The 53962-nt window shown below is 34.1% G+C and overlaps 5 protein-coding genes across 7 annotated transcripts; 3 read left to right on the top strand and 2 right to left on the bottom strand.

Moving 5' to 3' along the window:
- Positions 1-2492: 2492 nt before the first annotated feature.
- On the top strand, positions 2493-8257 carry LOC105167420 (BTB/POZ domain and ankyrin repeat-containing protein NPR1). Its single transcript, XM_011087126.3, has 5 exons — positions 2493-2747; positions 2881-4069; positions 5372-6125; positions 6648-6845; positions 7736-8257. The coding sequence occupies exons 2-5, from the start codon at positions 3524-3526 to the stop codon at positions 7999-8001; spliced, it is 1764 nt and encodes a 587-aa protein (XP_011085428.1). The 5' UTR covers positions 2493-2747; positions 2881-3523; the 3' UTR covers positions 8002-8257.
- A 1190-nt stretch (positions 8258-9447) lies between these two features.
- LOC105167421 (WD repeat-containing protein 26 homolog) lies at positions 9448-18153 on the bottom strand. Of its 3 annotated transcripts, XM_088883123.1 has the most exons (6): positions 17968-18153; positions 16270-16362; positions 14974-15865; positions 11937-12038; positions 10718-11347; positions 9448-9831 (listed from the first exon to the last, which is right to left on the bottom strand). In XM_088883123.1, the coding sequence occupies exons 3-6, from the start codon at positions 15766-15768 to the stop codon at positions 9616-9618; spliced, it is 1743 nt and encodes a 580-aa protein (XP_088739249.1). In that variant the 5' UTR covers positions 15769-15865; positions 16270-16362; positions 17968-18153; the 3' UTR covers positions 9448-9615. The 3 variants fall into 3 exon arrangements, with proteins under 3 accessions (XP_088739249.1, XP_011085430.1, XP_011085429.1); XM_011087128.3 differs by lacking the exon at positions 16270-16362 and having other exon boundaries at positions 14974-15821; XM_011087127.3 differs by lacking the exon at positions 16270-16362.
- A 9469-nt stretch (positions 18154-27622) lies between these two features.
- Positions 27623-28888, top strand: LOC105167574 (fasciclin-like arabinogalactan protein 2). Its single transcript, XM_011087348.3, is given in 4 exon segments — positions 27623-27884; positions 27886-28106; positions 28109-28466; positions 28468-28888. Coding segments are annotated over 4 exon segments (1164 nt in total). The 5' UTR covers positions 27623-27720.
- An 11459-nt stretch (positions 28889-40347) lies between these two features.
- Positions 40348-45968, top strand: LOC105167422 (2,3-bisphosphoglycerate-independent phosphoglycerate mutase). The gene is made up of 10 exons (XM_011087130.3): positions 40348-40506; positions 40658-40828; positions 40980-41107; positions 41821-41971; positions 42165-42368; positions 42819-43243; positions 43705-43897; positions 44003-44098; positions 44615-44770; positions 45575-45968. Exons 2-10 carry the CDS (start codon positions 40667-40669, stop codon positions 45737-45739), a joined length of 1680 nt encoding a protein of 559 aa, XP_011085432.1. The 5' UTR covers positions 40348-40506; positions 40658-40666; the 3' UTR covers positions 45740-45968.
- Positions 45969-46424: 456 nt separating this feature from the next.
- On the bottom strand, positions 46425-48631 carry LOC105167423 (oxygen-evolving enhancer protein 2-1, chloroplastic). Its single transcript, XM_011087131.3, has 4 exons — positions 48259-48631; positions 47374-47606; positions 47220-47270; positions 46425-46853 (listed from the first exon to the last, which is right to left on the bottom strand). Exons 1-4 carry the CDS (start codon positions 48509-48511, stop codon positions 46593-46595), a joined length of 798 nt encoding a protein of 265 aa, XP_011085433.1. The 5' UTR covers positions 48512-48631; the 3' UTR covers positions 46425-46592.
- Between the last annotated feature and the right edge of the window lie 5331 nt (positions 48632-53962).

Raw genomic sequence — 53962 nt, forward strand, 5'->3', positions numbered from 1 at the left:
TATAAACTTAATATAATATTAAATATATACTTAAATAATATAGGTATTTTTTTTAAAAAAAAATGAACAGAAAGAACCAAATTCGACTCGAATGCGAGCAGGCTCGTTTCATCTTGCACCCCTAACTAAGACATTCACCTAATGCCCACACGTACACCTAAAGCTAGGCAAACAGTGGCGGCGTGCGTATGGAGTTTCCATAAGTTCACTCACCTCTTCAGTATCACTTGAACACAATAGTTTGAACTCTGTATAAGGATTTTTTTATTTTTTATTTTTTATTTTTAAAGATTTTCCTATGTTGGACGTACGAGAGTTAACCTACTATATATATTCTTATTAAAGCTCGACTACATCCCTTATTTTTTCAATGTGGGACAAATACACATTCAATCTAATAATTTATGGATCAACCTTACAATTGGCATTCACTTTATTAAATTAATTTATTATTTTGAATTAACATTTTATAAAACTAATTACAACAGTTATTATAGAAACGATAAGTTTCATATAATTGTAAGAAGCAAGTGGAGTGGTTATCGGAACACACTAGCGGAAGCGAGAGACAAAATAATAGCGTAAAAAATTAAAAGATTATACCAAGGGGTTTATACTTGGTGTTCCCAAGCATTCGATGTAGTACGAAAAAGACAATAAAATATTCATAAGAGGCTATGGTTCTAAAACGAAAGAGATGCATAAGTTTAAAAACGAAAATACTTCTTTCAATTCAAGTTTTCAACCGCGAATCGTTCACTTCAATATCCCAACATAGAAATCCTCTAAAGTAAAGTCCACACCCCATCGGAACGAACAAGACCTTGATCCCTTTGCTAGAAGAGATCACAATCAAACTCTCACCAAGAGAGTGGGGGGGGGGGGGGGGAATTGGAGAGAGGAGAGGAATGTTGTTCTTTACACCACTCACTATGTGTTATTGTGTATATTGTATAATTATACGCAATACATATATGTATATCTTGTTTAGATAAGTGGAGATGTGTCTAGATACATTCAACGTATCTATAAGGTAACCCTCCATCTATATAGTATGATCCAATCATGCCATATAAAGAGGATTCTAATTATGGCCAAACTTGAACTTTTCAAAATGCAATTTATTGGTCAACTCTCCTTCTATCAATTGGCTGGTGGGCTGAATTTATATAAAATAAGTTCAAGGCCCAATGAATTTTAATTAAATTTAACTTAATGAAAATTCAATTAAATTGAACCCAACGTGTACTTAATCCAATTAAATACATAAACGCAAAATATTTTAATTAATTTATAAATCTAATTTATGAACCAATTAAGATGTACCCAATTAATTTAATCTTGGGCTATCCATCCAATGGATTACCCCATGTGTAAATAATCCAATTTTTACATCTTTCAGAATTAGTTCAAAATTAATTCTTTGTTCTTCTTCGGTGATTTATGTGTGACTCTTTAGGTTCACTTTTCAGTTAGACTTGGGTTAATATCCAACACTACCGATTAATTAAATTCAATCTAATTAATCGTTCTTGATCAACCATTGATCAAGAAAGCCCACTACCATGGGTGACCATCGAGCAACGGTCTATGGCATTAGAAATTAGGTGAATATCTGTGTGAACATTTACGCTCCCGAGTCCATACGGGTATGGCCCTTCTTTCTAATGCACAACCCAACTACATGGGTTATTTAAATGGTCTTTGGATATCTGTTGTGACGTTCAAGCGACGCTTTAACGTAATTGGTAAGTATAACAGACACATATACCAAAAATGAATACTTATCATACTAATCTGAACAATATTACTTAAATAAAGATCGCTCAAATAGTTTTCAAAATCACTAATTCAATTGGCTTTTTGATCATCTATTCAAATAATAATATCTGTAATCTTAATCTTTATTTTATTTAAAAAAATAAAATAAAATAAAAATATGATAGATAAAATTATATAAGGTATAATCATTACAATTCATCTCACATAATATATATCAAAAATTCTTCTGTATCTATAAGTATTCCGATGTCATTTTTTTTTTAAAATAAATAAAATGTTATCTTATTTTTTATTATTAAATTAATTCCAATCATATCATAAATTTTGATTAATAATCAATCTACATTAATTATTAATATGAAATATATAAATAACTATTCAATAAATATTATTAAAATAAATTAAAAATAAAATTTCAATTTCATCAACTAAAATATGTCTCCGCCACAAATAAAATGTTATCTATATAACATTATAAAGAGTGGTTGAAACCCAATTTCTATAACACGTTTTCTTTTTCCTTCTTTAATTGTTCCATAACACCTCCTTAGGGAAATCCATGTGAAAGGTTCAGAGCATCAACGTCATACCCATATTATATACAGTACACACAATTACACACATTTGTCGGTGTGTTCACATTTACACACAAGTACACCCACTCATGTGTGTGTGTGTATATATATATATATATGTAGAGAGAGAGAGAGAGAGAGAGAGAGAGGAAAGGAGAGCTTGGATTTGGTCAGCAAAGTGTGTTTCCATAATCCAATCAGAGCATTTCTATATTTTGGTAGGATTTTGTCTGAATCCTCTAACACAATTACGAGCTACAGCCCCCATCTATTTCTATCCATATACATGTATGTTTGCTGCCCTTTACAGCAAAGTCAACTAAAAGAGCAGTCCAAGTCAACTCTAACCCCCAATTACAGAACTTGCTGATTCTTCAACCAAAGCTACAGGTAAATATTTACTCTAAAAAGATTCACTGTTCTCGTTAGCTGCTTGCAAATTTAGGATGATTGTTTACTGCCTGCCTGGTCAAAATACTGAGTGTGGAGCTTTGATTCCTTCTTCTTGATCTTTGGTTGGCAGCTTTCATGTGATAAAGCAGGTGGCCAGGAAGAAAGGTTGCAGTCTTTGGATAGTTAGATTTTGTTAGCTGGATAGTTTATTTGGAAGTTTGCTCCCTCAAAGTTGAATTTTTGTGATGCATATTGCTTGGTGGGCTTAGTGCTCTATAGCTGAGGTTGTGAAGAAAGGGGGGTGTTGACTTGTACGCTGCAAGAGTTACTTTCAAGATTTTGCCTGTTTTAAAGGGGGGATGCATTTTTAGATTGGTTTTTGGTGCTTCTGTGTGAAACTGAGAAATGTGTTGTTCTTGAAAATGGAGTTTTGTGGGATTTGAAGATATTGCTTTAGTAGGAGTCGGGAAATAGACTGGTAATGAATGTTCTTGAGGTGTTTCCATTCTTTTGTGATGGATATAGATTTTGAGTTGGGCGGGAAGTGGAAAGCTCTTGAGGATTCGTGGGATTTTGACTGTTTGATTTTACCATCTTGGGAGCCTGGTTCTCTAGTTTTTTGCTTATGCAGCTAAGATATATTTGACTTGTAACGGTATCTGGATGAATATTTTGCCAGATTTTTGGCTGATTTCTGAGGATATTGGTTTTACTGGCTTGCATTGCTGATGTTCATGCGTTTTGAAAGCTAAGGATCCTACAAAACACCAACCATGGATAACGGCAATGACCTCTCATCATCCTTGAGCTTTGCCTCATCATATTTATCAAATGGCTCCAGCTGCCAAAATGTACCTTCCACCATTGGCTGCGAACTAGGGACGAGTCTTGAATTATTGAGTTTGAGTAAACTAAGTTCCAGTCTTGAAAAGTTAGTGGTTAGTTCTGAATATGGCTATAGTGATGCAGAAATAGAAGTTGAGGGGATTACTGTTGGCGTCCATCGTTGTATCTTAGCTGCACGAAGTCAATTCTTTCACGAAATATTTGAAAAAGCAAATCAGGGCTCTGTTAAGGAAAGCAAGCAAAAGTATCTCTTGTCAGAATTGGTGCCTGATGGAAGGATCGGATATGAAGCGTTTATGGTTGTTTTACATTATTTGTACACTGGAAAGGTTAAGGCATCTCCCTCTGAGGTATCAACCTGCGTTGATGAGTCCTGTGCTCATGATGCCTGTGCCCCTGCCATAAATTATGCTGTGGAAATGATGTATGCTTCTGCCGCATTTCAGATTAAAGAACTTGTGATGGTCGTTCAGGTAAGTTCGGCAACATCTGCTCACTACTACTATGGCCGAGTTGATTATACAATTTTTATGATATTACATGTTCAAATTTGGGAAAGTAAAAAGACCTGGTATGTGGGATACAGAGACAAGAAAAATCCGATCGGATCCATCCATAAGCACTTAACCACCTTTATGTTAGGTATTTTTGTCCTTTAGAAAATCATTTGCAGAGAGAGATATTTCCACTTTGCTTATTCTTGAATAGAATACGTTCTGAAGTGTATATGAAAGGTTGCACTTATTCAACACAGGCAGAGAGCTACAAAATCCAACTTTTCTTTTCTTTCAGTTGTATTGAGCCATGGTTTCAGAAGAGAATTTCTATTCTTGGCAAAATTCAAATGAAGGAGGATAACGTTATGATAATTCCCTATTCAGTACATCTATACTAATATAAAAAGGAAAGGGGCTTCATACTCACAAATGGCGGTTAATGACACCACCACACCAATTTTTCGTAAAGTAAACAATGCTTTCAACTAATAAGATAACTAACTTTCCAATTATACATTAACTAATAATTTAGTTTTCTTTTCTTTTCTTTTTTAATGTAATGTATTAATTTGTATATTTTGCTCTTGTTTATAATATATTTTAAAACGTGAAAAATTATTTATTATATACACGTAGGAACGGCTTGCCACAATGGCTAGTATCTGAAAATAAATAACTCTAACAATATGTTCTGGTGCTTTTTGTGGTAGCAGCAACCTTTGCACTGATCAAGGTTGGTGAGTTCATTGCTTCACATGCTTGGCAGTTCCGTGCCAGAATCAAACTAATACTTAATGATTGTAACCGAAATGTTTTTGAGGTCTTCACTTCCAAGTTTAAAAGTTCTAGGCGAGACCCTCTCTAAAAGACTTTGTATGTGATGTATTTAGTAAATTTCCAAGGCTATTTCTTTTTAGTTACAGCACACTTGATCACATAAGAATGGGGGAATTCAAAACGAGTAAAAATGACAAGCTGTAAATGCTGTCACTGGCTCAGATCTATCTTTATCATCTAAAGTTGCGACCTCTGTTATGCAACTCATAAGTAGATAGCCCTTGATGTCGTCAGCTGACAAAACAGTTATAATAAATAAATAAACATAGGAAATGTAGTTAATTGTTAAGTTGCAAACATCATATGTAAGGAAAATTTATTCAAACTGAGCTAAATCAGGAACCATCGGCATCATGCATTAATTGGCATTCTATGAATGGCCTTAAATTGTATAAAGTCCATGCTGTCTCCTCTAATATCCGTCTTTCTGCTTGCTTGCAGCGTCGACTCCTTAATTATGTCGAAAAAGCTTTTGTGGAAGATGTTATTCCAATCCTCATGGTAGCATTTCGTTCTGAGTTGAAGCAACTTCTATCACATTGTGTCCAAAGAATAGCACGATCTGATCTTGACGATATTACTATTGAGAAGGAGCTTCCTCATGAGGTTTTAGATGGTGTCAAATCACTTCGTATCAAATCTAAGCAAGACGAAGAGCACGATTCTGTGCAAGTGGACTCTCTGAATGAAAAGAGTATTCGGAGGATACATAGAGCATTGGACTCAGATGATGTTGAGTTGGTGAAGTTACTTCTGGATGAATCTAATATCTCTTTGGATGCTGCTTATGCTCTTCATTATGCTACTGCTTATTGTAATCCGAAAATCGTTAATGAGGTGCTAAACTTAGGAAACGCTGACGTCAACCTTAGGAATTCTCGAGGGTATACTGTGCTTCATGTTGCTGCAAGACGGAAGGATCCATCGATAGTTGTAGGCCTGCTTAACCAGGGTGCTTCCGTATCAGATACCACAGGAGATGGACAAACAGCTGTCACCATATGCCGAAGGTTGACACGGCCAAAAGATTTTCACGAGGCAACGAAGCATGGCCAGGAAACTAATAAAGACCGATTATGCATAGATGTGCTGGAGAGAGAGATGCGTAGGAATCCTTTGGCCGGGAACATGTGCATGTCATCCATGATGGTGGCTGACGATCTACACATGAGGCTTTTGCTTCTTGAAAATAGAGGTAAAAGTTAATATGTAAAATCCATTGCGGCTTTCCCCCCTTTATCCGGTCAAATGAACACAAGTATGCAGATCAAATGCAGAACTGTGGCATAACCTTTTTCTTTTTTTTGAAATATCTGTCTGAAGTTCAAGACAGAAAATGATATTTGGTTCCAAGATTGTTTGCTAGGTCTTGGCATCTATTGCATGTTAATACCTTTACTATTATCTATTTTATACAGCACATTGAAGAAATTCCTACAACCTAGTATTTACACTGTGTAGTGTTATTTAAATACTCACCAATGAGATTCAACTTGTTCTGGACCTGCTTTAGTTATATTTTGATTTCTGATTTCGCTTTTCGCTTTGGAAATTCTGTCTTAAATTATGTTCTGACTAAGAACTCAAACATCAATGCTAAAGATTCGATGATACGCATAGCATAGACACGCGCTTACTGAAATGCTTCACTTTGTTTTCTCAGTTGTACTCTTCCCAAATTCAGTTGTTGAGTTCTAAATTCAGTTCTATGTGGCAGTTGCAATGGCAAGACTGTTGTTTCCTCTGGAAGCAAGATTAGCAATGCAGATAGCACATGCAGATGCAACATCAGAATTTACTGGCCTTTCAGCAGCCAAAGGTTCATATGGCAATTTCAGAGAGGTTGACTTAAACGAAATTCCATCGGAGCAAGTAAAAAGGCTCCAACTGAGGTTGCAAGCTCTGCAAAAAACTGGTAATTCTTACTTAAGTACTGCTCGAATTTACAGAACTGCAGTCAATTGCCAGCTGATTGTGGTGAATTTTAGAATGCTAATCATTCTGAAAGCATGTCGACAACACTAGCACTTTATCCGAGTTCCCAAATCAACTGGGAAATACTTGCCCCTATAAGATAAAGCATTAATAGCTGAAACAAGTTATACCAAGAATGGTATTTTATTTTGAATCTTTTCGCTCTTGATTTTATAATACGTAGGTGCTTCTTTCATGCATTATTGTAGAACTGCTGGTCTCTGTTAGGAAGTGCATATAGGTTATAATTCATTCATTGTTGTCTCACATCCTTCTTTTCATCTTTTACTTTCAGTCTAGACACTCTTTTGTCCTACACAAAGACAGGATACCTTGATAAGTTGCAGATTTTCTTTAGCCAAGATCCTAGATTCCCTCCAGCTTATACACCAAATGCAAAGTGCTATAGTTTTGTCAGTGTATTAGAGTACTGACAGTCTGCTCAAATTTAGGACAAACAAAAGAGCGCAAAACGAGAATCTTCGGAAATAACAAACATGAACAGTCAGTTTGCTGGACTAGTTCAGCCAGTCATGAGAAAATTCAGCATATATCTCATCATTTTCTCAGGCTTGAGTAAGATTTTGGGGAAAAGATGAATGCTATGCAGTAACGTGAATGGAGCTTAAGTGCATTTTCCGATGAAAGATGTGTCCAGCAATTGCTTCATGGGTCACACATGGGCCAATGTTTGTTGGATCAAGATCCATTTAATGACTGATATTTGCAGTTTCGGATACACTGATAAAACTTTAACAAAAACTGTTAAAAATCTGATGGTTCTCATCTCATTCTTCTTTCTTCTGAATGTAATCTTTTCCTTGATGGCAGAGGAAACTGGTCGGCGATTTTTCCCCAATTGCTCAGAAGTTCTGGATAGGCTCCTGGAGTATGATACTTCCGGTTCTCTACTATTGGAGAAGGGCACTCCAGAGGAACAGAGAACGAAAAGAATGCGCTACATTGAACTCAAGGCTGATGTGATGAAGGCATTTAACAAAGACATAGCTGAAAATAACTGGGTGAACCTTTCTTCTTCTCCGTCTTGCTCATCTTCTGCTAAGGGCAGTATGATGCATAAGGTTAGAAAACGGTAGGAGGTGTATATTATCCAACCTTCTCAGTTAGCTCATTTCAGAATCTTGACAGAGCTTTCCGTCAACAAGCATTCAACATTCAATTAAAGATGTTCGTTGGTCAGAAGAATCTGTTTCCACAGAACTGATTGTTTGTATGATAGTGCCTGATTTTCGACGTTTTGTGGGTGAATACATGAACTAGATATGATACGGTTTGCTTTTACTTGGAACGATTCTGTTATCTAAGCTCTAATGTTGATCTCCAAGGAGATAATTGTGCTGTGCGAGTATAGTCCTGCAAATCAGTTGCTGTTTTAGTTTCTTGAATTTACAGAAGGTTTCAGGCTGCTATAGAGGCCAGTCCTGATTATCACCATGTACCATGGTGATGAAAAATGTTTATCGAATGACAGGTACTTCATTCCAGCCGAACGTTAATGAATCAGCCAAATCATGCTCGAGCTATATTTCTATTTTGGGTTGTCGTTTGAGTTCGAGCCTCAGAATACAGGGATATTGATCCCCTGAAGTTATTGGATTTTGTTTTCCTCGGTGTTTGCTGCACAGCTTGTCTAACGTCGAATTTCAGTCTTGAGAGTGTTGATACTATAGACCAGAACCATCGCTGAAATGGTGGGAGAGCTTCTATAATCACGTGCAAGAACGATCACTAGCCATTTTTAATCAGTGGGGGTAAACACAGATTGAAGCCAGAAACAAATGGGAACTTTGCCAATTTCAGATGAGATTGTTGTTCCAGAACAATGTAATACCAATATTTTGAATAGGTCCGAGTCATATGTGTAAGAACTCATGACGCCATCACATTTCTTAGACTGACCTGCATCATCAGTTCCAGAAAACATTTGAGTCGGGACTATCACTTCAGCTTTGCCTGTCTAAAATCTTGATAAGAAATCTCTCAGCAAGTACATTTATCCAAATTTATCTATTGGGGAAAGAATTCCATCCATGACCATGAGTGGCTTGAGCATGAATATTTTAAAAATAAGGTTGACATCGTTGGTTTCTAGTCTGTGTTATCTTTTATTTTCAGCACCCAGTAGTAGTAGTATCATCATTAGGTGCTGAAAACCTATTTGAGTACTGAAGATGGAACATTATAACATTAGTAATGCACTTTAAACACAGCCAAACAGTGTCTTCAACCTCAGTTATCCATTTACGAAGCAAGAAGCTTAAGGTTCACCCAATCGCGCACAGCACCCTCCAGATCAAAATATGTGCATTACAGCATGTTTATGCGTGTATGCATGTGTTACGAGCACTTGAAAAATTGCAAACAACTATGATCCTCAAGATCAAAATATGTGCATTACAGCATGTTTATGCATGTATGCATGCGGGTATGAGCACTTGAAAAGTGCAAACAACTATGATTGCCGATGGCATTAGGGTCCTCCATGATCATGTCTACTTGTATTCAGCATCAAAATGAAAGAATTGCCAGCAAATGCAAATATTCATGAAAAAAGAAGGTATGTAAATTGTTAGTACAGTGAATGCAAGTTCACATTCGTGTTTTAACATTGAATGCAAATCTTCTATGAATGTCAGCTTTAACATTCAAGTACAAGAATTTACAAGGAAGGAATAGTTGAGAGAACAACTTCAAGTTTTCCCATTGCAGCAATTGACACCAGTACTATGCCTTCCATTGAAGTTCATATTTACCCGACTCAATCCCCATATGCGTATAGTACGATCATCACTTGCTGAAGCCAGCATATGTGGGTTAGTTGGGTTCCAGCTAACGCAGTTTACAGCCCCAGAATGTCCAGCCAAAGTCAATATGAGCTCTCCCGAGAGTCTGTGCCATATGTAAACCTACAAATAGTATCAAACTTAGAAATTACTTCAACAAGACAAGGTGGATATTTGAAACTTAATAGTATAACAATGTAACTTATGAGAACAATCATTAAACATAAACCAAATAAAATTCTACTAGAATAAAGTATTCCAACTACTTTCTGTAACAGAGTACCAGATAAACTTGCAGCAAAGGTAATATCGTATTTTCAGAGAAGCAGGATAAGAGTGTAAAATTGTTGGTTTGATCTCATTCACAAACAAGGAAAAAAATTTCCAGCCTTTCAATCACTTTCTATGATTGCCAGAGTAATGGGAGAAAAAAAGAAGGCAAGAAAGAATCAGTAAACACATTATACCTGCCAAGATCCTTTGGTTGATAGAAATTTCTTGTTTATGTTAATATATTATGCTTACTATGTTGCCATAAGCTTTTTGCAGATCAAGGTCCCCAAATTACAGCCTTGCCATTCCCTCACTTGACTCTGACTAACAAGGACCGACTGTTTATGGCAGTAGTGTATCTCAATCTCTTACCATAAAGAGCAGGAATAAGTCAATGCATGAATGATTCAACTTATACACATATGGGGACTCCAGCATGAAAGGTCAGTGTTGGATGATATTTTAGTATAAGCAAGGTAGACTGGCTGATATGTTATTGTGGTCCTTAAATTCATAAAATGACAAGAAAAACCACAATTGCTTCAGTTTTTGCCTGAGAATATTATTGACAAAGATATCTGATTTACTTCCGAGATGTGACTAAGAGCATTCTACTTGACTTGAACCATAGAAAATGATCGGTAGATAAAAAGAACGAAAAGAAAGGAAAACAAAATATTATGCAGGAAACCAAATAGATTATTCATGATCAATATGAGAAGAGAACAAAAATCACCTGCGAGTCCTCGCTCCCACTGGCGATAAATGCTTGATTTAATCCACCAAAACAAGACCTCACGATAAAACGAGAACGTTTGTGTCCTTTATATTTTGCCACCAGCTTTGCAGTGCCGTCTATATTCCAAAGATGGAGCTCTTCATTTGACAGGCTAATGAGCAAAAACTTTCTGTCCGAGGACAGTGCAAATGAAATTATTGTTTGATCCTCTTCAATGAATTTCTCAGACTTTGTTTCCCATCCAAACAACAGTATTGTACTCTCTTTACAAACTGTTATAAGCTCTTTCCCATTAGCAGTAATACCCAAGTCTGCGATCCTACTAGTTTTCTGCCCTTTCCAACATTCTATTTCTTTCCCATCCTGATCCCACATGCTGATGCTTTTATCAGTAACACCAGAAAATATACTCTTTCCATCTGCAGCCCACCCACATGAGACCAAACCAAAACCACTTTTTTCATATACATGGAGGCACTCACCAGACGCAACATTCCAGCGTCTAACAGTCTCTTCTACTCCGCATGTAAGCAGTTCTAGATCATCAGGACTCCATGACACATAGTTGACAGGTTTCAGGTGGCCAGATAATTTGTGTTTCATGGAAACTTGGCCATCCACCTTAACCTACAAAAACCAACAGAATCATCGAGACACACCCAAAGGGACACACAATGTATGCAGCATATGTATTATCAAAAAGGTATGGATGGTTCAGAATGCATTTGAGATACCACACTATAAACACATACCATTGCACCTTGATCAACTCAAAGTAAGGCCTTTGACAAACATGCTTAACATTCAAAAGAATTTGGCCGTTTACTTCTACGAAAACATGTCGAAGACAAAGAGACTGCATCCATAACAATATTGCTATGCTTGGACAGTTCCTTGATGCATTTATCCTTTACTTGTTTTCTCTCCTATTCATGTAAACTTTTAATTGATAATACCAACAAGGAATAGAAAACAAGTTTTCTGTACACCACATCAAACTAGAAAAAGTATGAAGACAATCAGAAGATCGAGAACAGACCACGAAAGAAGTGTAAATGCATGAAACAGGATACTCGAATATTCTATTCAAGATACTTCACATTTAAAGTTGACAGCTATATATAAAAATAAGATAGAGACTCTCAGGTGCAAACCATAGTAATGGACTTTAAACAAACACTAAATGCAAGATGAAATGTCAGAAAAGCAGTACTACCTCCCATATAATCACCAAACAATCACCAGATGTCGAGGCCAAGAATTTGCCATTGTGAGAAAATTCCAAGAACCAGACTTCATCACTATGTTCTCGTAATATCTGGAGGGGGTTCAAATAGCAGAAGAAAACAAATATCAGAGTGATGAGCGAAAACAGTGGCTTTCAACAAAAACATAAACCAAATATCATCCTAATTATCCTCCGGGGATAGGGATATTCACTGAAGAATTTGTGTGTCTATAAAGAGGATGATATTAGGACGATTAGCCAATATCACTCTCTGTATTAATTGGCTCACAAATCAGAGGAGCAGAAATTCAATTAGAGTAGCAACTAAATTAATTAATCTGATCCCTTTGGATCACGTGTTGGTGGAAATGCATCTCTCTTCCTCAAACCAGGGTGAGAGATAATGGACAGCCGATATGGACAATACTGACTCACTGTCTAGCTCAAAAATGGGGTGGTACATCAGTAAAGTTCAAATTAACCCTCAATTAAAGCAGAAATGTACCTAAAAGTGGCAAATGTATCAATTGAACCCTGAATTGGAGCATTCAGTCAGAATAACCTATAATAAAGATGTTAGGGTAAACCAGAAAACTGGGAAATTGGCAAACCCAGCCAAACACCAGTGCAAATGAACAGTTAAGGGCCCGTTTGGTTGTGTTTTCATTTTCATTTTCAGTTTCCAACATTTGGAAATGGGTAGAAATGCTTTATTGGTTTTTGTGCGAAAACTGAGAATATATTTGGATTAGTTGTTTCCAAATATAGGTATATAGGTGTGAGAATGTTGAATATAGGTATATGTATTTTTGATGTGACAGATGACCAAATTGATTGAATATGTGAAATTATAAAATAATCAAAGTGAGTCTTGCCATTTGAAATAATTTTAATTGATTTGAAATAAGAAAAGACATGTTGACAAGATAAGACAAGTATGACAAACCCATGTGACCTATAATTTCAAAAATTTGAGAATTAAAGTAGGAATGCATTCTCAATGAAAATGGCTTGACCAAACAAAATTCCAACTACCCAAATAGTGAAAAGTGGAAAAAATCTCATTGAAAACACAACCAAACAGGCCCTAAGTCTCTCCCTCATCTTTCTGTCCTAGTTGAAAAAATGAACAAAGGACTTCCACAACCGCTTCCTAAAAATATCCAAACCCATACAAAACAAACTAGTTACTGAACTTCTCTCACCCTGTCATTCCTAATTCTTCCCTTACTCCCAATGGCTTACACAATGATCTCTAGAAGCTCAATCTCCAGTTATATTTCTGTATAGCTATTTTTCATATTTCCATGTCAGGCTTATTTTCTTTAACAGCACCACTTAAGAAATTCAGAGAGTTCGAAGTTGGCGAGTATTGCTGTAAACTCAGATGAGATGACTCCAATTACTTAGTCGAGGTGTACTGACTATTTGGGAAAATCTCATATATATAATGCACAGTTTTTTTGCTTCACTTTTCTTATTCTTTTCGTCGGTCATGGTTGTTCTACGAAAATAATTATCAATTCTTAACTAAAAGCAATCATCATATACTCTGGTGGAACAATCTTGAACTGGTTGACACAGTCAACAGTATTCTAATTCGTTCTGCCCGATTTTGGAGAGAATGTTACTGGTAACATAACCAGATCTCTATCATACTCAAGAAAACAAAGCAGTATATGTAAAAGCCTGCTCATTTGGACATAGCGGCATCAGTGGGGATTTTGCCACAAGCTCCACATGTTTCCAGACTTCAAGCACAAGCTCAAAATCCTATACATGTGTTTGCTTCCTCTACAGTCACAAAACGTTCAATACCAAAACAGTGAAAGAAAGACTTCTTCGTTCCGATATAAATGTCTTTTTCTTCTCCAATTTCCATAACTACCACAGTTATTTGTAGCTTTTTTCCATCTATACCAGTATTAAAAAAATCTTCTCAGATCATCTCCACACAAAAACTAGGTGAAGATTCAGTCTAAGATAATATGTTCATGAGTAACCCCCCTGAGAAGTAAGACCGACCTATCTTCCACCAGTGGTTCCATAACTAAGCATCATTACTAATGAAACATCTTGGACCGCTAACTTTGTCATACAAGTCTGGGATGTATGATAGCTTCAGTTAGTAAAACTGTACAACAATAGACAAAATGGGGCTCCAACTCAGAAAGAACTCTGGTACATCGGTTCTTTCGTTTCGGTTTGGATCATTAAGTATCCGCCCCATCAAAGCTCCAGCTTTTGTTTATTCTCGTTCTACTTTCAACTTATTATACACACAAAAAACCTTAATCATTCTGCCGTAATTTCAGAGGAAAATGCCAAGAAAATGGTGGTTGTGATTGTTAATGTACTGGAAAGTTAAATCCCAATAGTATTTAGGGGTGGAGACAGAGATCACCATCCAGTATAATGTTCAAACAGTATTGTTAATTAGGATGAAAGAATTGAAAATTATTGTGGATGCAATGAGGATTAGCGGAAAGAACAATAGAAGTAGCTTTTACGAAAGCCCTTTTTGAAATTCCAGATTTTGGGCTTCTATCTAACCACGAAGAGCAAGAGAGAAGAATGTAAGAAGAGAGGGAAAGGGCCCTTTCTCCTTCTCTCCATCATCGTTTTTGGTAGGGAAAAAGAAAAATGTAAGAAGAGGGAGTGCAAGGAAGAACGAGTGCGAGGTCTCTGGACCAGGTGCTCAAGAAATCATTTGTTTGCTTCATCATGTTTAGACACATACAAAAGACAACCGTGTCCTATATATTACTTTACCTTCCAAGTAAAGTAAAAAGAAACTCAAAATGCTAATAGAATCCATCTTTTACTAGCTACGTTAACTTTGCATTACAGACGTAATAAGAGTTCCCCTTTTTCCTTCCCTTTTCTGCTTTCTTTCTTTTCCTTGTGGTAAGAGTGCATATTGAATAATTCAAAACATAAAGAAGAAAAGAGAATTTGGATGGCATTCATGTACTCAATCTTGCAAGTTCGTTTACTATAGTTAAATAGTAATAAGTAATGTTACCTGCAATGTTTGACAAGGAATCTGGTCCCTTCCACACTGATGATCAGTAAGCAATGACATTTCCCCAACCGAGGAGTTGTGAAACCTACAAGCATCCGTTTGAAAACCAAGAGCTTGTTCAACTAGATGAACCAATCTGTTTTCGGGAATCATCACTGTTGGAGGAAGCAATTTTTGCAATTCCCCCAGTAAACTTTTACGAGATTTGATCCTTGACTCTTGACCAGAAGTTCCCTCAAGTAAGTTCAGCGATGGAGACACAATGAAATAAGACAACTCTCGAACTCTGTCATCATTAATACAAAGTGGTGCAATCTCAATCCTCAGAGTCTTTAAAGCATCCATGACTTTATCTCCATCCAAAAGTTCAAAAAATTTCTGCTCTAATATTACAAAAGATGCCAACTTAACTATAGTTTCATCCATTAGGTTAATTTCATGTAATGTTGCGACACTTTCATCCCATTTACCATCAAGAATTTGCTGCATAAACGAATCTATTAGAGTGGAGCGTAACGGTATTCCTGACTCTTCCTCCAGACGCGCCCCTGTCTTTGAATAGCCAAGAGAATATAACGCCTCAGCTATAATACGAACAAGTTCAACTTTCTTAATGACACCTTTTGAACCAACAACCTCATCATCCTCTTGAGATGCTGGCAGCCTAGCCATCGAGTCACTCAATGAGCAACTACCTTTCTCACTAACAGATAAGCCGTTGGAAAGATCTCCTGATTCTCCAGAGGACACTTTCACACGTTTTGAGGGTGGTTCATCATCCTCTACACCTCCCATGAAAAGTACACTTCAGCCCATATATGGATACCACCAGAGGCACAATGAAAGAACTGTGATATTTCCAGTCAAATTTTGATGAATGGCAGATAGTACTCTGCAAAGAGCACCCAAAGGATAGTAAACTTGTGGGCAGAAGTTAATAACAATTATGTGCAAAATTTAATCCACATAGAACAAAATGAAAAGAGACTGTCAAAGTGTACAAAGTTAATTGTTGAAATTTGAAATGTCAATCTTGTAAAGCAGAACCAAGCTGAATAAATACACAACAAGAAAGAGAGAAAAAGAGAGATGGGCTTTTGCTTAGCATTCTGCTCAATGCATAAACCTCCTATTATGAATCTAGTGAATGCCTGAGAGTATTACCAGTTCTATAACCGTAAGTCACAAACATAGCTTTCTCAACAAACTTGAACTGTTGCTATCCCAGTCCACAATAAATCCCAGTTTTATGCACCCCTATCTTATACTTACTCAAGAAATAATAAGCTGTAAAACCTGTAAGTTGCCGATAACTCCAATTCATGTATAATCACACACTGAATCCTTGCTTGCATTACTTGGCCAATGTTCCACCTTCAATTCCTTGTGCTTTTCCAGTAGGATTTCAACTTAATGAGTATACAATTCATTTGAACAAGTCTAGAAATAATTAGTAATGAGTATGCGTTGATGAGAATATAACTTATTAAAATCCTTTTCCTATGAATGGCATCTTTATAGGAGCCAAAGAAACATATTATATTCACAAGCTTAGCATTCGAAGGTCATAAATCCTAGCTGTCCTACAGTGAACGCAAGCTAGAAAAAAATAGAAAGCTTAGATAATCAATTGAATTTTGCCCATGTTGACATTATTTCTGCATCTTTTAAGATTCACTACATCCAACTCCTCTAAGCTAATGCAATTTCTTAACGTACACGGACTATATTTAGCATTAAACCAGGACTAGAAAGCCCAAATGCCAACCAAAGATAGAACACCATCATACAAGTGACCTTTCATTTAGGTGCAAAAGAACAAAAAGAGAGCCGCATGAATCGCTCGCCCTAAACAAGAAAAGAAGCCACAACGCTGCGCTTCCTTTCCGTTGTGTCAGCATCTCATGATACCAAAATTAGAGTCTTCTAAGTTTTATTAACATATATGAATTCTTTTCAGAAAGCAGTACGTAAATTGAAAGGAATAACACTATATTTTAATATACCTCGATAATTTTGTGCACTATTTACATAAGATTGATAGCAACTTCTTTTGAATGGACCATTCACCAGAATAAATTGGATCTTAAACAATGTGGCATGTAATTTTGATGATCAAAAATGAATTTGGTCAAAGCAGTGTGCTTAGACAGGTGATCTTTGATCTGCTGAGATTTTCTGAGAACATTTCCTAATATGAAGATTTTGAGAGACACATTGCCTTTGCACAGAGGTCACAAAAATATTAGCTAGGTCGACCATCGACCACATTAGACCCACACTAGCTTCACATTTAGGCAGCTATATTGAACGACAAGCAAATAAAGTTTCTGACTATGATAATTGTAGTCAATAGACTCAATACACAATACTAAGATCACAAAACAATAATACTAATAACAACATGATCTAAGGCGGCTAATCTTTCTCCTTGTATGAAAAATCCAGAAAAGTACAAACACCGAGAAAAAAATGTAAATGCAAACATAAGAAAAGAAAAAATGGTGAAATTAGAATTTTTTTTTTTACATTGTGGCAAATGCTTTAATAACATAAATGTGCATCAATGAAGCACAACAAGAAACAATGACACCGAAGTTTTTTCCTTATTCAGTAATATAAATGACAACTATTAGTAAGCACAAAAAGTAGCATTTGATCCAAAAAAAGAAAAATGAAAAAAAAAAGATTAAATAATGTAGAAAATCAAAACTAAGTAAATAGGTAAACCCAACTGCTTACAGTAATTACCTTCTCATATCCCTGATGACAAAACTTACACATAGTTCAGTTACACAGATAAACATCTTTGCTCAAGTTAACAATCCCAGATCGGAATCAAGGCAATTTGAACCTACTAGGGTTCACCAAAATTAGGGAAAAATCATATAGTTTCCATTTCGTATTGAAGGCATGCTGGATTTTCAGTTCGGCAAAGACGATTGCAATTAATAAATGAATCTAACAAGCAACAATCAGAATATACAGACTCACCGATAATCAAAGAGGGCATCAATTAGAGCGCCCGATGAATAGCACCCGAGCCCTAGCCCTAGCCCTTAGCTAGTCGACGCACTGAAGCTTCAATGGAATCGGAGGGGAGCAGGGATTCGGAGAAGAACGCCGACTTAGAAATGTGTATATTTGTGAATTTTGGGGGGTGGGGAGGATAAATATAGAAGGTTTTTCTCATTTTATTTTATATTTGTTGGGGGCTTTTGATCTTTTCGGAATACGTAAATTCATTTTAGTCCCCATATTTGTGTTTATCTTCAAAATAGTCTTTATTATTTCACTTTATTTCAAATTAGTCCCTTTCATAGCAATTTTCTCATTTGCCCTTATAATTTTTTTCTTTTTCTCTTTTTCCATAAAATTATTTTAATCTCTCACTTCTTATTTTCATTTTTATTTTGGTGTCTTGCACATAAATTTTAAAAAATATAACCATTTTTAATTAAAAATACTTATAGTTGAGCAATTACGTAATAATTTAAATAATAACTTGATCAATAACATACAAACGTAAATTTGTGAATATAACAAATTTTTTGCACTTTCCCAAATAAAAATATATTTGAATAAATAAGTTGGAGAAAAAAATTAAATAATGAATTAGCGCAGATTTTTTTAAATAAAAGTGCTTTTAAAATCAATATATGTGTTGTACTATACGGGGTAATTATGAATTTTTTATCAAGCAAAAAAATTCAAAAGCTATAATGTTATTTAAAATAAAAAAAAATACATGTCGTTTCGATCGAATAGGTCCATCTACAGTTCTATACAATTATATTTTAATGTGCGGTTTAATCCGAGTAGGCGTTGTACTATACGGGGTGTTATGTCCCACTCTTCAACATTTTAATTGCCATATTGCTTTTTTTTTTCTTTATATTCTAATTTGTGAAGATTTTTAGTTTAAATTTTTTTGCTATATTTTTTATTTAAATTATTTTTTTCTCGAACTTATATTCAAGTGCTCTTTTATTTGAAAAATTCAAGAAGCTTATTAAATTTACAATAATTATATTTATATATGTCATTGATCAAGTTATTATCTAAATAATTGTTTAATTATAATTTTTTTCAACTAAAATAATTATATTTATTTAAATTTATGAGGGAGGGACCAAATTACAGTTTGCATATAAAAGATGAGGGATTAAAGTGATTTTCTTGTGAAAAGAAAAATTTTATTATTAGAATAATATGAGAAAATCACTCATTAGAGGAATTAATTTAAACTAAATTAAAAAAAATAAGAATGAAGTTCCACCTATTGATGTGATTTCATGTTGACTTTTTGATATTTTTACAATTTTTATGAAGGGTTGATTACAATTAAATTCCATTTAAAAATATTAAAAATTACACTTTTTAAAAAAAAAATAATTAATACTTTCACCTCCTTCGAGAATTCTCGATTTACACATGACCTCCTTTTATTAGAGTTTGGATGAAAAATTCTAGTGTAAGCAAAGAAAAATACAGATGATTTTTAATTTTGTTCCTCAATTAACGTTTCCATTTATATTAATAAAGGATGAAATGTAATATAATATTTATATGAAGTCAGGTTTATATCATTACACTTTTTTCTTCATAAGTATAAAATTATTACATGAAAATATTAAATAAGGGCAAAATTAAAAAGTTATGAAATTTTTCTTGCTAATGTCAGCATTTTTTGTCTAAATCTTAACAAAAGAGGGTCTGATAAGTATAATATTTGTTGTAGATAGCATCAATCAATATCTAAGTAATTGATGGGTCTGGACATTGAATTTCAATAGTATGAAAATTAAGGATTGGTTTGGTTCAAGTAAGAAAATTAGGAAAGTAAAAATATTCATAAAAATGTGTATTGTTCATTTATTCTAAACTATTTAATTTAAATAAATAAAAATTACTAACAAAATTGTTTATCTGATTGTTGACTTGGATATAGTAGTTTTCTAGCGATTTTGTTATTTTTTCTTTGACAATTATGTACAATTTTATCAGCAAAAATGAGAAAAGTATCGGAGAGAAATTATATAAATATATATGGGTAATAGAGCAAATAAAAATAAAAATAATATTTTTACTTTAGAGTGGTTTCATATACATCGGGATTTACTTCAAATTATCTCTTATGTATTCGATTTTTTACTACCACTTTTCATCCGAACCAAATACATTTAACGTGTAAATATATAGGGAAAAGTATTATTTTAGTCCGCTAAGTATGCCTAATTTTAATTTTAGTTCGATAACTATGTCCATTTTTTTTAGGTCCAGTAACTTATGAAATTGCTTACTTTTAGTCCTCTGGCAGATTTTCGGACAATTTTACCCCTATGCAAGTTTTGAAAGGTAGTTTTAGTCCATATGCAGCGCATGCCATAATTCACATCGGGTGTTAATGTCGTTAGCACCATAGGCCATAGTGACATAAATGTTCTCATGGAATAAATGTACAATACTCGACAGTGCACGTACTGAACCCCCACATCCACAATAGAAACATCCATGAAATCATCATCCCAAGCAATCCAAATGCGATTGCCTGAGCTCTCATTATCCACAAACCAGTTCCATCTATGGCACATGAGTAGTATTATTAGTGTGAACACATATTTCTATGAGACCCAAAAAATATAACCTGAATTCCGCAACTAGATCAATAACCGCTAGTTAGTGGTCCCGTCTATTCAGGCCACGTACATTCTAAAGAGTCATATTCATTACATCACCATGGTATGGGGGTTGCATGGCTTAGGAAATCAAACAAGTTAAACAGGACCAACTACTTATCCTTATCTGGCGAAGACCGTGGCTGAGTGGCTTCCTGTTGAGGTTGAGGTGGTTCATTAGAGTTAACCACCTTTGAGCGCCTAGGTTCCTCTTTTTTGCATTGAACATATAACGGAATCGGTGGTTTAGTAGGAGGTTTGGAGTTCGGGCACTCCGTCATTTTATGACCCAGGCTGGTACATGTATTGCACTTGGGTGGAACCCATTCATATTCCATATCAACACGACACAGTCATTCACCACCTTCTCTCCTTGGCATCATTAGAACAATATGATCAGGTAGGCGGGACGATATATCTAACATGACACATACACGAGCGAAATCCAGTCTCGTGCATGCCTTCATAATAGCATCCTGGTATAGTGACCGACCAATGCCACTGGCTACCACACTGAGCCCCTCATCTGTCCAAAACTCCACTAGTAGGTGTCTGAGCTTACTCCAGATGTGCCCCTGTGTATGCTTGTGCTTTCATAACGCCATTCCATGTTCCCATTGCTATAGCACAATCGGCTGGCCCTGGAATAGCCACAGACCACTTCTAATAACTTCCTCCATCGTCGCTTCCGTCTTAAAACAGAAGAAATAGAGCCCATTGGATGTAGCGATCACCTCACAAAACACCGGCCATACCGAACACACATAGACCTTGAGGTGATGGAAGTACGGTTTCCTGCCAAGAAAATAGCCAACAGCAGTTGCCCTCCAACGACGACAACCATTATCAATCATGTCCAAGAAGGACGCACAATAATTTCACCACATTGTGTATCTAGAGGAACATATGACAGAGTTTTACGCGTAGAATTAATGAAGCCATCAGTAAATTTATCGTTGAATTCAATCATAACATAATAAGTGGGAGGAATTTTACCAATGAAAATACCCATAGGTGATCCATGCACGGGTACGGGCTCTGTTGCCCCTGTTGTTCGGCCATGAAGAATGTCGGGACGGAGCATTCTCGCCGGTGAATTGCCTCCACCCGTGTGGAGTCGGGGCTAGGGAGAGCCCCTCGGGCAGTCGGCGCATCCATCTCCAGCACGGACTATGAGGCCTGGCTCTCCCCTTCCACACCAACTGGCCACTGGTGATTGACCGCGTTCAAGAAGCAGGCGGCGCTTCCATCGCCGGTTGTTCCTCCAACTCGCCACCAGCGTCCCCCTCGGTCCCAATTTTTGTCCCCGGACCAGCCTTCTCCGACATAGGCACAAGGACAAACTTCTGCATTAGTATAGCAAGTGACATCTTTGATTCCCGGTCACCATCATTTATCACCCTTTTCGCAAGGGCAAAAAATTTTGCAAGGTTAAACTCTACTCGAATCCGCGTGGTAATGGAGTCGCCAGCCCCACTATCGATCAACAGATCATAGTGATCAACAACAGCTGCCTCGTCATCCGCTTCCTCCGCCGCTGCGGTGCCATCCCCGCCACCATGCTGTCCGCCGTTGAGAGTGTGTGTGTTTGGAGGTGTAGTACTCCTCTTTAAGGACTCCTACTTTCCAAGGAGTCTTCTTAGGGCGGAGAGTCCAACTTCTAGAGAGCTCCTTCCTGGGTCGGGCTCGGAAAGGAGCATCAGACCCTCATACTGGACCTTTGACCTAGGTCTTCCACTTGGATTTGAGCTTCTGCATCTGTTTCTGGGCAGCCTGTGCGGTGGGGGGGGGGGACCTTCCTTAGGATGAGCCTGTCCAACCTCTCTCTTGGGCTAGTCTTGAGAAGGCGGGCTCCTCCTTGGGCTAGACACAATGATTTTGGGCAAGTCCCCTCTTGTGGGCTTGACATGGGCCCAACGTCTCTTGGGCCAATCATTCTTGAGCCACGCCCATCAATTTTATAAACTAGAATTTAGTATCCATTCTAATATTAACAATGTCCAAATGATGGGGAAGTATGCTATAAATTTCAAGAAGTTTGAATTTCACAATTAGAACGGTATAGTTAATTAATAATTAACCTTTTCAATTTAAAAATCTCATCTCTTAACTTTTACATTTTAGCATTTGGATGCATATGGTGCGAGATTTTAAAAATTCAAGTTGTGTAGTTAGTTTTATTTTAATAGTAATTAATAATAATTGAGATTAGAAGATGAGAAACATAATTTGAATGGTAAATTATATTTTTCTATTTTTTTTTTTGTTAATTTATCATTTTAACTTTGTGAAATTTACACTTTGCCATATATAACCTTTTTTCAGTCGATCGTTCTATCGAAAAAACATGATATGCACTGCACATATAATATTAATAAAGAAAAAAATTCAGGGACCCTCATGTGATGATAGAAATGTTTAGAAAACCCCTATAAAAATTAAAGTATCAATCCCCCGCCTCTCGTGATATAAAATAAAGTTAAAAAAAATCTCTCTATTCAGAAATTGGGCCACATGCGCTTTGACTACAAATTTTGACTATGAAAGTATTTTTTTCTTATATTTTTGCCCTTCCCTTACATCTAATATGAATATTATATATGTTTATTAATAATAAAATATTATTTTATATAACAATTATTTAATTATTTATATAATAAAATATTATTTTAATTAAATTAACTAAAAATTAATTTGCATATTAAAATAAAAGCAGCAAGGGCGACTGTCGTTGCCAGTCCCTTGAGGGCGATGCCATCGCCCATCAGAGCGAGGACGAGGTGACTTTTAAGTGACGCGGATCACCCAGATTTGGGGTGGGGGGTGTGAAGAGGAGGGGGGAAGATGTTGGGTTGGGTGGGGGTGGCTGGGGAGGAGGTTGGGTGGGGGTGGTTATGATAATTATTTAGAAATAATATTTTTTTATAAGTTTAATTATATATATTATAAGTAATAGTTATAAATCATATATATTATAAGTATATTTTAATAGTTATAAATTATATATATTATAAATTAAAATATTAAATATTAATAGGCATAGTTTGATCGGTTGATTAGGAGGGGCATTTTAGTTATTATTTTTAATAAAATAGGCTTAAATTAATTAGGGGGCGGTATGATTATTTATTCATAATATAGGGTGGTTTTTTATATTAAAAATTTCATTGGGGGACTTTTGATATTTTTACATATCACAGGGGATCAAAATAAATTTAACTCTATTAATAAAGGGTAATATATGCGTAGAATATCACATTTGCAATGTATGTGATGTTTTTTCCAATCGAAAAATCGACTGAAAAACGATCATATATTGCAAAGTACAAATTTAACAAAATTAAAATATTCAATTGACCTAAAAAAAAAAGGTTGCATGTCAAAATATAAAAATAATTATAGTTGGAATAATAAAATATAATTTATCCTAATTTACATGAAATAAAAGAATAAAAAAAAACATGTTTCCACAAAGGTGGAAACTAGATTTTTTTTAATAAAGATAAAATCAAATAAGAATTAAAGATAATTAATGTGGTAGTTGAACAGATCGTAATCTGGAAAAACAAAAATACTTAATAGAAAAATAAAATCACAAATTAAATTATTTAATTGTGAATTTATTAGGATTGATAATGTAAGTTTGGTACTACTAATCAAGAGATGGTTTCTTAATTGAAAACTTCCTTCTCATGATTCAATCACTACCTTATCATTATTGTTTCAAAAAATTGAAAAAAAAAAAAGAACAATCATTCTTGATATTTGTTAGGTAAAGAGGATACACAAAGACAAATAGATACATACACATATACAATTTAATTGATTAAGATATTTGACCCTTTGGCCCACACCCAAAAAATTGGTGTAATGGAAGCTGTTTGTAAGTGGAAAAAGCGGAAATTTTTTGTTCCGATTAGGTTTGGTCGAATCAATCAAATTTGTTATGTAATTAATAACTTTTCTTGAATTGTACACTAATCATACGATAAGTGTATTGTACTTGTCATATGAGTGATTCAAATTTTGGCTGAATCAGGTCCGGGCTAGAATTTTCTGTGGAAAAGGTCTTTATTTTTTATATTAGTCATCTTGTCGTGCCGTTTTTGGTGCATATATTACATAATTTTTTATACTTTACAATATATTATAAATAAGAATAAAATATATAAAAAATGAGCAAATATTTTGGGGTTTATTCCCCAATGATATGTAAAACGAGCAAATAAATTCCTGTAAAAAAAATCTTCCTGTATTTCGGAAAATACATGGAGTAATTTACTATTTTATTTTTCACAAAAGTTTTTTTTGCTCATTTTTCATATCAAAAGGGGGCAAATTGCATTCTTCTTTTATTGGGAAAAAGAAAATTTTCGTCCAATAACTTTGATCCGAATTTCTTTAGTCCTTTAACTTTGAAAGTATTAGATTTAGTCATTTTTCTATCAATTTTGTGTAGATTCGGTCCTTTACCCTAATTTAGGACTATTTTACTTTTTTGATGATAAAGTTTAATAGCTCATCCTAATGCTCTTGAAGGCCCAACATGTTTTTAAAATAAAGTTAAATCTCCATAAATTCATATCTTTTTTGTGAGCATTAGTCCTGAGATGCAAAATGAATGGAGATTAACTAAATTTGCTCTTTAAAAAACTGTGCAGGGGTAAATTTGTTCGAAATTGGGTCACATGACTAAAATTACACATTTCTTAAAGTCACAGGACTAAAACTAAAATGTGTTAACTTAAAGGACTAAAATTAATAGCAAGTAAATTTAAAGGACTAAACAAACAGTTTTCCCTTCTTTTATTTTTTGAGTAAATCGATTACAATCATCAATATAAAATATTTACATCTAACGACAACCAATAACTATAATAATCATACACTAATCATCGATATCATATAATTATATCTAATCTACAACTACTATTAAAATAAAATAATATCTAACTTTATAATTATGGGCCCAACCCATATATTATTTATATACATGACAACTAATAAGATGATTTCTCCACCCCCATCCCCCCCCCCCCCCACCCCACCACATTGAGTTGTACTCAATTTGTGCTAATATATTGACTATTGTCTTCTTGTTCACACTCACATTCCCAAAAACAATTATTCTCTGTAATATTGTAAATAAGTAAATTACTTCTTTATAAGGAGAAAAAAAAATAATTTATCCTCTTATAAGGCGATAAATTGCTTCATTTTAAAAACATAGAGATAAAATTGAGTGGTTTTTTTTCTTAGCCACCATACTTTTTAAAATTCTAAGAAAAACTTAGTTGTGTCCTTATATGTACCGGACATGCTAAACATGTCTGACTATTGTGAATTATTTTTTTTTAAAAAAAAAAACATGCAAATATCCACCATGTGTCGGCATCATATTGGTAATTGATACGTGTTTGACACAACAACTGAATGATTTGTTAAGTGTCGATGCATTACAGATAATTATTGAAATTTGGGTCGAAGGATAGATTTGATCCAGACCTGATTAAGCCTGAGGAGGGCTTCGGATTTTCGAAATCCTTCTCAAACCTATACCCGATAATATTTAAACGTTATAGTGATAGACGCATACTTGATGCTTGTGCATAATTTAATTTTTTATTAAATTTATTTAACTAAATAAAAGAAAAAGAAGATAATGAAAATATGCGTGAATAAAGAATTATTAATAGAATATTAACTTTAAAAATGATAGAAAAATAAGTATACATACTTGGGTAGTTTAGTAAAAGCACATATTTATAAAAAAGAAACAAGAAATAGTGGGAATTATTTAATCTAACCTTAACACTCATAAAGATGAATATATATTTTTTTTTAATCCAAATCAGATTTAATCAAACACAATCATTACAAGAATTATCGTACGCATTAAATATTAATCGCTCTCTTAAAATATATATTAATTACATAACAAATATAATATTCAATATCTAATTGAATTTTGATACCACCAAACCCATATTCAGAGTCTAATTATTTATCGCGGTTTTAGTTCATAGTTAGTAAAATTATTGTCAATACTGAAATCATTATATGTTACTAATTCTGGAACTTATTGTTTTAATATGTAGGAAATATTTTTACACAAATTAAGTTTGGATAAATCAAACCAATTATAGATCAAGTATGATTCACTTGTCATGTGATTAATCAATATTTTAAACTATATATCAATCATACAATAAATGTATTACACCTCTTATATAATTAGTTTAGATTCGATCAAACCCAATATAGGTTAAAATTTTACCAGCATGTGGTAACTTATCAAAAATGTGTCTTACTCAACAAGTAATAATAGTACAAATTTGTCACATATATAAAAATTATATCATCTATTTTATTTTAAATATATATATATATATATATTAAATAAAGATATAATTATATGGTCCTTCTCTAAGGTATGATATAATTACACGTAGTCTCCTGTGATTTGAAAAATTATATCTAATATCCTTGAGGTGCTTCCATCTAACATATAAGTCTCTGCATTAGTCAAAAGTCACCGAGTTTACTTATAATAGCAAAAAGATAAATAAAAAAATATATTTACCCCTAATTGATTTATTATTGATTTTTTGTAGGTCAAATATTTTTTTATGACCAAACTACCCTCTATATATATTTTCATACTTTAGTGTATATGAACAGATATATTTTTACCTTTATAGGGATAATTTGATCTAGTAAGATTTGTTTGACATGTAATAAGTTAGTAATAAATCAATTGATGATAAAGATAAATATCGATTTTCCTTTATTTTTTTAATATCAATTAATTTCATAAATTTTGACTGACGGGGGATTTGTTTGTTAGACGAAAGCAAATTCTATAAATATTAAATATAATTTTTCAAATCACGTAAAATCTATATAATAATTCCTTAAATAAAATAAAATAATATAATATAATAAAACTGGAAATAGAAAATTGGGTTCAAATTACAGTATGGAAGAACATATGCTACATAATATATAGCTTCAGAAGTGCAGCAACCAGTCATCAATCCTTCAACACTCCACTGCAACTCCGGCCACCATGAAGCTCCCAATCTCTATTCTCAGCTTCCTCCTCCTCCTCTCCACCACCACCTATGCCCACAATATCACCCGCATCCTAGCTCAGCATCCTGACTTCTCCACATTCAACCACTATCTCACCACCACCCATCTCGCCGCCGAGATCAACCGCCACCGCACCATGCGTCGTTGACAATGCCGCCATGAACAACCTCCTATCCAAGCACTTCTCCCTCTACACCATCAAGAACATCCTCTCCCTCCACATCTTCGCTGATTACTTCGGCTCCAAGAAGCTCCACCAGATCACCAAGGGCTCCACCACCACCTCCTCCCTCTTCCAGGCCACCGGCGAGGCCGCAGGAACCTCCGGATACGTCAATATCACCGACATGAAGGGGGGAAAGTCGGGTTCTCCCCTGTCGACAGCGACTCCGACCAACCCATGGCCACCTACGTCAAATCCATTGAAGAATTGCCCTACAACATCTCCGTCATTCAAATCAGCCACATTCTCTCCTCGCCGGAGGCCGAGGCCCCCACCGCAGTCCTAATCGACCTTAACTTAACTTCTCTAATGGCAAAGCAAGGCTGCAAGACCTTCTCGGACCTGATAACCGCGCAAGGCACAGATAAAACCTTCACTCAAAGCGTCGAAGGGGGCCTCACGATCTTCTGCCCGTCTGACGACACCATCGCATCCTTCATGCCCAGGTACAAAAACCTCACAGCTGAGGGAAAAACTTCACTGCTGCTATACCACGGTGCCGGTGTACAATTCCTTGGGAATGCTTAGATCCAGCAACGGATTGATGAACACTTTGGCCACCAAGGGAGCCAACAAATTCGATTTCACGGTGCAGAACGACGGCGAGGACGTGAAGATCGAGACCAAAGTCGTTACGGCGACGATCAGAGGAACTCTGGTCGACGAAGACCCCCTCGCAGTTTACAAGATCGACAAGGTCTTGCTTCCCAGAGAGCTGTTCAAGGTGGCGCCGTCGGCCCCGGGGACGAAGTCAGCAAAGTCGAGGGCCCAAGACGAGGCGGATGCTCCGGGTCCCGCCGGCGATGAGGTTCCGGCTGATGAGAATTCGAGCAACGACGGCATGAGACTTGTGGGTTGTGGCGGGATATTGACGCTGAGCTTCAGTTTGATTTTGGGAGAATTGGTGTGCGCTTTTTGAAAAAAAATAAAATTATTCATTCATGAGTGTCAAATTCATAAAAAATATTATTTTACTAAAATTTGTTAAAGTAGCGAATAGGATGGAATACACAGGGATTAATTTTAAGTTAATTTTTTTAAATGAAAATAAAAAATAAAAAAGGGGGGTTTTTGTTTAAAATTTAAATTTAGAAAATAAAATAAAGAAAAGAAATAAATATGAGAAGAATGAATTCTAACTAAAGATAGGACCATAATTCAATGATTGATCATACATGTAAAGGTAACAATCATTCATAATAAATAATTTGATTATGGTCATTTGTACAGCCTAACAAACTCACATTATTTTGTTAACTAATTCTCTAATTAGTAAATAATATTGAAAACGTGCTCAAGATTTAATTGATCAACAGCATTAAGAACTATAAATGTTCAATTCTAACCAATAAATTCCTACGAGAATTTATTTAAGTTAAATTGTGCATTCCCTACAACATAATCAACCATTACGACATGACAAATTTTGTTGTGTTACTACTAATTATTAAACTAAGCAAATAATTACGGAATTGTAAGTTCAATTGGCTAGGCAAATATTCTTGACGATGAAAACGGCATCTATCATTCATAAATCAGATTATTGGAATCAAGCATTCACCATATCTTTAACTAGAAATAGATGTTACATGATAATGGAAGAAAGCATAAAAGGAGAAGAGAAAGTATTATTAAAAAATACAGAAAAATAAAAGATTCAAAGATCAAAGATGATCATATAGTGAATTACATAACTTATTTATACTAACTAGTTACCTATTCCTATTAGAACTAAAAAAGGTATATTCCTAATAAAAACTAAAAGACCTAAAGAATTGAAACTATTATCTTAAAGAGTTCCTTCAATAAGGAGAGTTTCCAATCAGCTATAGATCTCCGATCAGCCACAAAACCTTCCAAAAATCATATTTTAGATCTTCCTTTTCTTGTTGCTTTCTGTCAGGTTTAGGCATGGGCACGCTTAACTGGTTATCACAATCTGTCAAAATATTGATTGTGGCCTCTTTCTTCCTCTTTCAATTTGGGCCATGTTTCTCTCTCTTTCTTTGTCTATCTTGCAATAAAGCATAGAACAAGAACACTTTATGATATATCAGCTCATAAACTTCCTTATCACACAATATGATCACAATAAATAAAATATCCCCACACTTTATGTCAAAACCCGTACTTAATGTACATTTTTATTTCATTGATGCTCTCCTAGTCCTTGGAAGGACCAAGCAGGGTAATAAAAAGATGGTAGAGATAATTCATAATTGACTGCGTGATAAGGCTTATAAGGGTTAAATGGACTTACTAAGAAAAAGTGTATGTGGGTGATCTTTTTAAGCTAAAAGGTTTTTTATCCTATTTATTATTTTCACGTGCATGCATAGTGACGTGGCCTCGACATGGTACAAACCAAGTTCTAGGAAGATCAATTGTAAAGCATTTATCATCTCTCGAGAGAAGAAAGAAATGTAGTATTTAATGAGTGTATGGGCTCAAAATTCATCTCAAGGTAGGTTATATTCACTATTTTTTCATGTACAATTTTCAAGTCAAATCACCATTTTTCAAGAACAAGTTCTTAGCCGTAAGTTATCTAAAATCATTAGATGCACATTCTTATCACACATCACCAAATCATTGCTTGAACATCCTAAATCTTTGATCATGAAGCGAATACAAAGACAAATTCTACAAAAGTGGGTTCTCACACAATTACCAAACAAACATAGAGGAGAAAAGCAACCACCGATAAACAGAAAATCGATACTTCGAAGAGCAATACTCCAACCATCAATCCACAAAGAATCAAGTCCTAGGCAAAGCAATTGAAACCCCCCCCCCCCCCACATAGATCCACATTGTCCTCAATGTGGCTATCTCTAGGATGATAAAGAAAAAGAGGAGAAAGGAAAGAGAACGTCCCTGAGTACATGTGTGACAGTTAGTAGTCATGTGACGTCCGTAGAATTTTTCACGTAATTGAGAGACTAATTGGTAATTATTAAAAATTTAAATTTAATTAATGAATAAATTATAGATTGAATTTGGGATAAAACTTGAACAGATTAAATTGGAGTTCGTTATAATACTTGAAAGTAAATTATACTAATTAGAAAATTAAGAAGGACGTAATGATAATTATTAAAAGTATAAAATATATATATATAATAAAAAAAATAAAAAAATAAAAAAAAGAGAGAAAGAATGAAATGAGAAATTGGTGGCGCAAGACCACGTGGGTGCACGCCCCACCCAAGCTACCGCCTCACTCACTCTCACTATAAATATAGTAATTTCATGGACAAAAGTAAAGGAAACTCAATTTTCAATTCCGACAATCTTAACTTCGTTGCAGCTTCGAAACAGGTAAGAATTTGTTAAGTTAAAATTATTAGTAATTAGTATAATTATATTATTTAATTAGTCTCTTTACTAAATATAATTTATATTGAGCAATGTGCTATTTAATCAGAGTATTTTATGATTTTGACTATTTAAATTAGTGTCGAATTAAATATCACATTTGATAAAAAAAATGATATAGTTGGTTAATTAAATTATTAGATTTGTTAGATTTAATTATTACTATAGCTAATTTACACAATTCCATCAGATTGATTAACCAAATATGTAATTCTATGTATTGTTGCTTAATTAAATTATATAACAACGATAAATTGGTAGAAAATTTCTAGAAATGTCTCGAAAAGTTATATTTAAGAAATATTATGTTATTAAATAGGAAAAATGAGGTTTCAATGGTAATATAATTTATGGATGTTATTAAAAACAATAGTTATAAATATAAAAGGGGTTTGATTAAATAAATTCTCGTGAATTAGTTGATAAATTAAGTGTAGTTATCTAAAATAAAATGGAACAGGGGTTTGGACTTTAATATAAATAAAATATTAAAAGATTGGTGGAAAATGTACGAACATTATATAATATTTTATTTAGAGTTTATGATATTCTATATATATATTGATTATACGTATAATATTCTATTATAGGACGTGACGACAAAGTAGAAGGTTGAGCAGTCCCTCGTGAAATCGAAGCATTTTGGGATTTCAGGTAAGTATAGATAATTGGATTTATATATATAGCTATATGTGTAGTATTGTATATTATATATATATATATATATATATTGGTTTCTTGGAAGTAGTCGTGAACCTGGCTTTATATTTATATATGTGGATTTCATATATTGATTGTTTATATAATTAGTACAGCCTTGGTACACATCTAAGAAACTCAACATTTCACGTCCAGATGTGGAGTCAACCAACATGTTAATTTGTGGAAGAGGGAAATGATCTTTCGAGTACGCCTTGTTCAAGTCCGTGAAATCGATGCATAGGCATACAACTATAAAAGTATTACTAGAGGAATGTCGAATGAAAGATAAAATTAAAAAATTTTGTAATTTTTTGATTATGTATTTTTCGTCCAAACACTAATAAAAGGGGAAGGTTGTAAATGAAAAACTCTCCAAGGGGTTGCAAATGTAATTTTGCAGTTCTTCTGGAAAAAAATATAATTTTGTATTTTTAATAAATTGCATAAAACCCCCCACATATTTTAAAAATTAAACTAAAAGCCCCCATGTGTTCAAAAAAAAAAAAAAAAGCAAAAAATGCTTTGTGTTTTGAAAAACTATGCATTCTCTCTTCTTGTGTTAGTTGGAGTTGACAATGTTAAAATTTTTATTAAATTACTTGGTACACACTTTTTATAATAGTTCTTGAACTTCAACTGTTTAAAAATAAATAGTCTATATTTCAAGTAACCTAAAATTATTTTGTTTTTATTTATATATATATACACTATACATATATATTATACACAGGATGATAGAACATCGTCGTCGCCAATACAAAAGGGGGGACCCGTAAAAAGGGGCGATGCAACGTTGCCTTCGTTGCCCACTTATCTAGGCGACGACCATCGCCCAAATTCATTGACCTTCGTTAGATAGCATCGGTGCTGGCCGGCAATGAGTCCAAAAAAAATCAAAAGGAGAAAAAATATTATTTTAAGTTTATTTAAAAAACTTAGAGACATTGATGTAGTTTTTTCAAAATGTAAAAATAATAAAAATATATTAAAATACATTAATAATCATTTTAATTTAACTATTATAATATTATATATATAATCTAAAAATTTGATATATTTTTGTATTTCGATGTTTAATTAATATATTCTTTGAATAAATATAATTTTTTGAAATATATCTAAACTAAATAATAATTTAATTTAATTAATAGTATATAATTTATTTATATTTATATTTATATTTATATAAATTTAAAAAATTAAATTTTAGTATTGTGATTTTTCAATTTAAAAGTTTAATTTTTAAAACATTTATATACTTTTTAGGTAGTTTGATATTTTATAAATAAATATAATTTATTAAAAAATATATTTAAGTTAAATAATGTTTTAATGAGAAAAGGGAACAAAATAGACATTTGTACATATAAAGTAACCTTAAAAAGGCAACAAATTAAAGCTCATTGGCACAATACATGCGTGTCAAACACTCTCCCTTAGTCGGAGACGCGTATTTTTGTTATATTTTTTATGACACCCTTGAAAAAATTTGCTTTCGTCTAACAAAATAAGTCCCTCCATTAGTCAAAATTCACTGAATTTGTTGATATTAACAAAAAAAAAAAAAAAAAAAACTGAATAAATCTCTATTGACTTATACTGACTTATTGCAGGTCATACAATTTTTCTCGCATTAAACTACCCTTATAACAGGAAAGATATACCTCCTCACATGCATTAATACATAAATACGTATGTGGGTAATTTGATCACAAAAAGATTCTTTCAACCTACAATAAGTCAATTGAGATAAATATAAATTATTACTCTTTTTGTTAATATCAGTAAATTCAGTGAATTTTGACTGACGGAGAGATTTATTTATTAAACGAAAATAAATATTAAATGTGCTAAATATAATTTTTCAAATTATAGAGAATTTATGTATAATTATATCAAATTTCAAAAGAGCATTGCGTAGTTATCCAAAAAATATATGATTGTATTCGGCTTGGCCCAATATGAAAAGGCCAACCTCAATGGGAATAATCCAACTTGGCCCAAATTTAGGCCTTGAGGCTGCTAATTAATCACAATTAAATAAAATAATTTCCTTAAAAAATTATTATAATTAAATTTTCTATAAATTTGTTGAACCCATTTTTGCTCAGAAATAAATAATACAAAATTAATTTTCTATGAACTGATCATACTAAAATAGCATTTTTTTTATGCAAATTATTATTGTTTTTTATTTATTATCCGCCACGTCATATTTTTGCACTTCTCATAAGATTTTCTTTTCATAAAATAAAAATTAAATTCAAATACAATAAGCTCCAACTACCATATCTATAATTATTTTATTTTTTCAAATAAGTAATGATAAATTATTTATAGATGAAAAATAACAAATACGAAAAGAATAAATTATATTAACACCCCTTGATGTTAAACCAAAATACAAAAAACGTCCCTGATCTTTTGCAAAATTATATCTACACTTTATGAGGTTATAGTTGTGATTACAACTACATCCCTATTCATTCAAATACAAAACGTATACGAACACCCCTAAAAAATATTACAATAACACCTCTCAAGAAGGGTTTATATATATATATATATATATATATATAGTTTGGACTTGAAAACATCAAACGGTATGAATTATATTAAATATCAGCATAAAATAATATTAAGATACTGAATTTTATCAAATACATTAATAATTTTAAGAACATAGCAAAAGATTGAATAAATTATACAAATTATACATCAGATAAAAACAATAAATTGCAAGCTACTGTATAAATAAACTAATATTTGTATATTAGAAACTCGAATTCAAGACTTTTAGCCGATTGAGAGTTGTTCATACCTCGACCTTACGATTGAGACAACCTCATTAACGTCAATAATTAATCTCGTTGTGAAGTTTTAACCGGAACATGACATTTTCATGGTTTGCGGATTATGAGATGTGCTATTACCATTAGTCATAACTTTTGAATACCGTAACAAATTGTAAGTTTAAAAAATACCCGTTTGAGTATATTGGTAAATATCAAACTTCACATAAGTCGTAACGGAAGCGTGGATTATATATATACACTAATATAAAAAAGAAAAGAATTTTTCATTTACAAACGACGATTCTTGATACCGTGATGCAAATTTTTTTTATTATGTCGTTAATATTTCTAAATTAGTTTATTTATTTATTTTTTAATATGATATATAATATTTTTTATTTTAATGTATTATAAAATATGAAAAATTATTTATTATAAGCATATAAAATCACGTGTCACGACGGCTAATAAATATGTAAATAAAGGCATGAATTAGAGCAGCTTATAGCTGACGTGGTGAAGCACGAGAGAATAATAAGTGCTTAGTCATAAGCCATGCTTATGGTTAGAAATCAATATCAATAAGTCAAAAGCTGCTGCTGCAGCTTATTGCCAACTTTTTTAGAGTTATTTATTTTTTTATTAGTAAAAAAATATATATATTAATATAATTTATTAAAATACTATAATATTAATATGTCGAGTCGTGATTTTACTAAAAAATAATTTTTTTTACAGTAAAATGGCCAAGTCGCGATCCTGGATAGTTAAATTTTGTATAATTTAATTATATATAATTAATTTTTACAATATATTAAAGTCCAAAAAATTATAATATTAAAATTATATATATATATATATATATTCTTGCTTTAATTTATTCCTTTTTTCTACAATAAGCATATATAGGTATTTATTTCATTTTGTATGATTGTTATTGTTAATAACTTATATGTCAATAAGAGATTATTTTATTTAAAAAAAAAAGGAAAAAAGTTATATAAATATGAAAGAATTTAATTGATTAATATCAAATCGAACATAAATTACGAATATTGGAATGGTTTATATATTAATTTATTTTATTTTTTAACTTTTATAATTTCTTATGTCTGATATGTTACGGACTTACATTATTACGTTAAATTATTTGATATTTGATGGATTAAACTCATGATTTTATTAAAATTCCTTAGTTTCATAATATTTTACAAATTTATTATATTGTTTAGGAGATATATTCATGGGCAAACTACAGCAATTTTTCTTGAGGTTTAGTGTAATTATGAATACCTTTTTATTATTTGAAAAATACAAATACTCTATTGATTTTAACGGCAATCTAACAGCTAGCCCAATCCGTAAACGGACAAAATGCCCATGAAAACTATAATTTAATTTTACTTTTCTAAAAAATCTTATGGACTAATTAAATATTTTTTTATAATTTCTCAAAAAATTTCATTTACCTCGTCCAACTTTTTTAGTAATTTTTTATTTTTTTTAAACAAATACAATAAGAGCAAAGTTGAGAAACTTAAACCTCCATCCAAGAATTACGTAAATTTATCAAACATCAGAGAGATATTAATAATTTTTCAAACAATAAGGGGTATTCATAATTATGTCAAATATCAGACGAGCTTGTTGTAATTGAACTACTTTTAGTATCTCATTTGAAAAATATAATAATTCAAAATAAATAGCTAAAACAATATTAATTAAATACAAAATTATAGATAGAGATAGTAAATAAGAAATATGTAAAAATAAAAATATATACATAATGTTTGGTTTTGTTTTTAACTTGTTTTAGGGTATTTTGTGGAGATAGAGAGAGAAAAACAAAGATAAATAAAAATAAGTTAGAGATAGTGTGTATGTTTGGATTTGTTTTTGGAGATAATATAAAATAAGTATGGTATGTTTGATGTTGGGTAGTGGGAGACAAAAAGTACTGTTCATTGTCAAATCATGTCTCTTTTGTATATATTTATATATATATATGTATAAAAATATATTTAATTTATTTAGTTGTGAATGGATTAAAATAAATTTTATTTTCTAATTATATATGTATGGAAATGTAAAAAGAATAATTTATGTAGATACACTTTTATAAATAATTAAATGCACTCTAGTAATGGATTAACAATATTTTTTGTTAGACGTTCTGTTCGAGGTGATAAATTTAAATATATTATTCAAATAATGTAATATATGAATTAATCGCATAGAATTTTTCTATTATTTTGTATTTTTTTTAAAATTTTTTAATTATTCCAATGATGTAGAAAATATTATGTACAAAATATTAAGTGGTTAAAATAAAATGTATTTGCATTTAAAAATAAAAAATACAAACATCACCAAAGAAAATATTATACATCTAACATGTATATCAACTCTCTAATGCATCCTTCAATTTTTTATAATTTGAAGATCCACATAATCCAATATTAACTAAATATAATTTATAACTACAGATTCCAATGGTTTGAAAAATATATTTTGGATTAATACGGCGTATTGTCTAATTAAAGTATGACAATGAAACCCTTAAGTCATTGAATGATAAATGACGCACACAATCATGTTCATAAAAATTAAATATTAAAGAAATTAAAAAAATATTCTGGTATTAATAAAACCACACTAAAGATCAAGTGGATAAAAAATAATTGGTTATTCCTTCAATTGTTCTTTCAAAAGCATTCTTTACAATGATTTTAGGGGGGTGTAAAATCAATCTTACACTCTAATGTACAAGTCACCTTCATGTTCACAATCTTATAACTACAACTCTAATTCACCTTTGTCTTTGCAGAAAGCAAAGAATAATTAAATTATATGTTATTTTTGTACCCATACTATGTATATATTAAATACAATAAAATATATAATAACAAATGTGATTTGATAATAAAAACTATAAATTACAAACAAAGCAAGTAATCAATCCATTAAAAAAGTTGTGCAACTCGCAAACTAGAACTTAGAACACCATTATTAAAACAACAAAATATCCTAATCAAACTTCAACTTCTTATATGCATATATATATATAAGCACATAAAAAAGCACTTAACATACATTTTTTTCAACAGAATTAAAAAAACCTTTTTTTTAAGAAAGAGAAATACAATATATTGAAGGCCATCAAGAAATTAACCAGCCAAACAGAGGACAATGACAAACAAGTCGAAGTAATTCATCATGCCAAGGTCAACAAGAAGCAAAACCAAATTAAGCATTTTTATCTTAAAATTTTGAAGAATATAACATTTAAGATCAAGATTAGTGAGCGAAAATTAAGATACATACCTTAATAACAAGAAAATGGTAAAGCCAAATGTTAGATGGATGAGAGTACTCGACCAATAATGTGTCAACAATTGCAATGCAATACTTTACTTCGACAGAATAAGCTCAACAGATAGAATGAAAGTGCAAATTGCATAAAGAGTTGTAACACATTATATAGAGAGAGGAGAGTACAATTCACGGGTAAATAGTAATTTCTTGCATTATATCTCCAAGTGACTAAGTGCAGAAAAAGTAAATAGCCGACAAATGTTTCAGAAGAGTACAGAGTATACAGAAATTGACTGAAAAGTTTCTGCAATGATACAAAGCACCACATGCAATGGCAGCAATTATTGATGGAAAAACAGTAGCCATCAATAATTATGAAAAGATTTCACCAACCATTTCTTATATTTGCCATAATTTTCATCTCATGATTCAATATGTTCCTTGGATGCTTGTATCAAGGTCCTCCAAGAGAAATAGCATTCTTAAATTCTAATTGATGCATTCTTTTCAGAAAGCAGGTCTCCTACATCACCAAATTAACGTTGAAGTTAGCACCATTCCAAATACTTGTTATCCATCTACTACTGTTATGATATTTACTGTAAGAAAATCCACAGAGCGATTCCTTTAGAATATGGAACATACCAGGCTTCGCAAATTGGCAAACTGAAAAGTTTTTTAGATCAACACGCTTCACTAACAAAGAGGCGCTCTTTATTTGGTCTTCAGTTGCTCGAGGTGCCATGGGATTTGTATCAGTGTGAAGCTGTAGATCCACCATATTGTTTTTAATTCTAAATTCTTCAGTTAAGAAATTAGTGAAGTTAAAAAGTTACTCTTACCTCTTCAACAGGTCTGATATCATCAGAATATGGAAGATATATCATATGCATTCCAGGTGGTTTAATAAAATTTCATCAACAGCACGCTGCCTATGAAAACGGCTGGAATCTCCATCATTGCATTTATGGCAACGGCGAAATAGAGGTTGAAGTTGAGGTTCTCAACATTGAGTTGAACCCCATAATACACGAAACCAATCCCAAAACCTGTGAGCATGACCATGGACATCCTCTTCGCAGCCCATCTAGTATTCCACAGTTTCTCAATGGTGGAGGTGTTATTTTCTCCTTCACCTGCAGCCAAGTTTTTCTCATTGCCAGATGGTTCTAGGAGAGAGATATTTAGAGGCAATTCCTTCCCATTGATTTTTGCATATCTTTTCAACACTTCAAGAGCTTCCTCACTTCGACCTCTGCGAAGAAGCCACCTTGGGGACTCTGATACAAAGGGTAGAAGTATAAAGATTGAGTAAACAAGAGGGATAAATGAGATAATCTTGTACAAGTTTCTCCAGCAAGTTCTGGTTGGATAAGCAATCAAGGGAATTGAAAGGAACCCTGCTGCAAAGAAGAAAAACCCATATTGGCCTACTTGGCCACGCCATTTCCGGCCAACGGCTTCTGTGGAGAGGACAAGGCAGCATATGCCAATGCCCGCCCGGGAAAATCCATAGAGGAATTTTCTCACTTCTTGAAACCCTTTTCTCTATTTGGAGAAAAATGGGCTGAAAAACAAAGATAATCATCCAATTTGTGCGATTTCTGCGAGGAAAGCCGATGAAGGAAGACGATGAATAGAGGTATAGATCTGAAGAAGAAGGAAGACGATGAACAGAGGTGAAGGGCGATTTCTGCGAGTATCGATCTGAAGAAGAAGGAAGACGATGAACAGAGGGGCGATTTCTGCGAGGAAAGCCGATGTCTGCGATAGAGGAAAGAGAAGAGGAAAGAGAAAATGTACGGCTGTAAATAAAAAAGTCAGTTTTGTTCCCCATATTTTTACAAAAACAACTAAAAATAAAATAGAAATGGGTAAAACAATGCATGCCAAACATTACATTGTTTTTGGGCCATCTCTGAGATGGCCCAAAAACGAACCCAAACATAAGTATATAGTTTTGTGTTTTTTTTTTAAATTATAATTTAAAGAAAAAGAAAAAGGTTGTGTAGGAATTGGAATGTCAAACTACCCACCAATAATACCATCATCACTAATTTCTTGCTGATCAACCTCATCATATGGCATATTCCCAAAAGATCTCAATTTAAAAAAAAAAAAAAATTGAAAAAATGGAAAAATAATTGTTTTTTATTAAAAAAAAAAGGGAAAAAAGGAAGATTGTCACGTGCAAGATCACGTGACCCCAACCCTCTCTTCATCCAATGGTGTTGAGTATTATTATTATATATACACACATCTGCCCTTCTCAGAGTCTTCTCAATCTGTTCTTTGGTTTTCACTCCTTAACCTTTTCTGCAAGAATTTGCTCTTAGAACAGCACAAGGTTCCCTTTTTGTCACTCTTTCTCTATGTGTATGTGTGTGTTTGTAATTGTGTATGTGTAAGTGGCGTGGATGCTTTTAGATCTGATGTAGTTTCTTGTTCACTGACCAGGATTTGATTTTTTTTTTTTTTTTTATTTGAAATACTGATAGAAAATCGAGATGGGTAGCTCTGAATTTTCATGGAAATTGAAGGACCACCCAAAGCTTCCCAAGGGGAAGACCATAGCGATGGTGGTTTTGGATGGATGGGGTGAGGCAAATCCCAACAAGTACAATTGCATCCATGTGGCTGAGACTCCCACCATGGATTCACTCAAAAATGTAAATCTATTCTTTTTTATTATTGTATTTACATTTATTATTTAATGGGTTTTTTTGGATCTTTGTCTATCTGTTTCGGGCTTTTTTTCTTGTGAGGTAAAGGATATGGGATTGAATGTTTTTTGTTGTTGTTTTTGGATCTTTGGTGAAGGGTGCCCCTGATAAATGGAGATTGGTGAAGGCCCATGGTAAGGCAGTGGGGCTGCCCACAGATGATGACATGGGCAATAGTGAGGTTGGCCACAATGCTCTTGGTGCTGGCAGGATTTATGCTCAAGGGTGAGCTTTGTTTTGTTTATTTATCTTTTTGAAATGATAAAATGAAAAACTCAAACTTGAAAATCTAAAGTGTTCTGATATCACTGTATGTACATGAGGTTTTGTTGGAGTTATTGAATCCAAAGGACTCATAACATTGATGATTGGTAAGTTATACAAATATGAGTCCGGTACCTGCTGTGTCCTGCCTTGTGATTCAGTGTTGAGGGGAAAAGGTGCTGTAGATGTTTTTGTCTCGGGGTCTTATGGAGAAGTTTTTGGACAGAAGATGATTTCTAATATTCGATTGTATTTGTCATTTTATTGAGACAATCGATAAAAGCAGGACCTTATGATTTAAATCCTTCTGATCAAACAATTTCGATGCTGAAATCAGGAGATCTAAGTTGTCTAAATGATAAATTTTCAAAACACCTATCAGAAGATTCTGCTTTTTTATATTATCAAGTGTAAAAATGGCAGGTCAAGAATGTTAAGAACCTTGTTAAAGAAGTTTTAGTAACTCCATTTGGTCAGACTTCTGCTAATGAAAGTGGTTGCATCAGTTGCTGAAAAGTTCGACTTTGCAAATGATGATTGCCCATTTATGTTTGCACTGCTAGACAATATGATGTGTGAATACAACTTGAAAAGCCAAATACAGTTTCTCAGGTGTCAGTTGTTTCTGTAAAAGCAATCATGCATTTACCTTTTCTGTGTGTTTCTGGATGTAGTGCTCAGCTTGTCGATATTGCTCTTGAAACTGGTAAAATCTACGACGGAGAAGGTTTCAAGTACATCAAAGAGTCTTTTGAAACTGGAACACTACATCTCATTGGATTATTAAGTGATGGTGGTGTCCACTCTAGACTCAATCAGTTACAGGTATGTCAATTATCTAAATTTTGATGGCAATTCTATTCATCCATTAGTAAACAGTAATGGTATTTTCTTTTTTCAGTTATTAGCTTTAAATTTTCGCAATGTCCTGATGTTGTTTAAATTTTCTCTTGTTATAGAAAGCATAACCTTGCGTATTAAAAGAACTAATTCTGCAATTGATATTTTTTGGGTTCAGTTGTTGCTCAAAGGTGCTAGTGAGCGTGGTGCTAAAAGAATTCGCGTTCATATTCTCACTGATGGACGTGATGTTTTGGATGGGTCAAGTGTAGGCTTTGTGGAAACTCTTGAAAATGATCTTGCAAAGCTACGTGAAAAAGGTGTTGATGCTCAGGTTGCATCCGGTGGAGGTCGTATGTATGTTACAATGGATCGATATGAGGTGAGCAATTCATGTTTTAACCTATAAAATTGTATTCTTCTTTACTTTTGTTGATGTATTTTGGGATAATTGAATTTAGGTCCTATAGCATTAATCTTCTATGTTAGTTTCTGATAGCATTGGTTTATATTCTGTGGCATGATTCCATGTTCTAACAATTGATTGACATCAGGATTTTGGTCTCTTGCTTGTGGTAAACAAATATTATGTTCACAAATTGTATCCACACTTTCAAAGATTTCCATTTTGTTTTTTCATTTTTATCTTTATTTATTTTTATGTTTTCGGTGGCTTGGATAATGTATTATCTTTTGGAAAAGATCCCCTTCTGACATTTTCACTGTCAAGAACCGACTGGAAAGGGGGGGGGGGAGTTATACAACTAGCAATTGGATTGAGTTTGAAACTGGCGGCAACATTCCTCATTTATCAATTTGTTTCTATTTCCAGAATGATTGGGATGTTGTAAAAAGAGGATGGGATGCCCAAGTGCTTGGAGAAGCACCACACAAGTTTAAGAATCCTGTTGAAGCTGTCAAGAAACTTAGAGAGATTCCTAATACGAACGACCAGTACTTACCTCCCTTTGTTATTGTTGATGAAAATGGGAAAGCTGTTGGGCCTATTGTTGATGGTGATGCAGTTGTAACTTTCAACTTTCGGGCTGACCGCATGGTTATGATTGCCAAAGCACTTGAGTATGAGAACTTTGATAAATTTGATCGAGTTAGATTCCCTAAAATTCGTTATGCTGGAATGCTTCAGTACGATGGTGAACTTAAACTTCCAAGCCGCTACCTTGTTTCTCCTCCAGAAATCGAAAGGACATCTGGAGAATATTTGGTCCATAATGGTGTCCGGACTTTTGCTTGTAGGTATGTTCTGCTCATATATCACAAGTTCGTGCCTATTTTGTTCCTACCTACATTATTTGCATTTATCAAAATTTGAGGTAACTACTGAGAAAAGCACTTCAGGGTTACAATCTGATTGAACTTTTACTAATTCTTTTAGCTAGTTGATAATTATAACTTCACTTTCCTGTCATCTCATGCTGACCAATATACTTGCACATGCTTGTCTTCAAAAAGTGTAGCCATTCATAGACATCCCTGCTTGACCAAAGACTGTGGATGCATTGTATTGTAATTATGATAATTTGAGAAATTTAAAATTATATTACTTTTTCAGTAGTGTTTATTGGCTTTTCAAAAACATCATGAAGCTTATATCTAGCAAGTTCTGAATTACTCTCATTTTCGTAGCTTTTATCAGCCACACTATGTTTTGTTTACGTCTCATGCTCACTTCAGATGATTCCCATGGTTTTTTGCAGTGAAACTGTTAAATTTGGTCATGTTACCTTTTTCTGGAATGGGAATCGCTCGGGATACTTTAACCCACAGATGGAAGAATATGTTGAAATTCCAAGTGATAGTGGTATTACCTTTAATGTCCAGCCAAAGATGAAAGCCCTTGAGATTGCTGAGAAGGCAAGAGATGCCATACTTAGCCGCAAATTTGACCAGGTACTCGAACAATAATATCATGTCTTTCTGGTATCTAGCTGAGAAAGAACTTCTTTTGCATAAGAAATATTTGTGTTAATGAGGTATTTTTCCTCCGTTGTAAAGGTTCGTGTCAACCTCCCTAATGGCGACATGGTGGGACACACTGGTGATATTGAAGCAACAGTTGTGGCTTGCAAGGCAGCTGATGAGGCTGTCAAGGTAATTTTTCAGAAGCTGATGTACTTGTTAGTCATAACAGTAAACCTATGTAGAATGAAACATAAGAGTAGTTGTCATAAGTTTTTATCAATATCGGTTATTCTATGGAGCTTAGGGTTATGAATCCTGCAATTTTTAAATTTCTGGTCCGTTGAAATGTATTTATGAAAATCCTAGGCACTGATTAACCTTGGAACAATATAGTGCCACAATTTATTTTATCAGTCAGGCGATGAGCCTGTAAATGATGAATATTGTAACTATGAGGTGCATGAGGATAATATTGCAACTTAAAATTGGCTTACAATATGCACCCTTATTTTCTGCTCTGCTGAATCATGTGCAACTAAAAATTGGCTTGGAATATGCATCGTTATATTCTGCTCTGCTGAATCATGGACATGTTTGTTACATTTGAAGACTGATGAATCTTCAGCTGGTAAACTTTTTACAGCAACTTTTATACTTTGGCTAAAATCAGTTGGGAAGATCTGCTAATTGTATTGATTTGGTCAGATGATCCTCGATGCGATAGAGCAAGTGGGCGGAATATATGTCGTTACTGCTGATCATGGAAACGCCGAGGACATGGTGAAAAGGAACAAGAAAGGCGAGCCTCTTCTTGACAAGAATGGCAACATTCAGATACTTACTTCCCACACACTAGAACCTGTAAGTAACTCTATTCATGTCGTTCTTGTCCTGCAACAGATCCAGCAGTAAATAGTTTGCTGAATTTGTTTAGTGAATTTCTAGAGCCATGAAAAAATTGCATGACTTAGTATGTTCTGTGCTTTTCATGGCCGTTTCTTTCCCCATCTTCATAATGTGGCATCGACCATGGATTGCCTGGAAAAACATACACTGGTCATCTCTACTGACCTCAATGTAGTACAACATCAATTCTTGAGTTTTTCTTTATTTTAATTGTTATTTTCTCCTTTTACATAGGAACATAAAAATATGTTTGGTAATCAACTGCTTTCCTATCATAAAATGTTCTTATTTTTATTTCAGACGTTTTCTCGTCAATTAGTTCCATTGAAGTAATATAATGGATTCTTTTAATTATGGTTAATTGCATAGATATATTACAAAGAAATCCCTTGGTTTTGAAAAGTCAACTGCACCCCCTTCTAGCATGTTTCACACTAGAAATTCCTACCTGAAGAGTGGCCACGGTGGATCTCTAATGTAAAACATGACTGCAGAGGCTGCAATGTGAATTTTCGAAACTGAGTGACTTCTTAGTAACATGCCTAAATCTGATGAGGGGATGTCAATGTTACATTATATAAACTTGAAGACCATAGTTCTCCCATAAGCATTCTCCAAGATGCTCCAGCTAATGACACCTTGTACTAGGCTGGTTTACATATATTCCTTGAAACAGCAAGAGCTTTCAAATTATGAATAATTTGGTAAATCCAATGTTTGGCGATTTCTTATACACATATATCTCGAAACTTTTGTTAGGTTCCTATTGCAATTGGTGGCCCTGGGCTAGCACCAGGTGTGAGATTCCGCAAAGACGTCCCCAATGGTGGGCTGGCCAATGTGGCTGCAACCGTGATAAACCTACATGGTTTTGAGGCACCTAGTGATTACGAGACGACCCTCATTGAGGTTGTTGACAATTAGGTTAGCTGATTTCTATTTCAAAATTTTTGCAGTGGAGGAAGTGATGAGCAAGTATGGGAATACACTATGCCCATTGTTTTGAATAAGCACCGTACTGAATCACATGCTAGTACACTTGATTATTAACTTAAGCAGCATTTGATGCTGAAATTCAGATGTTAACGTGCTGTGATTTGACAATTCAATGACTTGAAATGTAATTCTCAAGTATTAGACTGGTTTTGCAATACTTTTCTGTCTTTTGCATTTGCAATATTCTCATCGATTCTGTATTGTACTTGTGAAGTATTGAAATTTTAAGCTACCATTTGCTTGGACAACTTCCATTTGATGTGTAATGAATTCGGTGAGTGCAGAAGATATCAATGAACTGTAACATTGTCAATCACAAGCAAAATACTGGTAATGGAGGGACACTTCTACTTCATAAACCAAGTTTTCAAGAGCTTGCCTTAATATTTATTCCATAAAATGGAACACTTAGTTGTTGTCGTGGGCGGTATATAGTACTTAACTCACCCTGAATTTGTAACTCTTATGTTATCTTTTGTCATATGTTTTGTCGTCGGCGGTATATAATACTTCTTTTTGTAAGATACACAAAACTTTCACCTTTTCAACCACTAATAAAATTCTGTAACTGAGTCAAATTAGATGCAAGATATTAGGACAGGGAGAGAAGAGATGCACTTTAGCCTTTTGATATAACATTAATTCCCTTGTGCAAAAAACATGTTTGGAATATCCACAATAACTTCCTTGGACATAACTTGACAGCTCTAATACTTAAGGGGTGGGGTGAAAAGTTTCAGCAAATTAGATACAACATACTCACATATCCTCTTATCTCTCCTTAAGCGACACTGAAAGAACTTGCTGCATTCTCAACAAACTTCCTTGCACCCTTGAACCATCTCTTGTCTCCAGCTTGTGCCTTGCAGATGTAGAGCTTACCATCCTTAACGGTCGCTGTGATGAGCTGGTGCTTGCCACCTTCATCTCCATCGGCTGTTCTCGTCAACACTGATAAGAAGTAATACTGTGTTCCACCAACCACTGGGGTTGAAGTTTCCAATATGTTTGCAGTTGCCACGACCCCGGAGTCGAATCCACCCTAAACAGTTCCAGTGTGGTTCTCGTAAGGATGAGCGTTTATGTTTAGTTTCAGTATAAGAAAATGGCTTATACTAGCAAAGAAGGATAAATACATGTAAAATTTGATGTACTATAGAAATCCCTCAAAGTTAGAGAATTGCACCAACTTCCCTATAGGCTACGGCCAAGTTTTTTGTTACAAATTTCTTTTTATCCATCCGGTCCTAATTAATTTCTGATATACAGGGTTTGTAGTGAGGTCGTGGAGGCAAGTAAAGTATGCTTCTAAAGTTTCCATTTAGGAGAATTCTTGAAAAGCCATGAGCTATGCCAACATGTATGTATGCCTGTTTTACTGAAGTATAAAACAATAAAAGTGGTTTACCTCTGAATCAGTTTTACCAAAGTATGCTTGTTTCCCCAGCAGATAGTCCACCTGCAAAATGTGGATTCAACAGTTATAACCATATATATATATTCTCAAACAATTTCAAGATTTTACATTGACGAATCTAAGTACTCGAGATTCGAGCAGTTACCTTGGAGAGGAAGTCCTCAGGGGAGCCATAGTCAGTTATCGACTTCTTGTCTGTGGGGTTGATTGTGACGGTGAGGTAGCTCGTTGCATCGAAGTTGTCCTCATACCTCAGGACCTGGCCAGGGAACTCAACCTCATTGCTTGGGTTCCACTTTGAGGGGATGGACAGCTTGAATCCTTCCCCAGAGTAAGGCTTGAAATCTGTGTTTGTCTTCGGCTTCCCAAAGATGTTAGCTGCATTCATCACCATTCAAAAGTGTGATCATCTAACCATATATATGATATAGAATACTCACCTATGATACTTCTCTTGCTTCCACAAATCAAATACGCAATGATGGTACATTTTACATGGCCTAATGTTGAAACTTATAGCATGCATTTCAATCATAACAACGTAATCTATTGTAAACTTGAGGTATAGAGTAACAGTTGACTGTATACATATCTTCTATCAATTTGTTGTTACAGTAAAGCTTAGGAGGTCTTGGAGTTCCAAGTACTGGACAACCACAACCATTCATTATGACGGACCCCAAGTAAGTTATGGTCAGCCAGGAAGATCCAAGAAGCCAAACAAGTACTTAAGTGACATATTGGTATATTTATAACATTCTCTTCTTGTAAGAATTAAGGCAAAGAGACAATGCACTTAAAGTAAGGTCATGATTGTGAGTCCCATGACTCAAAGTTTGGAGGGATCATCACATCCATTGGTAATAGAGGCACCCAAACATGGGAATTCTAATAAACAGAGTGTGATCAACTCAAAACTCGAAGTTTAAAGATCTAACTCATAGTTATGCCAACAATGCTTAAACAGCCTAGAAGTTTACCAATTATCACCAAACCGAAACAAGACCATTAACAAACAAATTGTGTATACCAGATTCTCCATAAGCAGCGTCAGCTGGTGAAACCTTAGAGCCAACAGCAGCAGCCCCAATCAGCACAGTGAGAGCCAATCTCCGGGAAACAACGGCAGCGGCGCTGTCAGATTCTTGGGCCTCAGCCTGCTTCTGGGCTCGGCAAATAAGCTGGCTGGGCTTCAAAGACGGCACATTTCTGCCGGAACTTGTTCTTGCAGCAGGGGTGGAGATTGCTGCATGGTGGTGCAAGAAGCATGCAGTTGAGGCCATTTTTTGCTTATGATCAAACCAATTATCCACAAACTCCTCTCACCCCCCTTTTCTTGAATTACTTTCTTGATTGGTTTGTGTGGTAGATTTTTGATGAGTTGAGAGTGTGTGGTGTGTGAATGGGATTGGTTGGTTTTTGGATTTTGTTTGGATGTTGGGAAGATGAGATTTCTTGATGGAGGGATAAGGTTGCAGAGGTTGTAATTGGTGCCAAGTGGTATGTTTCATAGGTTGTAATCTCCATGTCATATGATTTGAGGGTCCCAAATATAAATCCAACTCCTTCAATATCTTCTTCTCAATTTTAATTTATTTTTGCCAATTTATATTTAACATTATTTTCATTTATGCAAATTTTAATCTTACTTTGGTTTCATTTATAATTAGTTATTGTTCGCAAAATATTTATATATATCAAGTGTGAAAAATTGTTAAATTATCATATTCATAATAAGACCTATATTTTGTCAGCGTAATTCACACAATTTTGATATTTTTTTCCTTTGAACTACAATTAGAGAATACATTTTGCAATAATTTATGTTAGAAAATGTGATTATTACGTTTGTATTCCCAATTTGATAATTGATTGTGCAAATAAAAAATGTAGTTAAATTTTAAAATTAACCTCATTTTTTAAGTCGATGAAGGTATAGAAAAATTATTTAATGGACATAAAGAGTAATAAGGTAAATAATAATGGGAATGTGACTAAAAAAGCTACATATTGTAGGTTTTAACAAAAAGTTATTAGGATGAAATTTAAGTTTTTAATATTAAAAAATGGGCCAAACAATATAGGTTCAGTTTGGCACAAGGGTCACGTAATTGATTTATAAAATAATTTATTTCAGACAATTAATCTTAGAATAATTAATTTTAGAAAAAGTTAGTAGTTTGGTTTCACCGTTTTGTAATTAATTATGCAATTAAGTTCCCAAACTAATTTTATTATTACGGTTGATGAGAGAATCAAAAAAGCAAATTAATGGGTATTGATGGGTGCAAAGAATGCATGGTCAAATGGATATGGACGATATTTAGAATTTGGATCTAAAAGAATATAGATCTTGAAGGAGGAACCTAAAAAAAAGGCATTAGCACTTCAACGCCTAAGTTAGTATTGGATTTGCAATTGAGTAAAATAAAAAAGTAAATAAATATGACTGAAAATCAAGATATGGTGAATAAAGTCGATGAGAAGCGTAAGAACACATGATAATGTACTTGTAGAGTGCTTAGAGAATGTATTGAGAGTGAGGGAGATGGTTTAGAGAGTAAGAGAAGGGCGGGCGACGTGAGGGGGTCGTTCAGAGTGTGAGAAAGGTGTCAGGAAAGTGTCCCTTGAGGAGCAAATCCGTATTTCTAGGAGGGTGCCCCCATCTGTTAGGGGTCTATCCCCTACGCGAGATTCTTCGGAAGCTGGTTGGGATAAGAGATGAATTATCCTAATCCATAATTGGATATGTAGTAGTAGGGGTCTTCTTCAGTCGGGGGATACTCCTCATCCGCAATGAGTCCTAGCCGCTCCTCCTTGCTAGGGCTAATGTGGTCCAAGGTGGCTGCTGACACCTGGGTTGATGACGTGTTACGTAGGAGAGTGGACTGCCACGTGTGTGGATTTTTTGGGCGAAATATTTTGTTGGGCTTTAATCATGGTCCGAGTTGGTGGATGTCCTGGGTCTTCTTCTTTCTTCCTGGGCTACTTGGGTTGTTCGAGCCTCTCTTTGCCAATCTGTACATTGGGGGACACCCGTCAGGGTCGCTTGCCATATCCCCTTAGGCCTTCTAGGGTATTATGGGTCTCTCATGACTTGGGTTTCCTAGGGGGTATCACAGGCCTTCCATTTCTTCTTTTCAGGCCACTTAGGCATTTTCGGATCAGTTCATTTTTATGCACATAAGATATAATGAATAATTAGATAAAAAGAATTGCAATGGGATTAAAGAATATAAATAATAATTTTTTATCATAACGTGACTTTGATGAAATCTAATATCAAAAGTAATTATTTAAAAAAGAGATAAATGATATAATAAATCATATTTACGTTCACTTTGCTTAATCATAAAGCTAAGAGAAGACATAAAAAAATACGTTTGTATTTTATTGCGCTCATGTTGTACAAGGGGATAACATAATCCATAATAAATTATTTGTGCAGGCGTATATATATTTCTACAATAGAGAATTCAGACTAATTTTATATGTCAGTCTCAATAATTAGTCATGCGAGCAAAAAAATTGGTGCTTTAGTCCATTTTCAGGGGAATATAGTGAAATAAGTGTTAGAAATTAAGGAAGTGGAAATGAGTAAAAATGAGTGTGTTATTTCTCATTTGTGTACAAGGGAGAGACTAATATTAAAGAAAAATTTTAAAAGACGAAATTAATTGTTCCTTTTCAGTTAAAATTAAAGCATGAAGGTGAAAGTTATTGTGTGAAGATTAAAAAAAACATATAGTATTAAGCTCAAATTTGTTGTATGAAGGTACAAAGTGCCTTCTCCTACTGGGAAAGCTCTCTATTTATAGGCATCAAAAGTTGGTTAGAGAAGGTTGAATCCCTCACGAATTTGGTGGAGGGTGCTCGACGGTTGGAGGATCCTCGGATTCGATGAAGGGATATCTTTTGGCAGTTGAAGACTCATGATTCTTGAGGCATTGTTGGAATCGCTGTGGATGGAGGTATTTTCTAGACATAAGGATGTCTTTTTCAAAATTTTTGCTAGGTGGCGAAAGTCCAAGTTTTTAGGATTTATAGGTACTTCTGGCTGGAGGCGCCACGTGGCCCTAAGGGGGCTGCTGGTCCTTATTTGATTCTACAGGTGCGCATTTGGAGGTCCTATATGGATGCCAATTAGGCCACTCATGGATGCCATGTGATATGGGCTTTGACTTTAATTGGGGAATTTCAAGTTCCTAAACTTTGTCCTCGAAAACTTGGTTCGATGGAACTTCTTTTCCAATTCATTTCTTGGGGGCACCTTCTGACAGATTTTCGGGGAGTTCTTCTGAAACTGGGCTTCTTGGGGAGCACTAGGCCCTTACATGAATTGGGTCTCCTAGGGGGCACTTCAAGACTAGCATTTCTTTGGGCTTTTGCGATCTCTTTCTTTCTTTTGACTCGCCTAAGCCTCTTTGGGCCAACCCATTGTTGCAAAAGTGGAGAGTTCGACACTATTAGAGTAGGTGTTGTAGAGGCAAGAAACTAACCTAAAGAGGGAGTAATTTTTTTCACATTCGTGTAAGGAAATTTAGTAGCATAGGAATGTTTAGAGAAAGAAGGGCGCTTGTATGGAGCAGGCCCTCGGTGTTTCCGCAAAGGAGAGCTTAGGTGCTTGCATAGAACAGAGCTTACGTGCCTCCCTAAAGAAGGCCCTAGGTGTTGCCCAAAGGAAGGCTTGAATGCCTCCATGAAGAAAGTTTTATGTGCTTGTATGGAAGACACAACTTTTATGTGCTTGTGTAGAAGACAAGATTTTTTGTGTCTCTAAGGAGGAGGGCTTAGAGTTCCTGCTTGGAGCCAAGGTTTGTTCCTCGAGGTTATTGTTAGAATAGGTGACTAGAAGGTCAATAGATTAGTTATTTTCTTATTCGTCAATCTTTATGAAAGTAATACTGATAAGATGAAATAGAGTAAGTATTCATCATTTGCTCATGTGTTTGTTGTGCTTACTACTTATATTAAATGGTGTTTAAATGTCACAACAAATGCCCACAGACTGAAAGGTTAAACTCATGAAATTAGGTTGCGCATCGATTGACAGTGAAATCAACTTTTAAGGGTTAGTCTGAAATGTTCCTAGTCGAGGACTTCGAGATAAGACATTGAGAGTCCTATAAAGACTTGCACTAAGTATTATAACCCCGTGTTTCAGTGGCGGTAGATGTAGCTTGTCCATGCAATGTTAGTGGGTTGCTTGGCAAGATAGTCGATTGATTAGATTGACTCGAGGAAATCATCACATGGAATCCTTTGATTGCTTGATTGGTATGACTGAAATTTCCTATTTCGATAGTAGGGGATTAGTCCTCGGGCTTGAGGAATCATGGCAGTAGCTTGGATACTAAAACTCTATCTTAGATCTGGCGAGTGGTGATTGTGTCGCAAGACATGGTCGTCATAAGCCTTATTTAGTGCAGTTGGAGTTAGCAAGGACGGTGGAGTAAAGTATTTGTCCCCTGTCAGTATGTGACAGTGAGATCTCCTATGTGCTCTGAGATGGTTTATACACTCAAAGTCTTATGCCAAAGTAATTGATTGATTAGGGATGGTTTCCTACATCTGATCAATAGAGTAAGCACATCTCGAGTATGAAGTATAGTTGCCTAGTCAAGGATAGGAACCAACGCACAATTCCATGCCTTAGACTAATGCTTGGAGATGGTTGACAGTAGGACCGTACCAATATAAAACTCGAACCCTAAGTGTTCACGTCAATATTTACCTAGTCTCTAGTGACATGGTCCGTAGCTAGACGACCACCTATTATAACGGGCATTTCTGGTTATGGCATAATTGAAAATAATATTATTTAAATTCGATTTAAATAATTTTATTAATCGTAAGCCCAAGTCTAGCTGAGGGTGAACAAAGGTCACATACAAATCATTGTGGAAGTGATGAAATTAATTTAGAATTAATTCTGGAAGAAATAAATTAATTTAATCCAATTAAATTTATTCATAAAGAAAAATGAATGATTGAATTATTTATTTGGGATAATCCATTGGATGGATAATTCAAGAATTTAATTGATTGGATTAATTAAATTTTAGATTAGCCTTTTAAATTAATTGAATTAATTTAAAATAGGCTTGAGCTAATTAATTTGTGGATTAAATTCATTAATTAATTAGTAAATGGGCTTGTCTAATTAAATGGATTGGATTCGTTAATTAGCAGAGATGAGCTTAAATTAATTAGTTGGACTAATTAATTATTTGAGCTTGATTAATAAATTGAATTTATTAATTGAGCAAATTTGGGCATGTGTATGTTTAATTGGATTAAATATTCGCATGGATTTTTTACTGAGTATTTTATTTAATTGAATCAAATAATAAATCCAACATATTATCATTGGGTTTGATTTAATTTGTTAAACAAATTGAAACAAACTCGGTTCAAATATTAGGTGTGTGGAAGTTTTTAGAAGTCTGCCTTTTAAACACAATATAACACTATGTCAAAAGTCCATCTCCTCATCTTGTTCTTGGCTCTCTCTCTCTCTTGGGGGTAGCCAAACCCACGAATCTTCCCACCTTTCTCCATGATTGTTGAGTTCTCCTCGAGTTAGATTCAAGTAGAAACGGGTTTCGATTTCTTCCATTGGATTTAAATCTTTCTAGCAAGAACGTTAGATCCATCTTCCTACAGTGTGGTATGGACTAGCTTAGAGGGCTTGAACCCTCTAAGTAAATGAATTTAAAAAGAGAGAGGAGTCA

The sequence above is a fragment of the Sesamum indicum genome, linkage group LG8 (genome assembly GCF_026168435.1).
Source record: "Sesamum indicum cultivar Baizhima isolate 11 linkage group LG8, ASM2616843v1, whole genome shotgun sequence".
NCBI lineage: Eukaryota > Viridiplantae > Streptophyta > Magnoliopsida > Lamiales > Pedaliaceae > Sesamum > Sesamum indicum.

Excerpts from the sequence above, each read along its gene's own strand:
- LOC105167422 (XM_011087130.3), top strand. The coding sequence starts at position 40,667 with ATGGGTAGCTCTGAATTTTCATGGAAATTGAAGGACCACCCAAAGCTT. Across the intron at positions 40,829-40,979 it reads CCATGGATTCACTCAAAAAT|GGTGCCCCTGATAAATGGAG; the intron begins GTAAATCTATTC and ends TCTTTGGTGAAG. Across the intron at positions 41,972-42,164 it reads CTAGACTCAATCAGTTACAG|TTGTTGCTCAAAGGTGCTAG; the intron begins GTATGTCAATTA and ends TTTTGGGTTCAG.
- LOC105167420 (XM_011087126.3), top strand. The coding sequence starts at position 3,524 with ATGGATAACGGCAATGACCTCTCATCATCCTTGAGCTTTGCCTCATCA. Across the intron at positions 4,070-5,371 it reads AACTTGTGATGGTCGTTCAG|CGTCGACTCCTTAATTATGT; the intron begins GTAAGTTCGGCA and ends GCTTGCTTGCAG. Across the intron at positions 6,846-7,735 it reads GCAAGCTCTGCAAAAAACTG|AGGAAACTGGTCGGCGATTT; the intron begins GTAATTCTTACT and ends CCTTGATGGCAG.
- LOC105167421 (XM_011087128.3), bottom strand. The coding sequence starts at position 15,768 with ATGGGAGGTGTAGAGGATGATGAACCACCCTCAAAACGTGTGAAAGTG. Across the intron at positions 12,039-14,973 it reads TTCCTTGTCAAACATTGCAG|ATATTACGAGAACATAGTGA; the intron begins GTAACATTACTT and ends AACCCCCTCCAG. Across the intron at positions 9,832-10,717 it reads GTGGGAGCGAGGACTCGCAG|GTTTACATATGGCACAGACT; the intron begins GTGATTTTTGTT and ends TACTATTTGTAG.
- LOC105167423 (XM_011087131.3), bottom strand. The coding sequence starts at position 48,511 with ATGGCCTCAACTGCATGCTTCTTGCACCACCATGCAGCAATCTCCACC. Across the intron at positions 47,607-48,258 it reads CGCTGCTTATGGAGAATCTG|CTAACATCTTTGGGAAGCCG; the intron begins GTATACACAATT and ends TGATGAATGCAG. Across the intron at positions 46,854-47,219 it reads TTGGTAAAACTGATTCAGAG|GGTGGATTCGACTCCGGGGT; the intron begins GTAAACCACTTT and ends GGAACTGTTTAG.